Source organism: Callorhinchus milii, unplaced genomic scaffold (genome assembly GCF_018977255.1).
Source record: "Callorhinchus milii isolate IMCB2004 unplaced genomic scaffold, IMCB_Cmil_1.0 Scaffold4, whole genome shotgun sequence".
NCBI classification, from domain to species: Eukaryota; Metazoa; Chordata; class Chondrichthyes; order Chimaeriformes; family Callorhinchidae; genus Callorhinchus; species Callorhinchus milii.
Genome location: NW_024704745.1, coordinates 3,762,034 through 3,834,122, shown reverse-complemented (window position 1 = coordinate 3,834,122; position 72,089 = coordinate 3,762,034). Strand labels below are relative to the sequence as shown.

The following is a 72,089-nucleotide window of genomic DNA, read 5'->3' as shown; positions in this document are numbered from 1 at the left end:
TTTGGGTAGAGAGTTTGGGATGCCACGATATTTCAAGACACTGTAGGATGTCGTGGGCTGTGCCCGGAAAACAAAACTTGTACAGCGGTTTCAACAATAAAAAAGGAAAGGTTTAGTTTGAAAAGGAAGATCTCTCTTTTTACATCCGTCTTCTCCAGCTTTATACTGATGCTTAGCTTGTGGCTGATGCCCAATTATCACTTAAGGCCGAACTCCAGACAAGTCTGATTGGAGTCAAGCTCTTGTTAGCTGCCTGGATTGAGGCACTTTTCAAAGGAGTCAAAAAGAAACAACAAACTCCTTTGCACATACATTGAGCGTCAATATCTGTACAAAGCAGAGACAACACAATGTCACTTCAATAAGGAATATGAAATGTTTATGATTCATGCAATTTGGACTCACTCTTTCACCTCATACTTCCTGATACTCCGAGACATTTGAGTGGGAAGGAGGGTAGGAGTGGGGGTGGGAAACACAAAATTCCACCTAGACTTCGTTTGTCAGTCCATCGGGATTCTCCTATTGGCCACAACATCTATAGGAGTGGAACTATCATTCCTTATTTTACATTCCTTATTTAATAATAATAATCCTTGCATTTGATATAGCACCCACTCAAGCCATTGAGGTGTCTCAAAGCCATTCACAGAATGCACTGTAAAGTGAAATACGTGTATATGTTGGTGGGTAAACTGCAGTAGCCAATTGCGCTCAGCAATATCTTACAAACAGTCATGGATTTAGTGGCCAAATTATTATTATTATTACATATTTGTAAAAAATTTGAAGGGATTATTATCTCTTGGAAAACTGATCCACGAATCAACTAACAACTGCGTACCTACTTACTGCGAGGTAAACAATGGGATATTGGTAAAATTTGTTTTGAAATATCCTCGCGCTGTTATCCTAGGTGACGATTACCACAGCACACAGTGTGTTCTCTACCCCACGGGGGTTTGCAGCAGTGTGAGTGCAGTGTCTACCTCATGCTTTTCCCAATCAAATAACCAGTCTCTGTTTCTTTGGTACATTACAGCGGGCAAGGTGTTGGAGGCACAAACAAGAATTACAAATGAGCCTTTCATCGAGGACTACAGAAACTCAAGTAGTGCAAATACAAAGAATTAAGCAGGAAACTTATAAATGAGGTAAGGCCATTCATCACACTTAAATAACAATGCTTGCGTTTAATGCAGCGCCTTACAGTTCTGACATTGGAGTTCCCTTCACTCAGCAGCCTGCTTCAACACCCCTGCCCTATCCACCGCACTATCGACAGGATGGGAGCTTTCAGTTCTACCTCCCTCCCCCCACTTGGAACTCTCAATCCACGACTGGTTGTGGGACGCTGCCATGCTCTGCAATTGGCTGCCCTGTTTTGCCCACAGAATACACCATCAATCCACTTTCCAGTCTATCCTGTGAAGAGCATTGAGATGTCTCAACGATGTGATAAGGCGCTATATCGAATGCAAGGATTATTATTGTTAAGATTATTGAACTGCATCCCTCTGACTCGCTCCCTCCAAATCCAATAACCGGCCTTTGCCCCATATCCCTTGATATCCTGACCTAACAAATATCTATCCACCTCAGTCTTAAAAACCTGAATGGATCCAGCCATAATCCACAGCCTTTTGGGGGAGAGAGTTCCAGAATTCCACTGCCCTCTGTGTGAAAAAATGCTTCCTGATTGCACTCCTAAATGGCCAAGCTCTAATTTTAAGATGATGCCCCTTGTTCTGGATTCCCCAACCAGAGGAAACAGTATCTCTGTCGTTGTCCTGTCACGTGCCTTTATTATTTTAAAAACCTCAATCAGATCACCCATGAACCTTTGAATCTTAGCATTTCTTTTTGCAAGTGAACCCAATCTGCGGCTTCTTTCCCAGCAACGTATAACAGTCTGATTTGGGTTCTTTCAGATCGAGAAAGGACTGAGCAATTTGGTTCGGAGTTTGCTTAGTGCAAAAAGTCTGTTCATCAGGATTAGTTCTATAACTGAAGGAATTGTGGTGGTGAATTTTAGCATTGTGGCAAATGAAGATGTAAATGTCACTAACAGCGAAATTAAGGAAACATTCATGGATGCATTAAACAAGAGTACAGTGTTAGATTTCGACATGACAAACACCAGCATATCAGGTAAGTGTAGTAGGTAGGTTCAGCGCTCCGAAACTCTACCCTACTGTTGTTATAGCTAAGAAGCATGACCACATGTCTTAGAGGCTTGACACTTAGGGGGTAAAATACCCCAAAATGGGGGTGAGCATCATTCCATTACTCGCGGTGCTGTCTTCCATCCTTCCTTCTTTCCTTTGTTCCTATCTCCCTCCCTCTCTTCTTTCTTGGGAGGTATGAGGCAGAGGGATTTGAGACCATTTTCTGGTGAGAATCTCATCACTCTGTCTGTGGATTTTACATTACAGAAAGAGACAGCTGCACAACGGGGACCAATGACTGCTCAGGTAACGCAACATGTATAAGACAGAATTCAACCTACACGTGCAAGTGCAAGGCTGGATTTAATGACACAAGCCCCAACTTCTCGGGAAGAATGTGTGAAGGTACAGTACATCTTCTGAAGTGCTTTGAGACACAATCCTTTGAGACATAATGTTTCACTATATCAATATATTTCAGAGGAAAACTGTGTAAAAAAGGAGAGGGGGAGGAGCAGGTTATTTACTCTGGAAGCCAACACCTTGACGGGTAGGGTGGTCCGAGCTGAACAAGAGTGGGAAAGCTTATCAGACACTGATATCAATGGCAAACTATGAGGCTTTAGCTGATCAGACTCCAGCTGTAGAGTAAATACTCTTGCGTCCCCAAACCTTGGCTCTTACCAATCTGCGTCTAATAATTTCTGGAATTAGATGAGTAGGATGTGTCTCTCCAGGGAGAGAGTGCGCATTGCATTCCAATAATCTATCTCTGGGATTTTCATGTATAGGTGGGATGCATGGAAATCTCAGTTTGGTTTGGATACTTTGGAAGCATGGTGATGGGTGTCAGAAACCCAACTGACCAAACAAAAGGGGTATTGGAGACACAAATAGCGGAAATGGAGGTTTGTGGGGAGTATAAGCACTGGCGTGGAATAATAGGCCAAATAGCCTGTTTCAGCGCTTGTAATTCTATGTAAAAGTTAATTGTACTTTATTCTCTCTCCGTTATTGTGACTACTGTTCTCCCAACAGGCAGCACTGGTTTAGCAACAACTGTGGAATCAACAAGTACCTCCAATGGAAATCCTACTGGTACTGACACGTCCACTGGGAGCAGCTCCACCTCAACCAAAAATTCAGGCCCCACCACAACAAATCCTACTGTCGTTACCAACACCACTCTCACCATCGCTCCACATGGCACAATCACAACCACAATCCCCACAACCACCACCCCCACAACCTCGGCCACCACAACCCCCATCACCATAACCCCATCACCACAACCCCCACCACCAAAACAAACCCCACAACTGTTGCTGTTATTGGGACTTGTGGTAAGTAACTTAGATATGGTTGTGCATGTTACAAACCCACAAAAGTATTCTTTCTTAAACCCAGGGACTCTGGCCTGCTTCTGCCGCCTGCCCACCATCAGCAATCAAGCCTTCTGACTTTCTGCCCTATACTCTTTGGAACTCCTATCCCTCAGTCACTCCGCCTCACCCCCGCACCTCTTCCTTGCCTCCTTCAATGGCCTTCCTCTTCAACCGGGCCTTTTGTCACCCTCTTACTCCACCCCCTTGCCCTCCACACCTCCTGATCCCAACCCCCAGCTCTGGTGCAAATCCTTGACTATCCAACACCTTGGGAAGTCCTCCCGATGTGAAAGGCATTGTACAAATGTCATTTATTGATTGTTGTTGTTGCTTTCAGAAACCCTTAGTTTGAAGAGTTGAGATTTAGGTAGGAATTTAACACAGAAAGTGCGTGCAAGCATGCGAGTGTGTACATGGATGAGACAGCGTGAGGGAGGGAGAGAGTTCCAGAAGTTAGGGGCATAGAGGTTGGGGGGGGGCACTCAGCAAGCCTGAGTAGCTGAGTAAGGGAGAAGTGTGGGTGAGCGAAGGAGTAATCCAACCTTTCTATTGTGTTTTGCAGTGCCGCTGGTGTTCACCCGCATCAATTTAGTGCAAGTGACAAGTGTAAAAATAAAAATAAGTTGGCAACATGAGGATACGAACTTGAATCCCAATTATAACGCCGCCATCTTCGTCAGTGGCACCGAGCAACCAATTGAAACAATTGAAACGAAAGAGAGAAACTCGACGTTCCAAAACCTGGAGCCTGACACAGTTTACGAGATCCGCACGTCAACAACCACATGCGATATGACGCAGTCAATAACACTGCAAAGTTCGGACAAGTAAGTCGTAGAGACACTGGTGGAGAGGGGAGGGAGGATATTATGGGGAGGGTGGAGAGAGGAGGATGACGAGGAGGAGGTGAAAACCAATCCCCTGCTTGGTGACAATCCAAGATAATGAAGACCAGGGCTCATCGATCAGATTTGGACACAACCATTATTTAGGAGTTTGGGTAGAGAGTTTGGGATGCCACGATATTTCAAGACACTGTAGGATGTCGTGGGCTGTGCCCGGAAAACAAAACTTGTACAGCGGTTTCAACAATAAAAAAGGAAAGGTTTAGTTTGAAAAGGAAGATCTCTCTTTTTACATCCGTCTTCTCCAGCTTTATACTGATGCTTAGCTTGTGGCTGATGCCCAATTATCACTTAAGGCCTGAACTCCAGACAAGTCTGATTGGAGTCAAGCTCTTGTTAGCTGCCGGGATTGAGGCTCTTTTCAAACGAGTTAAAAAAAAACAACAAACTCCTTTGTACATACATTGAGCGTCAATATCTGTACAAAGCAGTGACAACACAATGTCTCTTCAATAAGGAATATGAATTTTTTATGATTCATGCAATTTGGACTCACTCTTTCACCTCATACTTCCTGATACTCCGAGACATTTGAGTGGGAAGGAGGGTAGGAGTGGGGGTGGGAAACACAAAATTCCACCTAGAATTAGTTTGTCAGTCCATAGGGATTCTCCTATTGGCCAGAACATCTATAGGAGTGGAACTATCATTCCTTATTTTACATTCCTTATTTAATAATAATAATCCTTGCATTTGATATAGCACCACTCAAGCCATTGAGGTGTCTCAAAGCCATTCACAGAATGCACTGTAAAGTGAAATGCCTGTATATGTTGGTGGGTAAAATGCAGTAGCCAATTGCGCTCAGCAATATCTTACAAACAGTCATGGATTTAGTGGCCGAATTATTATTATTATTACATATTTTTTAAAAATTTGAAGGGATTATTATCTCTTGGAAAACTGATCCACGAATCAACTAACAACTGCGTACCTACTTACTGCGAGGTAAACAATGGGATATTGGTAAAATTTGTTTTGAAATATCCTCGCGCTGTTATCCTAGGTGACGATTACCACAGCACACAGTGTGTTCTCTACCCCACGGGGGTTTGCAGCAGTGTGAGTGCAGTGTCTACCTCATGCTTTTCCCAATCAAATAACCAGTCTCTGTTTCTTTGGTACATTACAGCGGGCAAGGTGTTGGAGGCACAAACAAGAATTACAAATGAGCCTTTCATCGAGGACTACAGAAACTCAAGTAGTGCAAAATACAAAGAATTAAGCATGAAACTTATAAATGAGGTAAGGCCATTCATCACACTTAAATAACAATGCTTGCGTTTAATGCAGCGCCTTACAGTTCTGACATTGGAGTTCCCTTCACTCAGCAGCCTGCTTCAACACCCCTGCCCTATCCACCGCACTATCGACAGGATGGGAGCTTTCAGTTCTACCGCCCTCCCCCCACTTGGAACTCTCAATCCACGACTGGTTGTGGGACGCTGCCATGCTCTGCAATTGGCTGCCCTGTTTTGCCCACAGAATACACCATCAATCCACTTTCCAGTCTATCCTGTGAAGAGCATTGAGATGTCTCAACGATGTGATAAGGCGCTATATCGAATGCAAGGATTATTATTGTTAAGATTATTGAACTGCATCCCTCTGACTCGCTCCCTCCAAATCCAATAACCGGCCTTTGCCCCATATCCCTTGATATCCTGACCTAACAAATATCTATCCACCTCAGTCTTAAAAACCTGAATGGATCCAGCCATAATCCACAGCCTTTTGGGGGAGAGAGTTCCAGAATTCCACTGCCCTCTGTGTGAAAAAATGCTTCCTGATTGCACTCCTAAATGGCCAAGCTCTAATTTTAAGATGATGCCCCTTGTTCTGGATTCCCCAACCAGAGGAAACAGTATCTCTGTCGTTGTCCTGTCACGTGCCTTTATTATTTTAAAAACCTCAATCAGATCACCCATGAACCTTTGAATCTTAGCATTTCTTTTTGCAAGTGAACCCAATCTGCGGCTTCTTTCCCAGCAACGTATAACAGTCTGATTTGGGTTCTTTCAGATCGAGAAAGGACTGAGCAATTTGGTTCGGAGTTTGCTTAGTGCAAAAAGTGTGTACATCAGGATTAGTTCTATAACTGAAGGAAGTGTGGTGGTGCATTTTAGCATTGTGGCAAATGAAGATGTAAATGTCACTGACAGCGAAATTAAGGAAACATTCATGGATGCATTAAACAAGAGTACAGTGTTAGATTTCGACTTGACAAACACCAGCATATCAGGTAAGTGTAGTAGGTAGGTTCAGCGCTCCGAAACTCTACCCTACTGTTGTTATAGCTAAGAAGCATGACCACATGTCTTAGAGGCTTGACACTTAGGGGATAAAATACCCCAAAATGGGGGTGAGCATCATTCCATTACTCGCGGTGCTGTCTTCCATCCTTCCTTCTTTCCTTTGTTCCTATCTCCCTCCCTCTCTTCTTTCTTGGGAGGTATGAGGCAGAGGGATTTGAGACCATTTTCTGGTGAGAATCTCATCACTCTGTCTGTGAATTTTACATTACAGAAAGAGACAGCTGCACAACGGGGACCAATGACTGCTCAGGTAACGCAACATGTATAAGACAGAATTCAACTTACACCTGCAAGTGCAAGGCTGGATTTAATGACACAAGCCCCAACTTCCCGGGAAGAATGTGTGAAGGTACAGTACATCTTGTGAAGCGCTTTGAGACATAATCCTTTGAGACATAATGTTTCATTATATCAATATATTTCAGAGGAAAACTGTTGTAAAAAAGGAGAGGGGGAGGAGCGGGTTATTAACTCTGCAAGCCAACACCTTGACGGGTAGGGTGGTCCTAGCTGGACAAGAGTGGGAAAGCTTATCAGACACTGATATCAATGGCAAACTATGTGGCTTTAGCTGATCAGACTCCAGCTGTAGAGTAAATACTCTTGCGTCCCCAAACCTTGGCTCTTACCAATCTGCGTCTAATAATTTCTGGAATTAGATGAGTAGAATATGTCTCTCCAGGGTGAGAGTTCGCATTGCATTCCAATAATCTATCTCTGGGATTTTCATGTATAGTTTCATGTATATACTGCTACATCAAGTCTGTCATTCTCCAGTCCACTTTCAACCACACACTCAGTAACCACCGGCCAAACATGGGCATTCACGTCTTGAACTAGTTGCTTACCTTGTACTTCAACCACAAAGTGAATACTTTCCATGTCAACAGAGGGCAGTACATCTGCCTCAGTACATCTAACTCAGTATCTTCAACATCCTCAGAAACACCCAAACCTGTCCCTTCATCTACTGCCCTAACCTCAGGTACTTCCTGAATAGTTTATTCACCCACCTGCCAAACACTGCCATCTGCATTAACAGAAAGCACAACCTTATTCGTATTGATACCAGGAAAATGTAGTTCAACGTCAACTCTGTTGTCAGGTAGCTCAGTGTCAGTAACAGTATTGGCATCAGCTAGTCCAATATTTCCACACCTGGAGCTTTAAGCTCTTCCCAAACATAGACATGTGAAACAACAGAAAGTTTCACTTTATCACCATCTACAACAGAAATTGCTTATACATTATCTACAGAAGCCAGTACTGCTACATCAAGTCTGTCATTCTCCAGCCCACTTTCAACCACACACTCAGTAACTACCGGCCAAAGATGGCCAGTCACATCTCTTATTCCTTGCTTACCTTGTACTTCTACACAAGTGAATACTTTTCATGTCAACAGAGGGCAGTGCATCTGTGGGAAGTACCAGTCCATCAGCATCAGTCACAGTAGCAGCCAATACTTCTCCATCAACTGATACAACATCTAACTCGGTATCTGCAGCACTCTCAACTTTCGGCGAAACAGTGACATCAACAGAGAGTGTTTCATCAGCATCATCTACAGCAAATGAAGTTACATCTACTGGATCAACATCTCACTCAGTATCTCCAACATCTTCAGAAACAGCCACAACTGTTTTTTCATCTACTGCCCTGATCCCAGGTATGTAGCAGAATGTAGCACGTTATCACCGTCTACAACAAACATTTCTTGTACGTTATCTACAGAAGCGAGTACCGCAACATGAAGTGTGTCATTCTATAGCTCACTTTCAACCACACACTCAGTAACAATGCCAATCACATCTCTTACTGATTGCATAGCTAATATTTCAAAACAATGTGATTCTTCCTTCCCATCAACAGAGAGAAGTACATCTGTGGAAAGTACCACCACATTAGCATCTTCTGCAGAGACATCAACACAGAATGCTCCCTCATCACCATCTACAGCAAATGAGAATATATTGACTGGGTCAGCAACCAACTCAATATCTTCAGCACTCTCAACCACCAGCCAAACAGTAACATCAACAGTGACTGATTCTTCATCACCAGCTACAACAAATCAAGGTAAGGGGCTACTGGGTCAACATCTCACTCAGTATCTTCAACATCCTCAGAAACACCCAAACTAGTATCTTTATCTACCTCCCTGTCCTCAGATAGTTGCTGAATCGTTTATTCACCAACCTGCCAACACTATGAACTACAATAACAGAAAGCACTAAATATATTAGATATATTAAGTTCTATTTCTTCATCTAAATCATTGATATAAACCACAAATAATAGAGGCCCAAGCACTGATCTTTGTGGGCACTCCACTAGTCACATCCTGCCAATCTGAGAATGACCCCCGTTTATTCCTACTCACTGTTTATTCCTGTTAGCCACTCTCCAATCCGTGCTAATAAATTGCCTTTAATTTCATGGGCTCCAATCTTATGCAACAGCCTTTTATTTGCACCTTGTCGAATGCCTTCTGGAAATCCAAATACACCACATCTACTGGTTCCCCCCATCTAACCTGCTAGTTACATCCACACAAAACTCTATTAGATTTGTTAAACATGATTTCCCTTTCGTAAAGCCATGTTGACTCTGCCTAATCATGTTATGATTTTCTGAGTATCCCACGTCGATGTCCCTAATTAAGGACTCTAGAATTTTCCCTACCACCGATGTCAGACTAACTGGTCCATAGTTTTCCATTTTTGTCTCCCACCCTTCTAAAATATCAGCGTTACGTTTGCAAACTTCCAATCACAAGGAACCATTCCAGAATCCAGGGAATTTTGGAAGATCAAAAACAAAGCATCCACTATATCTGTAGCCACCGCTTTTAAAAACCTCGGATGTCGGTCATCAGGTCCAGGAGATTTATCGTTTTTTAATCCTTTCAATTTCTCTGGTACTATTGCTTTACTGATGTTCATTTCTTTAAGTTCCTCACTAACATAAGCCTCCAGGCTCCCCTCTATGTTTGGTAAGTTTTCAGTGTTCTCTAACGTGAAGACAGAAGCAAAATAATTGTTTAATGACTCTGCCATTTCTTTATTCCCCGTATGTAATTTCTCCTGTCTCTGCCTGGAATGGACCCACATTCACTTTTGATAATCTCTTTATGTATTTGTAAGAACTGTTACAATCTGTCTTGATGTTCCTAGCTAGTTTACTCTCATATTCCATTTTCTCCCTCTAAATCAGTTTCTTGGTTTTCCTTTGCTGATCTCTAAAGCCCTCCCAATCCTCAGGTTTACAGCTCTTTGTGGCAGTATTATAGGTCTCTTCTTTTAATTTCATACTTTTCCTAACTTCTCTAGTTCGCCAAGGTTGAACCACTTTTCCCGTGATATTTTTATTTTTCAAGGGAATATATGATCGCTGGGAATTATGTATCATATCTTTAAACTTTTGCCAATGCTGGTCTACCGTCATATTTTTAAATCTAATTTCCCAGTCTGTTTTAGCCAAATCTTCTTTCATACCTGCAAAGTTGGCTTTATTTGGATTTAAGACCCTTGCTTTGGATTCAACTATATCACTTTCTAACTTAATCTTAAACTCCATCATGTTATGGTCACTTTGCCCTCGAGGAGCCTTGAGTTCCAGATTGCTGATTAGCCCTATTTAATTACAGATCTAGGATAGCTTGTTCCCAGGTTGGGTCCTCAGCATACTGTTCTAGAAAAGTAACTCAGATACATTCTATAAAACTCTAATTTTCCTTTGCCAATTTGGTATTCCCAGTCTATATGAAGTTTGAAATCATCCACTCTTAGTGTATTCCCTTTGATACATGCTCCTCTAATTTTCTGATTATTACCCTGCCCAGTACTGTAACTGCTGTTTGAGGGTCTATAAACTACTCCCACTTGTGTTTTCTGCCCCTTGTTGTTTCACGATATCAATATATTTCAGAGGAAAACTGTGTAAAAAAGGAGAGAGGGAGGAGCGGGTTATTAACTCTGCAAGCCAACACCTTGACGGGTAGGGTGGTCCTAGCTGGACAAGAGTGGGAAAGCTTATCAGACACTGATATCAATGGCAAACTATGTGGCTTTAGCTGATCAGACTCCAGCTGTAGAGTAAATACTCTTGCGTCCCCAAACCTTGGCTCTTACCAATCTGCGTCTAATAATTTCTGGAATTAGATGAGTAGGATGTGTCTCTCCAGGGAGAGAGTGCGCATTGCATTCCAATAATCTATCTCTGGGATTTTCATGTACAGTTTCATTTATATACTGCTACATCAAGTCTGTCATTCTCCAGTCCACTTTCAACCACACAGTCAGTAACCACCGGCCAAACATGGGGAGTCACATCTTGTACTACTTGCTTACCTTGTACTTCAACCACAAAGTGAATACTTTCCATGTCAACAGAGGGCAGTACATCTGTGTCAAGTACCAGTACATCAGCATCAGCCTCAGTAGCAGCCAATACTTCTCCATCAACTGATACAACATCTAATTCAGTATCTACAGTACTCTCAACTTTCAACGAAACAGTGACATCAACAGAGAGTGTTTCATCAGCATCATCTACAGCAAATGAAGTTACATCTACTGGATCAACATCTCACTCAGTATCTCCAACATCTTCAGAAACAGCCACAACTGTTTTTTCATCTACTGCCCTGATCCCAGGTATGTAGCAGAATGTAGCACTTTATCACCGTCTACAACAAACATTGCTTGTACGTTATCTACAGAAGCGAGTACGGCTACATGAAGTGTGTCATTCTACAGACCAATTTCAACCACACACTCAGTAACAATGCCAATCACATCTCTTACTGATTGCACAGCTAATATTTCAAAACAAAGTGATTTTTCCTTCCCATCAACAGAGAGAAGTACATCTGTGGAAAGTACCACCACATTAGCATCTTCTGCAGAGACATCAACACAGAATGCTCACTCATCACCATCTACAGCAAATGAGAATATATTGACTGGGTCAACAACCAACTCAATATCTTCAGCACTCTCAACCACCAGCCAAACAGTAACATCAACAGTGACTGATTCTTCATCACCAGCTACAACAAATCAAGGTAAGGGGCTACTGGGTCAACATCTAACTCAGTATCTTCAACATCCTCAGAAACACCCAAACCTGTCCCTTCATCTACTGCCCTAACCTCAGGTACTTCCTGAATAGTTTATTCACCCACCTGCCAAACACTGCCATCTGCATTAACAGAAAGCACAACCTTATTCGTATTGATACCAGGAAAATGTAGTTCAACGTCAACTCTGTTGTCAGGTAGCTCAGTGTCAGTAACAGTATTGGCATCAGCTAGTCCAATATTTCCACACCTGGAGCTTTAAGCTCTTCCCAAACATAGACATGTGAAACAACAGAAAGTTGCACTTTATCACCATCTACAACAGAAATTGCTTATACATTATCTACAGAAGCCAGTACTGCTACATCAAGTCTGTCATTCTCCAGCCCACTTTCAACCACACACTCAGTAACTTCCGGCCAAAGATGGCCAGTCACATCTCTTATTCCTTGCTTACCTTGTACTTCTACACAAGTGAATACTTTTCATGTCAACAGAGGGCAGTGCATCTGTGGGAAGTACCAGTCCATCAGCATCAGTCACAGTAGCAGCCAATACTTCTCCATCAACTGATACAACATCTAACTTGGTATCTGCAGCACTCTCAACTTTCGGCGAAACAGTGACATCAACAGAGAGTGTTTCATCAGCATCATCTACAGCAAATGAAGTTACATCTACTGGATCAACATCTCACTCAGTATCTCCAACATCTTCAGAAACAGCCACAACTGTTTTTTCATCTACTTCCCTGACCCCAGGTATGTAGCAGAATGTAGCACGTTATCACCGTCTACAACAAACATTTCTTGTACGTTATCTACAGAAGCGAGTACGGCTACATGAAGTGTGTCATTCTATAGCTCACTTTCAACCACACACTCAGTAACAATGCCAATCACATCTCTTACTGATTGCACAGCTAATATTTCAAAACAAAGTGATTCTTCCTTCCCATCAACAGAGAGAAGTACATCTGTGGAAAGTACCACCACATTAGCATCTTCTGCAGAGACATCAACACAGAATGCTCCCTCATCACCATCTACAGCAAATGAGAATATATTGACTGGGTCAACAACCAACTCAATATCTTCAGCACTCTCAACCACCAGCCAACCAGTAACATCAACAGTGACTGATTCTTCATCGCCATCTACAACAAATCAAGGTAAGCGTCTACTGAGTCAATATCTAACTCAGTATCTTCAACATCCTCAGAAACAGCCAATCCTGTTTCTTCATCTACTGTCCTAAACTCAGGTGTATCCTAAATAGTTTAGTCAAACTATAGCCAAATATTGTCAACTGAATTAACAGACAGCGCTACCTTATCCCCATTTACACAACGAGCAAGCAGCTCTACACCAACTGTGTTATCGGTGTCAGTAACGGTAGTGGCTACAGGTACAATAACTATTTCCACATCTAGTGCTTTAAGCTCATCCCAAGCATTGACAAGTGAAACAACAGAAAGTAGCACTTTATCACCAACTACAAAAGCAATTGCTTTTAGATTATCTACAGAAGAGAGTAGTGCTACATCAAGAGAATCTTTCTCCAGATCACTTTAATCCACACACTCCGTAGTAGCACCCGTTACTTCTCTTACTGCTAATTTCCTCTAATTTTCTGATTAATACCCTGCCCAATACTGTAACTGCTGTTTGAGGGTCTATAAACTACTCCCACTTGTGTTTTCTGCCCCTTGTTGTTCCACTACATCAATATATTTCAGAGGAAAACTGTTGGAAAAAAGGAGAGGGGGAGGAGTGGGTTATTAACTCTGCAAGCCAACACCTTGACGGGTAGGGTGGTCCTAGCTGGACAAGAGTGGGAAAGCTTATCAGACACTGATATCAATGGCAAACTATGTGGCTTTAGCTGATGAGACTCCAGCTGTAGAGTAAATACTCTTGCGTCCCCAAACCTTGGCTCTTACCAATCTGCGTCTAATAATTTCTGGAATTAGATGAGTAGGATGTGTCTCTCCAGGGAGAGAGTGCGCATTGCATTCCAATAATCTATCTCTGGGATTTTCATGTATAGGTGGGATGCATGGAAATCTCAGTTTGGTTTGGATACTTTGGAAGCATGGTGATGGGTGTCAGAAACCCAACTGACCAAACAAAAGGGGTATTGGAGACACAAATAGCGGAAATGGAGGTTTGTGGGGAATATAAACACTGGCGTGGAATAATAGGCCAAATAGCCTGTTTCAGTGCTTGTAATTCTATGTAAAAGTTAATTGTCCTTTATTCTCTCTCCGTTATTGTGACTACTGTTCTCCCAACAGGCAGCACTGGTTTAACAACAACTGTGGAATCAACAAGTACCTCCAATGGAAATCCTACTGGTACTGACACGTCCACTGGGAGCAGCTCCACCTCAACCAAAAATTCAGGCCCCACCACAACAAATCCTACTGTCGTTACCAGCACCACTCTCAACATCGCTCCACATGGCACCATCACAACCACAACCCCCACAACCACAACGACCCCCACCACCACAACCGCCGTCATCCCAACTCCCACCACCACAACCACAACCCCCACAACCACAACGACCCCCACCACCACAACCGCCGTCATCCCAACCCCCACCACCACAACCACAACCCCCACCACAACCACCACCATAACAACCCCCACCGCCCCCACAACACACACCACCCCCAACCACCACAACCCCCGCCACCACGACCACAACTCCCACAACCCCCACCACCACAACCCCCACCACCACCACAACCACCACAACTGTTGCTGTTATTGGGACTTGTGGTAAGTAACTTGGATATGGTTGTGTATATTACAAACCCACAAAAGTATTCTTTATTAAACCCAGGGACTCTGGCCTGCTTCTGCCGCCTGCCCACCATCAGCGATCGAGCCTTCTGACTTTCTGCCCTACACTCTTTGGAACTCCTATCCCTCAGTCACTCCGCCTCATCCCCGCACCTCTTCCTTGCCTCCTTCAAGGGCCTTCCTCTTCAACCAGGCCTTTTGTCACCCTCTTACTCCACCCCCTTGCCCTCCACACCTCCTGATCCCAACCCCCAGCTCTGGTACAAATCCTTGACTATCCAGCACCTTGGGAAGTCCTCCCGATGTGAAAGGCACTGTAAAAATCTCATTTATTATTGTTGTTGTTGTTTTCAGAAACCCTTAGTTTGAAGAGTTGAGGTTTAGGTAGGAATTTAACACAGAAAGTGCGTGCAAGCATGCGAGTGTGTACATGGATGAGACAGCGTGAGGGAGGGAGAGAGTTCCAGAAGTTAGGGGCATAGAGGTTGGGGGGAGCACTCAGCAAGCCTGAGTAGCTGAGTAAGGGAGAAGTGTGGGTGAGCGAAGGAGTAATCCAACCTTTCTATTGTGTTTTGCAGTGCCGCTGGTGTTCATCCGCATCAATTTAGTGCAAGTGATAAGTGTAGAAATAAAAGTAAGTTGGCAACATGAGGATATGAACTTGAATCCCAGTTATAACGCCGCCATCTTCGTCAGTGGCACCGAGCAACCAATTGAAACAATTGAAACGAAAGAGAGAAGCGCGACGTTCCAAAACCTGGAGCCTGACACAGTTTACGAGATCCGCACGTTAACAACCACATGCGATATGACGCAGTCAATAACCACTGGCAAAGTTCGGACAAGTAAGTCGTAGAGACACTGGTGGAGAGGGGAGGGGAGGGATATTATGGGGAGGGGTGGAGAGAGGAGGATGACGAGGAGGAGGTGAAAACCAATCCCCTGCTTGGTGACAATCCAAGATAATGAAGACCAGGGCTCATCGATCAGATTTGGACACAACCATTATTTAGGAGTTTGGGTAGAGAGTTTGGGATGCCACGATATTTCAAGACACTGTAGGATGTCGTGGGCTGTGCCCGGAAAACAAAACTTGTACAGCGGTTTCAACAATAAAAAAGGAAAGGTTTAGTTTGAAAAGGAAGATCTCTCTTTTTACATCCGTCTTCTCCAGCTTTATACTGATGCTTAGCTTGTGGCTGATGCCCAATTATCACTTAAGGCCTGAACTCCAGACAAGTCTGATTGGAGTCAAGCTCTTGTTAGCTGCCTGGATTGAGGCACTTTTCAAACGAGTCACAAAAAAACAACAAACTCCTTTGTACATACATTGAGCGTCAATATCTGCAGAAAACAGTGACAACACAATGTCACTTCAATAAGGAATATGAAATGTTTATGATTCATGCAATTTGGACTCACTCTTTCACCTCATACTTCCTGATACTCCCAGACATTTGAGTGGGAAGGAGGGTAGCAGTGGGGGTGGGAAACACGAAATTCCACCTAGACTTAGTTTGTCAGTCCATAGGGATTCTCCTATTGGCCAGAACATCTATAGGAGTGGAACTATCATTCCTTATTTTACATTCCTTATTTAATAATAATAATCCTTGCATTTGATATAGCACCCACTCAAGCCATTGAGGTGTCTCAAAGCCATTCACAGAATGCACTGTAAAGTGAAATGCCTGTATATGTTGGTGGGTAAACTGCAGTAGCCAATTGCGCTCAGCAATATCTTACAAACAGTCATGGATTTAGTGGCCAAATTATTATTATTATTGCATATTTTTAAAAAATTTGAAGTGATTATTATCTCTTGGAAAACTGATCCACGAATCAACTAACAACTGCGTACCTACTTACTGCGAGGTAAACAATGGGATATTGGTAAAATTTGTTTTGAAATATCCTGGCGCCTGTTATCCTAGGTGATGATTATCACAGCACACAGTGTGTTCTCTACCCCACGGGGGTTTGCAGCAGTGTGAGTGCAGTGTCTACCTCATGCTTTTCCCAATCAAATAACCAGTCTCTGTTTCTTTGGTACATTACAGCGGGCAAGGTGTTGGAGGCACAAACAAGAATTACAAATGAGCCTTTCATCGAGGACTACAGAAACTCAAGTAGTGCAAAATACAAAGAATTAAGCATGAAACTTATAAATGAGGTAAGGCCATTCATCACACTTAAATAACAATGCTTGCATTTAATACAGCGCCTTACAGTTCTGACATTGGAGTTCCCTTCACTCAGCAGCCTGCTTCAACACCCCTGCCCTATCCACCGCACTATCGACAGGATGGGAGCTTTCAGTTCTACCGCCCTCCCCCCACTTGGAACTCTCAATCCACGACTGGTTGTGGGACGCTGCAATTGGCTGCCCTGTTTTGCCCACAGAATACACCATCAATCCACTTTCCAGTCTATCCTGTGAAGAGCATTGAGATGTCTCAACGATGTGATAAGGCGCTATATCGAATGCAAGGATTATTATTGTTAAGATTATTGAACTGCATCCCTCTGACTCGCTCCCTCCAAATCCAATAACCGGCCTTTGCCCCATATCCCTTGATATCCTGACCTAACAAATATCTATCCACCTCAGTCTTAAAAACCTGAATGGATCCAGCCATAATCCACAGCCTTTTGGGGGAGAGAGTTCCAGAATTCCACTGCCCTCTGTGTGAAAAAATGCTTCCTGATTGCACTCCTAAATGGCCAAGCTCTAATTTTAAGATGATGCCCCTTGTTCTGGATTCCCCAACCAGAGGAAACAGTATCTCTGTCGTTGTCCTGTCACGTGCCTTTATTATTTTAAAACCTCAATCAGATCACCCATGAACCTTTGAATCTTAGCATTTCTTTTTGCAAGTGAACCCAATCTGCGGCTTCTTTCCCAGCAACGTATAACAGTCTGATTTGGGTTCTTTCAGATCGAGAAAGGACTGAGCAATTTGGTTCGGATTTTGCTTAGTGCAAAACTTCTGTTCATCAGGATTAGTTCTTTAACTGAAGGAAGTGTGGTGGTGAATTTTAGCATTGTGGCAAATGAAGATGTAAATGTCACTAACAGCGAAATTAAGGAAACATTCATTGATGCATTAAACAAGAGTACAGTGTTAGATTTCGACTTGACAAACACCAGCATATCAGGTAAGTGTAGTAGGTAGGTTCAGCGCTCCGAAACTCTACCCTACTGTTGTTATAGCTAAGAAGCATGACCACATGTCTTAGAGGCTTGACACTTAGGGGGTAAAATACCCCAAAATGGGGGTGAGCATCATTCCTTTACTCGCGGTGTTGTCTTCCATCCTTCCTTCTTTCCTTTGTTCCTATCTCCCTCCCTCCCTTCTTTCTTGGGAGCTGTGAGGCAGAGGGATTTGAGACCATTTTCTGGTGAGAATCTCATCACTCTGTCTGTGGATTTTACATTACAGAAAGAGACAGCTGCACAACGGGTACCAATGACTGCTCAGGTAACGCAACATGTATAAGACAGAATTCAACCTACACATGCAAGTGCAAGGCTGGATTTAATGACACAAGCCCCAACTTCCCGGGAAGAATGTGTGAAGGTACAGTACATCTTGTGAAGCGCTTTGAGACATAATCCCAACGTGATATACGAAATATATCATAGTAAGTTTTGTAAACTGGGCATCTCCCAAAAAATCATTCCCACAAATATTTTAGCATACAATTTAGAAGAGTTCATAAAAGAAGACTTAAGCAATTTTACCGTTGTGGTTAGAGCACTCCCCTCGCAAGCATTAGGCTGGGCAAAACCCGAAGCGAGTTTCCTTACTCCCCACGCCTCTGTTTGCCTGGCAGGAAGTAGGGACACGGTTGTTAATTGATTCGTGGATTGCTTTGCAGAGGTAATAATCCCTCCCCCACAAAAAAAATTTGGTTACTCAATCCACAACTGTTTGTGGGACACTGTTTGTTGGACACTGCTGAGCGTAATTGGCAATTCACTTTACTATATTCTGCAAAGCAACAACCTGATAAGGCGTTATATTAAATGCAAGGATTATTGTCATTATTAGAAATGCATTAAGACATTTGGTCTTCTGTCCTTCGACATTTCCAGCAATCCAAAATACAACACTCAACACAACCCAAACCTCAAGCACAAAGCGAAGCACAACCCCAACGTCAACCACGGCACGGCCTGAGCAATCAGATAGTCCTGGATGGAGAGTGACCGTAATAGTACTTGGATGCCTCCTGGGTGCAGCTCTGTTGATTGCCTTAGTGGTAGCACTTGCCTTATTCTGCATTAAGATGAAACGTGGGAAATTCAGTTTGAAGAATTCAGACATGCTACAGAAGTTCAGTTATAAGAACTTGTAGAGTGTTACGCAGATCACTAGCCCTCAAATTACGCAGTCGCTAACACTTGATGGTAAATTCCTATTAAGATGCCCTTCTGATCTGAAAGGGGTTATATCAATTTAGGGATTATTATCTATATTCTATCTTCATATTTGGTATAATCAACTATTTTTCATTTTGCCCAATTTACTGGAGGGAGAATGTTGGAAGAGGTTCTGGACCTATTGGCAAAGGATTTTGGCCATTTTAGTGCGAAACACTGGCCAGCACATGGGAAGCGAGCAGCTGGTTGCTTGTGCACAAATTAATGCTTTAATATAGTCCATTGTAACGGGGCTGCACTGTGTATCGGGTACAACTTACGGTGTTTCTTAAAATTAGTGTCATTTGAACTGACCAATCAAAATGATGTGTTCACTTGACATTTCTTTAGTTGATCGCTGTCCAGTAAAATGCTTTCTTTTCAATAATATCCACGGGTGGGATAATTACACATGAAGAAATAAGATCCAATGTGCGGTAAAGTACAGTAAGCTTACACCATGATAAAAGCGGGCTTATCATAACTTGACAAGGGTACAGGCACTTAACTTTAAGATTTAAATGTTAGTGATAGAAATTGCCTGAAGTAAAATTGCGCTTCTTAAACATTTCCCTTTTATGTAGGGTAGGGTGAGAAATAAATAATATATATGTGTGTGTGTGTTTGAAGAGTGCTGTATGGAATGACCTTGGGCTGATGAGCAAATCCAAGTGACGTTACGGCCACTGTTGAATTTTATTGTAACACATCTTTACCTCCTTTGTTTATCCCAACAATTTACTCTCTCATGGGGAAAAATATTTTCATAAAGTCTACCTTACTGTAGTCCAGAGAGACGTGAACTTTTACATGGTCTTCCACCTGTGAGAACCGCTTAGGTCTTAAAATTCAAGATTGGTGCAGAACCTTGGCAAATTTTATTTAGCATAAAGAGGAACTCAATTGCTAGGCAGCTCACATTTCTGAGGGCAACGATAATAATTAAAAAATAATAATCATTTGGTCACTCATTGCACCGCTGTTGATGGGACACTGCTGTGCACAATTTGCTGCTGTGTTTCGCCCACAAAATATACAGTTAATTCACTTTATAGTATATTCTGTGAACGCTTTGAAACGCCTCAACGATGTGATAAGGCGCTATGTCAAATGCAAGGATTATTATTAGTATAAATTCAACCCAGCTCAAAAAGTCTTTTTAAGAGCTACACTTTCCAAACTCAGACTGGATTTAAGAATTTTCAAACCATTCCTTTGATTCTAAGCTAACCCGGGATAAAACGAGGTGGAATTTCAGGAGAATCCTTGATTATATGAATGCATTGGGAATTAAAACCTGTCAGTGCCCTTAGATTATTCATGGTAAATGTTCCACAGCTATAAATCGGGTGTCCAATGTGCAGATGTGTAGTGCTCTAATGTTCCACCCATTAACTATTCCCACAGCTATTGAGAGATATGTATATTCACTATTTTTCTATCACATTTAATTTAATGTACTGTACTTTTTGATTCTATATATATATAAAGCGAGAAATAAATTAAAAAAGAAAAGGTACTTTTAAACTTGTATGAAATTTGGTCTGGAAATTCATTCGTTACATAAAACATGCAAGACCTGGGAAAGACTATTGTGGTCTGGCTGCCTGATGTCACTAGGCCCGTAACCTCTGGAACTTATTTCTGTGAGAAAATAATATCTTGGAATACAGTATGTAGGTTGGGGCATGACATGTCAAACGACTGCCAGGATGGTGGAAGGTGAATTGATTGGACCTTGGTCTTCTTATGCCAAGCAAATGCTCAAGTTCATATGTTCTTAACTCCCTGCCTCAATTCCTCGCTCGCTCCCTCTTTATCTTTATCTATCCCACTTTTAAAGCTACCTCTTCGACACTGGTCATCTTCCCTTCCCCTTATTCCCTTATTTGGTGACCAACACCCCCCTCACCCCACCTCCCCACACTGTTCAGTGCTTTGAAAAGCTTTCCTGCATAAAGCAGGATAGGTGCTGCATGAGGGGGGTGGGTGGGGAGGGGGGTTTACATGTTATTTTGGCTCTGGATGTAAGTGGCATGTTGGGGTTGTTAGGTGTTTTTTTGTTCAGGACATAACAGACATGGTCTAAAGATCTGGAGAGGAGCTGCACTGTCCATATGGTCCTGGCCAACAAACCCCAAATAAAATGGGTCACTTGCTCCGTGGCTATATGTGTGCAAATTGGCTACCAGGTGCTTCCACGAAATAAACACAGTCATGCCACATATTTACCGTAAAGCACTTTGACATGACAAGGCACGATATCAAAATGCAATATTATGAATATGTGTTCTGCAATATTTTTCCCTCCAAAGCAACCTTAATGTTTTCTTGACTATGAACTGTCTTCCCTTGAATCAAGTTGATTGAATCAATTCAGCACTCTGAGACAATATCCTGCATGATTCTGTAGCAGTGGAATCCTGAGATGCTGCCCTGCGTGGAGGGCACTATATAAAGTGCAAGTTGTTGTTGTAGCGTATTGGTTTGAACAGTTGCCTTGCAAGTGAGAGGACCTGGGTTCGATTCCCGGGCAGGGAGAAACGTTAGGAAAGTTTCCTTACTCCATAGGAACCTATGTGTTAGTTGATGGGCGGATTGCTAATCCCTTCAAAAAAAATGTAAAAAATGATAATAATTTGATCACTCAACCCACGCTGCTGTGTGCACACAAAATATATAGCCAATTCACTTTACAGTATATTTTGTGAAGCGCTCTGAGACGTCTCGAAGACCTGATAAGGCGCCGTATCAAATGCAAGGGACTCCAGGATGGAGCTGTAGTGTCGGGACAGACTTTGAGAGGGAGTAGCATGGCTGGAGGGACACCAGGAAGGAGCTACAGTTGAAGGACAGCTGGAATGGAGTTCCAGAGGCGAAGGGACACCAGAACGGAGTTTCACAGTTGGACACCAGGATGACGTTCCGCAGTCAGTGAGGCACCAAGATAGAGTTTGAATTTCAGAGGGACACTGGGTTGAACCTTGGGCTGAATGACGTTCCAAAAAAGCACAGACAGAATTGCTGGAAGCTCAACTGCCAATGGTGTGGTGGGTAGGGTGGGGGGCATGAGGCAGGATAGTAATCGCTGAATGATGGGATCACTACTTGGTGGTTCTGTTGTAGGAAAGACGACAGAAAATGTTGCTTTGAGATGTGACGAGGGAGGGAGGGAGGTAGTCAGATGGGCTCTGGAATGGATTTACGGAGAGTGGGGGAAAGTTTGCTGAAAGGTCAGCTACTAATGGTGGGGTGAAGAGGATGGAGCACAAAGAGCTGTAACCCAGCAGAAAGTTCATGTTAAGATTTAAGAGAAGAGATGGGATAAAAGATAATAATAATCCTTGCATTTGCTATAGCGCTTTTCACGTCGGGAGGACGTCCCAAAGCGCTTCACAGAACACACTGTAAAGTGAATTGACTGTATATTTGTGGGCGAACGCGGCAGCCAATTGCGCACAGCAATGTCCCACAAACAGTCGTAGATTGTAAATGACCAATTTTATTGTTTTTGGGGGTTTTTTTTTGGAGGGATTATTATTAGACGTATGGAGTAAGGAAACTTGCCCGAGGTTTTGCCCTGCCTGGAATTGAACTCAGGTCTCTCACTTGTAAAGCGAGTGCTCTAACCACTGAGCTACAGGACTCCACCTGAGCTACAGGACTCCACAAGATAGTCAACATCTCTCAGAGTTGGTTCAGTGCAGTTGCCAGGGTTCGTACAGTATAGCTGCCCAGAATCAGTGTCTGTCAGCGTTGTTTCAGTGTAGTTGCCAGGTCAGTATGTGCCAGGGCAAGTTCACTGAAGCTCTGGAGATTTGGTGTCTGCCAAGGCTGGTTTAGTGTAGCTGCTGAGATGAGCATGTACCAGGGATGGTTCAGTTTGGCTGCACAATTCGTGTCCGTCAGGCCTGGTTCAGTTTACTTTGCCATCAGTATCTGTCAGCAATAGTTCAGTGTAGTTGCCAAGATTCAGTGTCTGATGGGCCTGGTTGAGATGCAGCTGCCAAGATTCAGGTTAGTGCCCAGGTTAGTGCAGTTGCCAAGAGGCAGTGTCTACCAGGATTGGATCCAGAGATTGAGGGAGACAGGTGTAAAGCTCGTCTGCCAATGGTGGGATGGATAGAACAGGGGACAAACAACAGGGCACTGTTCACTGACAAAGGGAGTCTAAAGGAACTGATGAAAGTTATCAGGCAAGCGAGGATGTCCAACAACAAAGACCTGCCAGTGGACAGCATGTGCTGCAAAACAAAGGATGAGCAAGCAAGAGAAATCTACAAGGGACTGAAGAAAATCATACAGCAAAAAATGTGGACAAGTAATAGCAAGGGAAATTCACAGAGGGCTGCTCAAACTGTTGGCAAAGGTAAGTGCGTTTGGACTAAGAGTGAATTAAACAACTGGGAATACATTCACAGTGTGGTGTACTTTATTCCTAACAGAGGGAAGGCATCCAAGAGACTCCAGGAAGGAGGTCCAGAAGATGGAGTTAAAATGTCTGAAAGCTCAGCCGCCAATCATGGGGCAGATCGGGTGGGTTACGTGAAGCAGGCCAGTGATCTCTGAGTGAAGGGAGAGGCTCTGTCAATAGGATCACAGGAAAAATGACCTCTAGCATATTGTTAGCGGGCTCACCTCGCAAGCGAGGGGACCAGGGTTCAATTCCCGAGCGGGACAAAATCTTAGGCAAGTTTCCTTACTCCACACTAATTTGTTTATCAAGCAATAAGTAGGAACCCAGTTGTTAGTCGATTGGTGGATCGCTTTTCCGAGGGGTAATAATCCCTCCCAAAAAAATGAATACATTTGTTCACTCAATTCCCGATTGCTGTGTGCAATTGAACGTTGCGTTTAGCCAACAAAATATACTTACAGAATAGTCTGTGAAGCGCTTTGAGATGTCTCGGGACATAAGGGGGTAGTGGGGGAGTTACGTGTTTTATTGGTTCTGGAAATAAGGAGGGATGTGTTACAACTTTTTGGGGGTTCAGGGTGTAAGGGGGAGGTTAAGCTTTTATTTTGGTTCGGGACATAAATGGGGAGTGTTACATTTCTTTGGTTTAAGACGTAAGGGCGGGGTGGGGGGGATCTTACTTTTTTTTGGCTTGGGACATAAAAGAGGGTGTTATGTGCTTCTTTTTTTGCTCATGACATAAGAGGGAAGAGTGTTTAAACCTTTTTTTTGGCTCAGGATGAAGTTGGGGGGAAAGTGTTTTTTTGACTCAGGAAGTGCGGGGCGATGGGGGGGGGGGGGGGTGGAAGTTGGTTCTGGACGTAAAGGGGGGTGTTTGATGTTTCTTTAACTTGGGACAAAAGTGGGCGAGGCATAAGGGGGGGGGGTGTTACATACTTTTTGGCTTGGGACAAAAGGTGAGGGGTTAGTACTTCCTGTTTCTTTGGCTCAGAATATAAGTGTGAGGGGGATGGGCGGGTACGTTTTTTTTCCGCTGGCATCTAAGGAGGGTTATTTTGTGGTTTTTTTTGTCCCTGAACGTAGGGGGGAGAGTTGCGTTGTTTTTTGGCTTGCGACGTTGGGGGCTGGGGTGGGAGAGGGATGGTGGGTGTTTTTTTTTGGGTTCGGGATGGAGGTGAGGTGTTACGTGTTTTTTGGGGCTTGGGGCATAAAGCTTACATTTTTATTGGCTCGGAATGTAAGGGGGGAGAGGTCACGTGTTGTTTGGTTCAGGACGTACGTGGGGTGGTGGGGGGGGGGTGTTGTTGTTACATTTTTGTGCTCCGGCCTGCCTCCCATCCCGCGCCAGGCTCGCTCCACCATTGGCGGGCGGGCCTTCTGCCACTCTGCCCCCACCCTCTGGAACTTCTTCTTGCAGTCCCTCTGCCTCGCACCCCCCACCGCCCTCCTCCCTTGCCTCCTTCAAGATCCATCTCAACACCCTCCTCTTCGATCGTGCCGTCAAACACCCTGCTTCCGCCGCCCTGCTCTCCACCCTCCCCAATCCCGACCCCCAGCTCGGGTCTGAAACACTGACTGTCCAGGGCCTTGGGACTTTCTCCCAACGTGAAAGGTGCTATACACATGTAAGTTTGTTGTTGTTGTATATGCCTTCCTTATTACAGGAATGACATGTGAAGGGATTTGAGCTGATTCAGAATTATAAGAAGCAGTAGCCTCCTTTCACATCAGGAAGAAGTCTCGAAGCACTTCACAGTGTTGGAGCGGTGCCCGGCTGTACTGTATTATAGGTGCTATTTTAATAATCGTTCTCATATTAATATTGAGTTAGAAGTTCGGAGGAGGAGGAGGCATTGGTGGAAGAGAGAAAGGCCCACTTGGTGCAGTTATCGCAGCAGGGAATGTTTTATCCACATGAAATATATTGTAATTTAGCTCAGTAGTAATGTGGAATAAATTGTGAGATGGTACATCAGCATGTCAGAAAGCTTATCCAGCACCACCAGCAATAACAACAACAACAACTGGGATTTGTTTAGTGCCCCTCACCCAAGGTGACATCCAGGAGCTCTTGATAATAATTTAATAATTTAATTCTAGTAATAAATGACGTTTCTTCCATTTGGTATAGCGCCTTTCAGCTCGGGAAGTCCCAGAGCGCTTCACAGGATTTACTGTAAAGTGAAGTGACTGTGTTTTTTGAGGGCGAACGCAGCAGCCAATTTGCACACAGCAACTTCCCAACAACCATGCAGTGAGTGACCAATTTTACTTGGGGGATTGTTGGCCAGGGGAACGGGAGAGAGAAACTCCCTCCTCTTGTCGGATAGCGCTGTGAGACGCCACCCTGAGTGGAGGGCGCTATGTAAGTGCAAGTCGTTGCTGGTGTTGTATAGCGCCATTGGATCTTTTACATCACCCGAACAGGCAGATGGGACCTCGGTTTAACGTCTCATTTTAACGATGGATTAAAGTGGTAATCGACTCCCTGAATGTCCTCCCGGGCACCGTTTGGCTGTTTGGCGAAAAGGAAAATCTTCACATTATGTGATAAAACTTTGTTAAATCTGAACGGAAGCAAAATAATGCAGCTATGATATTAACGTCGGCTTCAGCCTTCAAATGGAAGTATCAGCTGCATTTGACTTTGTAGCCATCGTGACTGCAGGATACTGTACCATTGAAGAAGCTGTGCCATGTGGCATGTAACAGGAGTGCGTTAGCATTTTGTGAGTCTATAATCCTGTGTAATCCGCTCTCAGTTTCTAACTGTTACACAAATTCTCTCATTTGAAAAGATAAGATCTTCTCACTGTCTCCGAGAAAATAATCTGCTTTAGGATTGTACTCATCGCCCAGGAATGATACTCCCAGGTTATGCCCAGGTTGGTGGTTGGACTGTATACTGTTTTGGAGGACATCGGTTAGACCACTCGCCTGGCGAGCGAAAGGAGACGGGTTCAATTCCCGACCAGGGCAAAAAAGTTAAGCAAGTTTCCTTACTCCGCACGCCTCTGTCTACCTAGCAGTAAGTAGGAACCCGGTTGTTAGTCGATTGACAGATTGCTTTTCAGGGTGTAATAATCCCTTAAAAAAAAGGAATCACTCACGGGCCACTGCTGTGCGCAATTGGCTGCCGTGTTTCATCCAAGTATACAGTCAATTCACATTACACTACATTCTGTATAACACTGAGCTTTCCACATATGTTTGGCACCTACACATAAAGATTTCCCCATGACTGGAGTGGAACGGAATGAACATTCTCTCCCCGAAGGGACGTACCCTGTTTACCTAATTCCAGGGAGTATTGAGCACAAGTTGACAAACCTCAAGGCTTGGGGACCCCAGAGTGTATGTGCACTGGGTACAGCTGGAGTTAAAGCAGCTAAAAGTCCTGTAGCTCAGTGGTTAGAGCACTCGCTTTGCAAGTGAGAGACCTGAGTTCAATTCCAGGCAGGGCGAAACCTTGGGCAAGTTTCCTTACTCCACACGCCTAATAATAATCCCTCCAAAAAACAAAAACAATAATTAAATTGGCCATTTTCAATCTACGACTGTTTGTGGGACATTGCTGTGCTCAATTGGCTGCCGCGTTCGCCCACAAATATACAGTCAATTCACTTTACAGTGTGTTCTGTGAAGCGCTTTGGGACGTCCTCCCGACGTGAAAAGCGCTATATCAAATGCAAGGATTATTATTATTATTATTATAAAACTGTATACCTGAGTTGGGATCAATAGGCAAGTGAACAACAGATACAGTCTCATTGCTGGGGTGACTTGAAGTGCTATCTTCCATGGGTGGAGGGAGGGGGAAATGACAATAATATTATAATGATATAAGTACAACAGTGTGACATCTGCCAATGGTCCATTTGTGATGAACAGAATTAAACCACATGTTATACTACTCTAGTTAGCATGGTGGTGCTGTTTTCTGTATTTTTTGGTCAGCCGGGTGTCTTGACACACACGGAAACCCATCACCAGACTTAAAGAGTATCCAAACCAAGCTGAGAATGCCATGTATCCCACCTATACATGTCGGAATGGAATGTGCACTCTCTCCCTGGAGGAGCATCCTGCTGATCTAATGCCGGAAAGTATTAGGTACAGGTTGGCAGGAGTAGAGGCTTGGGGACCCCAGAGTGTGCGTTGGGGTAACAGCTGGAGTCTAGCCAACTAAACCCGCATAGCTTGCCATTGATATCGCAGTCTGGCAAGCTTTCCCGCTGCTGTTTTCTGTAGAGATGGTGAACACCATGAAAAAGAATAGGCTCCCACAGACCTGCTCCTCCAGTGATCCTTATAGTGGTACTGTAAATCAGAGTAATCAGAGCTGCCAGTCAAGGCAAAGACTTTATGGCTTATGGACCCTCTAGCTGGTCTGAGAAACTCAGCTCACTCACTCAGGACAGTGAGCGAAGCAAGTTTATAATAATAATAATCCTTGCATTTGATGAAGCGCCTTATTAGGTCGGTGAGACGTCTCAAAGCACTTCACAAAATATACTGAAAAGGGTAGTGGCTGTGGGCGAAATGCGGCAGCTAATTGCACACAACAGTGTCCCACGCACGGTCTTGGATTGAGTGACCAAATTATTATTATTTTTTTGAAGGGATTATTACCCACGGAAAAGCGATCCGGCAATCAATTAACAACCGGGTTCCTACTTACTGCTGGGTAAACAGAGGCATGTGGAGTAAGGAAACTTGCCTAAGGTTTGGCCCTGCCTGGGAATCGCACCCGGATCCTCTTGCTTGCGAGACTCAAGAGAGTGAGAGAGACTGAGACTCAGAGAGTGAGTGAGAGAGAGAGAGACTGAGACTCAGAGAGTGAGTGAGAGAGAGACTGAGACTCAGAGAATGAGTGCGAGAAAGACTGAAACTCAGAGAGTGAGTGAGAGAGAGAGACTGATACCCAGAGTGTGAGTGAGAGAGAGACTGAGACCCAGAGAGTGAGTGAGTGAGAAAGACTGAGACACAGAGAGTGAGTGAGTGAGAGAGACTGAGACCCAGAGAGTGAGTGAGACCTTAAATCGTAATGTTTAACAGTGTTGAGATTCCCCACAGAGCATGTTTGGAGGCTCAGGTGTTTTAGTTTATGGTTCATTGAATCTATGGCCAGAGTTAGGTTGAAGTTTTAGTACAAATTTCTGCAGATGCAAATAAAACCTAATTACACAGCATTACATTATACACCAAACTGAAACTCTATAACGCCCCAAAAGAAAAAACACTGACAATACTAATTGAACACCCTAAATCAGTCACATCAGCCTTATTTGGAAAATTAATGCCATATGCAATACAATACCTTCCATTGGGGAAACAATCCCTCATTCATTCCCACACGTACCTTCTGCCCCGTCTGAGATGAGCTAACTCGGCAAAGCCCTGGAATTTCACCTGCAACCTTATAATATTATATTTTATATTTTAGTTCGCCCACAAAATGTACAGTTCAATCCACTTTACAGTATATTCTGCAAAGCGCTTTGAAACGTCTCAACGACCTATGGGATGAGGTGCTATATCAAATGCAAGGATTATTATTATTAAGTTCAAACATTATTATTATAATAGGGCTTGAATTTGATACAGAGCCCTATCTCCTCATTGAGACGTCGCAATGCACTTCACAGAAGAATTTCATGATAATAATAATCCTTGCATTTGGAATAGTGCCTTTCATGTCAGGAGGACGTCCCAAAGCACTTCCCAGGGTATATCATAAAGTAAAGTGCTTGTGTGTTTCATCATCGAACACAGTAGCCAACTTTGCAAACAGCGTTGACTCACAAACAGCCATTGGATTGAATGACCGATTTTTTTATTTGGGGAATTGTTGGCCAAGGCAACAACAACAACAACAAGATTACATTTGTATAGCGCCTTTCACGTCAGGAGGACGCCCCTAGGCGCTGGACAGTGTACAGCATTTCAGACCTGAGCTGGGGTCGGGGGGTGGAGGGGAGGGGAAGTGGGGGGGGTGACTGTATATTCTGGGTAAAAGAAGGCACTGGGAAGAGAGAAACTCCCTTCTTTTTTTGAATAGTGCCACAGGATCTTTAACATCCATCTTAACAGGCAGACGGGGCCTTGGTTTAACATCCAAAGAAAGGCACATTCAACTCCAAGTGAAGTGCCAGCTTAGACTATACGTGTTCTAACTCCTGGTGTGAGTTCTAACCCAGAGCCTTCTGATACACAGGCTGGGTTGCTATCAAGTGAGCCAGCCTGACACACACGCGGCATCCTGTAGCTTACAACAACAACAAGATTACATTTGTATAGCGCCTTTCGCGTCGGGAGGACGTCCCAAGGCGCTGGACAGCGTACAGCATTTCAGACCCGAGCTGGTGTCAGGGGGGGAGAAGGGAGGGAAGGGGAAGGGGGGTGACCGATGGCATGGTCGAAGAGGAGAGTCTTGAGGTAGGACTTGAAGGAGGCTAAGGAGGGGGTGAGGCGGAGTGACTGGGGGATGGAATTCCAGAGGTTGGCGGCAGAGTGCCTGAAGGCTCTCCCACTAATGGGGGACGGGTGGGTTGCGGGACATGGAGCAGGCCAGAGCCGGATGAGCGGAGGGAACGGGCGGGTTGGTAGGGGGTTAGGAGGTCGCAGAGGTAGGGTGGGGCAAGGCCAGGAGGGCTTTGTAGATGAGGACCAGGATCTTGAACTGGATCCTCTGAAGGATAGGGAGCCAATGGAGTCGGGCGAGAGTGGGGGAGATGAGGTCACGGGGGTTGGTGCGGGAGAGGACACGGGCTGCAGAGTTCTGGATTATCTGCAGCCTGTGGAGGGAGGAGTTGGGAAGGCCGACAAGCAGGGCATTTGCCTGTAGGTGATGAAGGCATGAACAAGAGTTTCAGCGGCCTGAGGGGTGAGGTAGTGGAGGAGTCGGGCGATGTTACGGAGGTGAGGGAAGGCCGAGCGGGTCATGGCTTGAATGTGGAGGAGGAGGAAAGACAGTTGAGGGTTGAACAAGACACCGAGGTCCCTGACTGGCTTGGTGAGTTGTAGTGTGCAACCATGGAGGTTGATGCTGCCAGAGCCTGAGGTGCTGAGGCTTAGTGGTTAAAGCACTCACATCGCAAGCGAGAGAACCCGGGTTCGATTCCAGGCGGGGCGAAACCTTACTCCACCACACACCTCTGTTTACCTAGCAGTAAGGAGGAACCCAGCTGTTAGTCGATTGGCAGATCACTTTTCCGGGGGTAATGATTCCTTCTAAATAAATAAATAAATAAACAAATAAACATAATAATAATTTGATTATTCAATCCACGACTGTTTGTGGGACACAACTGTGCGTAATTGGCTGTGGCTTTTNCGCCCAGAAAACACACTGAGTTTAGAAGTGAATCGGCAATTTTATCTGGAGGAGCTTCTGATGGGTATGATTTAACGTTGCACCAGGTGGTGTATAACCCTGTAGGGCATGTGAGGAGATTGAAGCTTTGTAACGTAACATTTGTTTGTGCTGCTGAGAAGCTGTAAGAACGCTGAATGCTCGGGTTGGCTGCCTTTTCGTGAACCACAAATGCCGGCTGTTGTTTTTCGCCAACAAACAAAAAAAACAACAGCAACGCAGAGAGGATGCATCAGGCCAACCAACGCTAAGTATCTGCTTGCTCTAGAGTGTGAAAGCACGTTGCTACAGTTATGTACAGAGGAGATAGCCGTTCCATTTGGTCATTCAGCCAGTTGGTATCAAATCTAACCTTCGTGATGTTAGGACCAGCTCGTGAGGAGGGAAGACCTCAGTTAAAAAAGATACTATATAAAAAAAACAAAAATAATAATATGGTCGCTCAATCCACGACTGTTTGCGGGACACTGCTGTGCGCAATTGGCTGCTGTGTTTCGCCCACAAAATGTACTGTCGATTCGCCCACAAAATGTACTGACACACTTTGAGATGTCTCGAAGCCGTGATAAGGCGCTGTATCAAAATGCAAGAATTATTACAAACCTCTTCAGAGCAACTAACCAGTCAACCCACTTGACGAAGGTGCTCGTAAGAAAATCCAAGAAATTGGAAGACCTAAATAGCACCTTCTCTCCCTTTTGATTTTATTCACTCTCTCTGGTCAGATGCAAAATTGTTGGAAAAGTATTCTGCATCTGAGAAAGCAATACAGTATAATAATAATCCTTGTATTTAATATAGTGCCTTATCACGTCTTCAAGATGTCTCAAAGCGCCTGACAGAAAACACTGTAAAATGAATAGACTGCGTATTTTTCAGGCGAAACATGGCAGCCAATTGCACACAGCAGTGTCCTACGAACAGTCGTTGTTTGAGTGACCAAATTATTATTATTATTATTTGGCAATATTCCACCTGTTTAATAGTTCCACCCAATGGGTTATCAGGGTAAATGAATTTGCAATGTTAACATACCGAGACCAGGGAAACGATCAGTAACGTTGGAGAAACCTGCATCAATTTCCATTATTTATTGCGCAAATGTTTTGCAATATGGAAAAGAAGACTATGGAAAAGGCCCCATTTTTAATTAATTCCGCAAATCCTTCAGGGCACATCTGTAGAATATTATACACAGCTGGCCACATCTCCGTCATCCTTCCTAAAGGTTATAATAGCAACAATAATCCTCGTATTTGATCCTCATAGACATTTCTTGTCTTTGAGATGTCTTAAACCACTTCAGAGGACTTGACTGTGAAGTATCACGAATGTGTAATTGTAGGCGAACACAGCAGTCAATTTGCACACAGCAGTGTCCCACAAACGGCCATGAGGTTTATTTGGGGGAATTGTCAGCCAGGACGTGAATGAGAAACTCCCTTCCACTGTGTGATGAAGAAGGTGCAAAGTTATTTATCTAACGGAAGCAAAATGCGCTTTAGAACTGTACATATTTACAGAGCAGAAAGCTCCACTGTGTCTCTTGTAGGCTCTCTGAAAGAGCTATCCATTTAGACCCATTTTCTTGTCTTTTACCAATACTCTTTTATGAATATATATATAAAATAAATGTATCTATGTATATAATAATAATCCTTGCATTTTGATATAGTGTCTTCGAGACACCTTAAAGAGCTTCATGGAACATGCGTAAAGTGAATTGACTCTACAATTTGTGGGCGAAATGCAGCAGGCAATTGCGCACAGCAGTGTCCCACGAACAGTTGTGGATTGACCAAATTATTATTCTATTTTTCTTCTTTTTTTAAGGGATTATGACCCCCGGAAAAGCGATCCGCCAATCGACTTACTGCTAAGTAAACAGAGGCGTGTGGACTAAGGAAACTCGCCTAATGTTTTGCCCTGCCCGGGAATCGAACCCGGGTCCTCTCGCTTGTGAGTGCTCTAACGACTATGCTGCGAGACTCTAGCATCGTTGCATACACTCATGAAATCAGCTCCGTTTTGTTCATTTTATGCTGAAGACCTTCCGAGCGTTTCCAGCGCTTAAAGATAAGGCTGGCCAGAGGTTACAGCTGTCACTGCTGATCTGGGGTGCCTCATCATGAGCCACTCGAGTGAGTTATAGGCCACATCTGCTGGTGAGGCTGAGAAAACAAACCCGCTGACAGCTGACTATCACACTCTCACATCTGAGATACAGGCTGCACTAACCGACCTGGAATTGGAATTCCACACTGTATACCTCGCCTAATAACTTTCACATTTGGCTTCCATTAATGCTCTAGTGCAGCAGGTTTGCTTGAGAACCTTTAAAACCATCTTGAATAATGCCTACTTTCTTTTTTTTTGCCTCCTCCTCCCCGCCAACTTCTCTCACAACAACTCTCCTGAGGACTCTCTCGTGTTTGTACCAGGGTACAGCACAGTGCAGTGGAGAGCAGTCACCCCTCTCGTACCTTGACCAAGTGGCCTATGTTTCCCTCAGTGTCCCAGCCAACAACTAACCATGTTATAGAAAGGATATAGAGTCACTGGAGAAGGTGCGAAGGAGATTTACATAGATGATACCGGAACTGCAAGGTTATATCTATCAGGAAAGGCTGAACAAGCTTGGGCTCTTTTCTCTTGAAAAGAGCAGGGTGAGGGGTGACCTAATCGAAGATTTTTAAAATGATGAAAGGTTTTGATAGGGTAGACATAGAGAAGTTGTTTCCACTTGTGGGGGAGACCAAAACCAGGGGCCACGAATATAAAACGGTCGCCAATAAATCAAATAGGGAAGTCGGAAGAAACTTCTTTACTCAGAGATTGGTGGGAATGTAGTTGAGGCAAATAGCAATAACAACAACAAAATTAGCAATAACAAAATTACATTTGTAAAGCGCCTTTCACGTCGGGAGGATGTCCCAAGGTGCTGAACAGTCAGGGATCGGGACCCGAGCGGTGGGGGTGGGGAGGGGGGGGCAAGGTTGGGATGAGGGAGGGTCAGAGGGGGTAGGAGGTCAATTGAAGGCACGGTCAAAAAGGAAGGTCTTGAGTCATGCCTTAAAGGAGGCAAGAGAGGGAGCAAGCGAGGTAAGGGGATTGCAGGATGGAGTTCCATCGAGTGGAGGGCAGAGAGGTTGAAAGCTCAGCCGCCGATGGTACAGAGTCCAATATACAACAACAACAAGATTCCATTTATAGAGCGCCTTTCACGTCAGGAGGATGTCCCAAGGCGCTGTACAGTTGGGTCAGGACCCGAGCAGGGGGGAAATAGTCAGGGTGAGGGGAGGGAAGGGAGGGAACGAGGAGGGGGTAGAGTCAAGAGGGGAGCTGAGGCACGGTTGAAGATAACTGTCAAGGCACACATATAATCATAGTTATTTCAAGTTTGGCCTGAGGGCGTGAATACAAGCCAACAGGAAGCATTGGTAATACGGCAACGTAGGAACCAGGAGTAGGCCATTCAGCCCCTCCAGCTTGTTCGGCCACTCTATTATTATACCTCAACTCCAATTGTCTGCCTTTGCCCCATATCCCTTGAGACCCTGACCCAACAAAATTCTATCCACCTCAGTCTTGAAAATTTCAATAGATTCGTGTTTCACTCCTAAATGGCCGAGCTCTACTTTTCTGGAATTCCCCACCAGAGGAAATAGTTTCTCTGTAGCTACCCTATCGAATCCAAACAACAACAAATTACATTTGTACAGCGCCTTTCATGTCGGGAAGACGCCCCAAGGTGCTGGACAGTTCGGGATTTGGACCTGAGCTGGGGATTGGAATCAGGAGGGGGGATGGCAGGAAGACTAGGGGTAGGAGGGTGGCCGATGGCATGGGTGAAGAGGAGGGTCTTGAGACAGGCCTTGAAGAAGACAAGGGTGGGAGAGAGGCAAAGGACTGGGGGATGGGGTTCCAGAGGATGGGGGCAGAGAGGCTGAAGGCCTCTGATGGTGGGGTGGACCAGCCTGGTGTTGTGGAGCAGGCTGGAGCCTGACAAGCGGAGGGAGCCCCAAAACATTATCCTACATGAAAGGCACGACAGTGTAATGAGTGCAAGTTGTTATTGATGTAATGCAAATTCTAAATGTAAAGATTATTATTATTTAACACGCGCCCCCAAATATAAGGAATATTATTATTATTATTAATCACCCTTTATCAGTTAATGCCTCGTGTATCATTGGCAGTCATTTGCTTCTGCCTACGAAACCTTTGTAATGGAGAAACAGAGATAAGAGGAGACGGGACGGGATGGGGGTGGGAGGCACGGGAGGGAAACCATAGAGGGCAGATACAACACTCAGCTATCCGGTTACTCAACCCCACTGACAGACTGCACACAGATCCAGCAGGAGGCCGGCTCCACACAGCAGGAGGTGCAGTCCTTTGGTGGTATGCCCTGCACTAACCTACCCTCCCCCCAATTAGAGCCCTGGTGGCTGCCTTCAAACACGATTCGGAGTCTGCAGTTTACAACAGATAAGGGAGTTTTGTGTTGCAACATGAATGGTTTGAGCTGCAATGTCTCCAGAGACTGTTTATGCACACATGTGTGTTCGAACCCAAAGCACCCCACAAAATGTGTATACAGCTGTATGTCTGCTGTATGTCTTTGTGTGACTGCATCCAGTCCATAAAGGGCAATCTCGCCGCATAAACATTTGTGGACTAAATCATGCTGTAAATAAAATAATAAGAGGATTGGAGTCTTGTAGTTTAGTGGTTAGAACACTCGCCTCGTAAGTGAGAGGAACTGGGTTCAATTCCCCGGGCAGGGCAAAACGGTCGGCAAGTTTCCTTACTCCATATGTCTTTGTTTACCTAGCAGTAAGGAGGAACCCGGTTGTTAGTCAATTGGAGGATTGCTTTTCCAGGGGTAATAATCCCTTAAAAAAGTAAGAATTTGGTCACTTTATCCTTGACTATGGGACACTGCTGTGCGCAATTGGCTGCTGCGTTTCACCCACAAAGTATACAGTCGGTTCACTTCACAGTGTATTTTGTGAAGTGCTTTGAGATGGCTCGAAGATGTGATAAACTGCTATGTCAAATGCAAGGATTATTATTATTATTAACTCTTATACAGCCAAAGGAGACATTTCTACAATTGCAACTGTTTGGGGCGTTATTTTAATTGTTTAATGACACATAGATGATAACTTCAAAGTAAGATCAAGTGGCTGATAAAGGTCTGTAGGATCTGTGAGACTGCAGTGCGTTATTCTGTATGCTCGTCTGTTTGTCTCCAGGCCATTTAACAAACTTTACAAATGTTGCTTCTCATGCCAAATGCAGGCAAAGGAACATTTTGAACGAAAGTAAGATGCTTTACATTCCTCAATCACAATGCGGGGACGTCTCAAAGAGCTTCACAGGATTCACTGTGAAATGCAGTGACTGTGTTTTGCAGACAAACGCGGTGGCCAATTTTTGCACAGCAAAAACATTCATTAAGTGAATGATTAAATTTATCTGCACATCGCAGGACATTGGGAGAAACTCCGGGGTCTTTTCAAGTATCACCATGGAATCTTTAACGTTCACCTGAACCAGGCAGACAGTCAGTACTTATTGCAATATATCCTTTGAAGGTGTTTGAGATGTCTCTATGATATGATAAGTAGCTATATCGAAATGCAAGTATTATTATCATTATTATTATTTAAATCTGCTTGTGGCTATCTTATATGTATGCCCCCTTGTTGTGGACTAACCAAAAAATGGAAATAGTCTATTCAGGTTCATCGTGTTAATCCTCTCATAATTTTTAAACATCTGTATCAGGTCTCTTCTCAATTGGCTCATCTATAGGGAAAAAAAGGTATAACTTGCCCAGTCTTTCCTGATAGTCCTGATATTTATTATTGTTTGCGTTTTTATGGACTTTGCCCATCTGTGTTGCTATTTTTAGAGATAATAAAAGTGGATCAAGCCTCAGGGAGCTGTGTCCCACCATGTTGCACTGGCCAATCATATAATTTTCAGTCTGACTGCAGGCAGCAGAAAACATAATGGGTCTGGAAATTCAAACTAGCTTTAGCCCAGGATGATCCAACATTTTTGGCTGCTGAGGGCCGTCTCCCTGTTTAGATGAATCGTAAAGATCCAGTGGAACTATTTGAAAAAAGAAAGGAGTTTATTTCCCCTGATGTCCTGGCCAACAATTCCTCCAGATGAAATTGATCATTCATCTCTTGGCTGTTTGTGGGACATTGCTGTATGTAAATTGGCTGACGTGTCTGCCTACAAACCCACAACCTAGAGGGTCAACCTCAACTGTGAGTTCAAAGTACTAATATGGGGCTTGAACCCACAAAGTTCTGACCCCAAGAGGTGAGAGAGCTACCGACTGAGCCAGGCTGAACCCTAAAATAAATAGGTGAATGCAACTGGCTCATTTTTTGGTAATGCTGCGCTTTGCCTGAATAATAATAATAATCCTTGCATTTGATATCGCACCTTGTTACGTCATTGAGACGTCTCAAAAGTGCTTCACAGGATATACTGTAAAGTGGATTGATTGGATTTTGAGTGGGCGAAACGTGGCAGCCAGTTTGCGCACAGCAGTCTCCACAGACAGCCGTGGAGTGAGTGACCAATATTATTTGGAGAATTGTTGGCCAGGACACCAGTAGAAACTCCCTTCTCTTTTCCAATAGCACCGCAGGATCTTTAACATCCACCTGAACCGGCAGACGGGATCTCAGTTTCACGTTTCATCCGAAGGACGCCACCTCCGACATTGCATCTCCCTCCCCACCCCCAGCGCTGCATTGGAATGTTAGCTTAGACTATATAAATCTATTTAGGGGATTGAGTCAAATTAATAACCCAGCACATCTGGCTGCCACAATCCGACCGACGAGCTGAAATCTTACGGAGTAATTCCATGCTTGAGGGGTTGGGTACTGCCTACGGTCTGTGAGATTGCTCTGATCCTCTGGCTGCTGAACACATGCTGTTACAGCCATCAGTCAGCGAGCAGCCTGACACAGTCAAAACAAGTGAAAGCCCGTCAACACACAGCTGGCTTCCTGTTAACCCTCTCTCCAGTCAGCTCCAGTCACACAGGCGGTCTCTGAATTGTGCGAGCTCTTTCACCTCAGACAATTGAAAACGAAAAGGGACTTTGCTTGCGGTGACCTACCCAACAGTCTCCCAGACTGGGGCAGGGCTCGGAAGGGCAGACCAGTCACTGGGTGCAGGGAATCCTCCCATTCAGCTGCTGTTAACCCCACAAGCCAAAGCCCTAACGGGTGGGAGGTCCTAGCTGGACAAGCAGCGGAAAAGCTTGCCAAAGAGTGCTATCAACCTCAAGTTTTAGACGGTTAGACTCCAGAAGTTATCCCAAAAGCACTCTTTGGGGTCCCCAAGCCTTGGTTCTTGCCAACCTGCGCCTAACACTTTCCGGAATTGGGCAAGCAGGATGCGTCTCTCCAGGGAGAGAGTGCGCATTCTATTCCAAGAATCTCTCTCTGGGATTTCCACGTATAGGTGCGGGAATCCAAAACAAGGGGGCATAGTCTTAAAATGAGAACCGGGCCATTTAAGAGTGAAATCAGGAAGCATGTTGTCACTCAAAGGGTGGTAGAAATCTGGAATTCTCTCCCCCAAAAGGCTGTGGATGCTGAATTCATCCACACCTTCAAGAGTGAGGTTGACAGATTTTTGGTAGGTCAGGAAATCAAGGGATATAATAATAATAATTATCCTTGCTTTGATATAGCGCTTTTCGTGTCTTCTAGCACTTCCCAGAATATGCTGCAAAGTGAATTGACTGTATATTTTGTGGGCGAAACGCGACAGCCAATTGCAGACAGCAGTGTCCCACAAATAGTCATGGATTGACTGACCAAATTATTTTTTTATTATCATCCCCGGAAAAGCGATCCGCTAATCGACTCGACTAGCAACTGGATTCCTACTTACTGCTAGGTAAACATGGGCGCGTGGATTAACGAAACTTGCCTAAGGTTTCGCCCTGCCGGGATTCAAACCCAGGTCTCTTGGGTTGCGAGGCGAGTGCTCTAACCACTGAGCTGCAAGATATGGGGAAAAAGCGAGAAATTGGAATTGACAGGATTAGTTGAGGGACAGATCAGCCATGATCTAATTGAGTGGCGGAACAGACTCGAAGGGAAGGCTGAATGGCCTATTCCTGTTCCTATGATCCTATGCATGGAATTATCAGGTTGGGCTTGGATACTCTTATGCATGGTGTTGCATCTCCACGTGCGTCAGACACCCGGCAAACCAAAAAAAAAAAAAAAAAATCTTCCAGACAAAATGTTTTCATTCACCTCATTGCTATTTGCATGACCTGCTCTATATAATAATAATCCTTGCATTTGATATAGTGCTTTTCACGTTGGGAGGACGTCCCAAAGCGCTTCACAGAACACACTGTAAAGTGAATTGACTGTATATTTGTGGGCGAATGCGGCAGCCAATTGCGCACAGCAATGTCCCACAGTCATAGATTGAAACTGACCAATTTATTATTGTTTTGTTTTGGAGGGATTATCATTAGGCTCTGTGTGGAGTAAGGAAACTTGCCCATGTGAGAACCTTAGTCTGCTGTAGTAAATAGTAAAATGTGCACTACTGAACTCACTGAATCACTAAAAACATAGTGGTTAGAGCGTTCGCCTCACTAACAAATGGACCAGGGTTCGATTCCTGGGCAGGGTAAAACCTTAGTTAAGTTTCTTTACTCCACACGCCTCTGTGTACCAGCAGTAAATAGGAACCCGGTTGTTAGTCAATTGGAGGATCACTTCCTGGGGGTAATAATCCCTTCCAAATTTTTAAAAAATATTAATGACGTGATAAGGTGCTATATCAAGGATTAAAGGATTGATGGCCTCTCACTTTCATAGGTGCTAGTTCAGAGGCAGAGACACTATTGCTCCAAGTTTGATGCAAACTCCCTATGAAATCTTTACCTTAAGAAGCAGGATTTGTACTCTTATTGCACACAAAACTTGTTTTGTTTTTTTCCTCTGCATGAATGAACCCAACAAAATATAACACAATCCTTGCATTTTATACAGCGCCTTATCACGACTTCGAGACATCTCAAAGCGCTTCACAGAATAGACTGTAAAGTTCATATATTGTGGGTGAAACGCGGCAGACAATTATGCACATCAGTGTCCCACAAACAGTCACGGACTGAGCGACCAAATTATTATTTTTATTTATTTATTTTGAAGGAATTATTACCCCTGGGTAAAGCGATCCACCAATCAACTAACAACCGTGTTCCTTCTTACTGCTAGGTAAACAGAGGCGTATGGAGCAAAGAAACTTGCCGAACATTTCGCCCTGGCCGGGAATCGAACCCAGGTCCTCTCGCTTGTGAGGCGAGCTCTCTAACCAATATTTTGTATACAAGAGATCTGAACTTCCACTCAAATATACTGCAGCATCACATGAACTTTTTTGTTTTTAATACCTTACTTACTGCTCGAAGCCTTCAGGAAAAGAAACTGAAATCCAACAAGCGTTTTAATCAAGTGTGTGTTTTTATATTAAAAAAATGATATTTGTAAACAATCCGTTAGATTATATTTCATCTTTCCAGTTAAGTATTATATATTAGTCTCTCTCTCTCTCTGACCAGAAGGCTGAAGGAAGGATGGTCCCTTAGGATTTTCCATGGACTCTGATCATTCGCTTATTAACTAAAAGAGACATGGCAATCGCGTGAGAGAAATGCTGAGCATTCCCCATCGGTCAGAGAACTCCACCTCCACGTGTGTGTAAATGACTGAAATGCACAACTCGGCTCCTGTTCAGCTACAAAACCAGACTGACCGACTGATTAATGGCTGTGTGATATGCAAAGGTACTTCAGCTCATTGAAGAGGTCATTCCGATATCCCTTGAATGAAAGTGTGGCCCAAACAACAACAACAACTTGCATTTACACAGCGGCCCCTCATGCAGGTTAGCGTCTTAGAGCACTCGACAGTGACGGGGCACAATGACCGTTGGCCTGAAGATGGGGAAGGAGGGGGGCAAGGTGGAGGGATGGAGGGAGAGTGTTCCAGAATTTTGGGGGCATAGTGGCTGAAAGCGGGGCCGCCGATGGTGGAAAGAGGGCACGGGGGACAAGCAGGAGGCTGGACAACAACACAAAGCCTTGCATTTCCATAGGGCCCTGCGTGCACTCGAACAAGAAGAGCTCCCCTCCCCGTTTCCCCCTTCCCCCACAAAGTGGGTCAGCGTTTTCCCATTCGCTTCCTGAAAGTCCAAATGAATATGGTTCCCCCTCTCCCCCCACCCCAACCGCACAGGGACTCTCCTCCGCAGGACAATCATTCAGTAATTCAACCGATAGCTTGTTGGGCGGCACGGCGATAGATGACCCCAAGATAATCCTTCTTCCGTGACCGAAAATAAAAGTGAGAGACAAGTTAGCGAGCGCCAGGCTTCATTCAAGTTTAAACCTACAAACGCGAGTCAAAGATAAAGATCTTCTGCGTTACAAGTTCCGGAGAGAAATATATGTTTTTTTTTTAAAAAAACTAACAGAATTTATCGAGCGAGTAACTATTTTGAGCTTAGTGTTTGGAACTAAATTGCATCTAAATCTCTTCAGGATTGTGGCTCAACAATGGGGCGGTGGGTGTGGGTGGTGGAAAGTTTTTTTTCCGGACTGCCAGCAGTAATGCAGAGAACTTCCCTTGGATCCCTCCCTCCAAAACCTAGAAATATTGGTCCATCTCCAATTTAGGTTGAAGCAGGAAGTGTTGATTCTTTCAAACACAGATTAAGATAGTTTTCTTTTAGGAAATAACGTTATGGGATATAGTACATGGGTGGTTTGGGACGTATGTGCGTGCGACCGCCAGGAAGGTGGAAGGTGAACTAGATGGACCTTGGTCTTTCTTTGTCTAGCATTTCTTATGTTCTAATTTACTTTCTATCAGCGATCAGGGGACCCTCTGCCTCCCTGTCCCCTCTCAATCTCTCCTCTCTGCCTTCCTTAGCCCCTCTCTGCCGCTTCTAACACTATTGATCCAGGGCGGTCCAACTGGCGGCCCACGGGCCGCATGTGGCCCACGGGCCAATTCCATCTGTCCTCCGCTCCCCCCCAGCCCCCCACCCCTCCCCCCACACTCACCACCCCCACCTCCAGCTCCCCCCATAACCGTTATGTTCTGTTTCTGGAGGCCAACACGAAAAACTTGCTTATGCTCGGGCCACGATCGTTTAAATAGGGCATCCAACCCTCAGCAGCCAATAAGTTTGGACCAGCCTGGATTAGTCCCTCGACCTGGATTGTCTCTATATGCCATCCAATTCGTGTAGGCGTGGACTCTCATGGGTGCAATCCCACTTGACGCACTGCCTTTCCAATGTTGTTTCCAACAGCTGCTCCTCCCAGCCTCGCACAGTGAAATGACGTGGAAACGCTACAGGGCAATAACACTGGCACCCATCAAGATTGTTCGCGGCAAGTATCTCAGGACAGCTTGGGACCCGCCGGCTTGTCTGGCCGCAACTGCACCGCTTGGTTGCGTTTCCTTAACATCTGTCCGATGCCCATCATTGGGAACTTGCCCCTGCTTTTGACCAGGCTGGGGTTGCCCAGTTCGTTGGCATTAGCGTGGCCTGAGCTGGGCGGAATGGCAGACAGGGCGTGCAACCTCACGGAGGAGTCTCTCTTTTCTTTGCAGGTCGGCACAGTCCTAGCCGGGCTTGAACTCGGAGGCTTGGGGTGAGGGAGCGCTGGAGGCAAGGACCTGTACGAGGGGCCACCGGTCTGCCCGTTGTGTCCGTGCTGCGGAGCCGGTCCTATCCGCTCGTCTCCCGCGACGGGGGTCCGGGAGCCACTCGGGCACGGATCCTTCGCTCCCCCCTTTGGGCTCGCAACGTCCAGGGGCGGCCGGATGGGCATAGGGGTCCTGGGCAGGGGACGCTGCATCTCCAAGTACTCCAGGGAGTGGGAGTTGACGCACCCGTTCTTCCCAACGCTGGCTCCATCAGCAGAGACGGTCGGAACAGTCAGGTAAGTATCCAGCATCAGACCTGCAGGCAAAGGGTCATTATCATCATAAGAACAACATGAGAATTTGCTGGCGAAGATCCACCACCCTGGCAGTCACTTGCACATGTCATGCCCCAAACTATATACTGGAATCCCATGATATTATTTCTCAAAAGAAATCTATCTAATTTGTTCTTGAAAGAACCAACACTCTCTGCTTCGACCGTCTCCCTGCAGGGAGCCTGTTCCGTACGTTTGCTACTCTCTCACTGAAGTACTCTTCTCGCATATTTGTTCTGAATTTACCCCCCTTTCAATCGCAGCCCGTGCCCCTGTTCAGTACGAGATAAAACAGCTTATTACGGTCGACGTTATCTGGTCCTTCCAGAATCTTAAAAGCGTAATCATATCGCACCCCCAACCATCTCTTCTTCAGCGTGAACAGTAATAATAATAATTCTTACATGTGATGTAGCTCCTTAGCACATTGTTGAGACGTCTCAAAGCTCTGCATAGATTATACTGTAAAGTGGATGACAGACTGTGTGTTTTGTCAGGCAAAACGGATTAATCAGTGGTTTTAAACCCGAGATCTCCCAATAATGGGGTACTTTCTAAAGACGTTTGGACAACAATTATTTCAGCGGTAAATAAGGCGAGCAGCAAAGTCAACGTTGCCAATACCAGTCCCACATTTTAAAGCTACAGTTTACAGCGCTTTACAATTTTAGAAAGTGAGATTTATTGATTATTTATTTTACAAAGCTGTTTCGCTCTCCTCCTTGACCTCAGTCTTCCTCTCTCCCCCTCGAACCTTGAAGCTTCATTGTACACGCTGAGGTCGAGGGATGTCAAGTTTGTATTGTCAGTGGAATGGTTGAGGGTAAATTTGCTGTCCTGAGTGGGCAGTCGGGTGCCTGACACTTACGGAAACCCATCACCGTGCTTAAGAGTATCCAAACCAAAGTGAGAATCCCAGGCATCCCACCTGCACGTGGAAATCCCAAAGATAGATTGTTGGAATGCAATGCGCTCTCTCTCTCTCCCTGGAGGGATGCAATCCTGCTTACCTAATTCTGGAAAAGTATTAGGCACAGGTTGGCAAGAGCCAAGGCTTCGGGACCCCAGAGTGTGCGTTGGAGTAACTGCTGGAGTCTAACCAGCTAAAACCACATGGCTTGCTGTCTGGCAAGCTTTCCCACTGCTTTTTCAGCTAGGTCCACCCTACCTGTTAGGGCTTTGGCTTGCAGGGTTAACAGGAGCTGAGTGGGATGATTCCTGGCCTCCAGTGACTGGTCTGGCCTTGGTTGAACTCACAACCTTTTAACTCGTGGTCAAGGGAACAACTGCTTCAGCCAGGGTGACTCCAAGCCAAAAGTACACATGCAGGAAGACTCAGCTCTAGTTTGCAGCATGCATTCTTGAACAAACGCCACTAACAATGCAACGAATACAACTGCTATCAGATAGCGCGGAAGCCTCAAGTGCTAATCTGCTTGTAATATCATAACATAATAATCCTTGCATTTGATCTAGAGCCTTATCATGTCTTCGAGACGTCTCAAAGCGCTTCACAGAATACGCTGTAAAGTGAATTGACTCTATATTTGTGGGCCTTCCCTTCCTGTGAGTTCAAATTAAATAAAGTGGAACTTTGCAATGAAACGTTGCACGGATAAAGACCCACAAACAGCCGCGGATTGGGTGACCAAATTATTATTGGGCATGCCTGTTAGCGGTCAAAACTTAAAAACATGAGTAAACGATGAAGCATCGCTATCAGTCATACCCTTGTCTGGCTTGGGAGCTTTTCTCTCCTTGTGTACAGCCTTGGCGAGGTTTAAAGGAGCTGCAAAGTATGGAGACTGTTTGGCAGAGGCCAGGCCTTTTTCGTTTTTCTTTGCGAAGGGTTTGTGAATGATCTCTCCTCTTCTCTCTGCCTCCTTGCCCTTCTTCTCCTGCGGAGTTGAAATTAAATAAAGTGGAACTTTGCGATGAAACTTTGCGCGGATAAACACCGCACTTGTATTCCTGACCTCCAGAGTGTTTCCTTCCCCACCCCCTCCCCAACTCTTTTTAAGAGCGCAGAATGGGACAACCGCCACAATCTTCTGACAGGCCTTTGTGATCTCAAGCTGGGATTCAGGCCACACTTACAGTGCTGGTCAGAGTGATACAAGGCTGTAGAGTTAGTGCAGAGCACCTGACCTAGACCCAGTGCGGAACAGAGCAATGAAGATGATTTCGCGTTTCGCCCACAAAATACACCATCAATTCACTTTGCAGAATATTCTGAGAAGCGCTTTGAGACGTCTCGAAGACGTGATAATAATAATCCTTGCATTTGATATAGCGCTTTTCACGTCGGGAGGACGTTCCAAAGCGCTTCACAGAACACACTGTAAAGTGAATTGACTGTATATTTGTGGGCGAACGCGGCAGCCAATTGCGCACAGCAATGTCCCACAAACAGTCGTAGATTGAAAATGACCAATTTATTATTGTTTTGTTTTGGAGGGATTATTATTAGGCTCTGTGTGGAGTAAGGAAACTTGCCCAAGGTTTCGCCCTCTGCCTGGAATTGAACTCTGGTCTCTCGCTTGCAAAGCGAGTGCTCTTAACCACTGAGCTACAGGACTCCAGATAAGGTGATAAGGTGCTATATCAAATGCAAGGATAAGAAGGGGATTTACTTGTAATAATAATCCTTGCATCTGATATGGCGCTGTATCAGGTCTTCGAGAAGTCTCAAAGCGCTTCACAGAATATTCTGTAAAGTGAATTGATAGGTGCATTTTGTGGGGGAATTGCGGCAGCCAATTGCGCACAGCGGCGTTCCCACAAAGAGATGTGGATTGAGTGACCACATTATTACTTATTTATTTGTTTGTGTGTTTTGAAGGGATTATTACCCCGGGAAAGCAATCCATCAATCGACTAACAACTGGGTTCCTACTTACTGCTAGGGAAACAGAGTAAGGGTGTCGCCCCGCATGGGAATCGAACCCGGGTCCTCTCGCTTGATACAGGGGCCCTGCTAACTTTAGCAAGTACCCATAGTGTAAACAAGGCAATGCCACGCATGTGCTGAAAGGTTAAATTACAAGGATAGGGTCTGTAAACTTGGTCTGTATTCCCTTGAGCTCAGAAGGTTGAGGGGTGATCTGATTGAGGTGTTTAAAATGATAAAGGGATTCGCTAGGGTAGCTACAGAGAAACTATTTCCTCTGGTGGGGAGAATCCAGAACAAGGGGGGCATCATCTTAAAATTAGAGCCAGGCCATTTAGGAGTGAAATCAGGAGGCAGTTTTTCACACAAAGGGCAGTGGAAATCTGGAACTCTCTCTCAAAAGTCTGTGGATGGATGCTGGATCCGTTCAAATTTTCAAGACTGAGGTGGATAGATGTTTGCTAGGTCAAAGTATCAAGGGATATGGGGCAAAGACGGGTAATTGGAGTAGAGGTATAGATCAGCCGTGATCTAATAGAATGACGGAACAAGCTGTAGGGGCTGATGGCCTACTCCTGGTTCCTATGTTGTCGTGTTCATAATGACAACCAATGCTTCCTGTTGGCTTGTTTTCACGCCCTCAGGCCAAACTTGAAATAAATATAATTATATGCCTTGATGGTTATATTGGACTTTATACCATCCATAGTGATTTAATAGGATGGAGGGGCAGGCTTGAGGGGCTGAATGGCCTACTCCTGTTCCTATATCACTATGCCATTTAGGTAGGAGCTCAAAGCTTTTCAAACATCCCAAATCCAGACGAACAGCTGGTGAGAAGGTTGGTCCTTCAACACAAAGAGCATGTGTATGTATGTGTGTGTGTGTGTGTGTGGTGGGGGGGAAGGGGAGATGGGCTTCTCTCTAGGATCTGGCTACGAAACTAATTCACAGCTGTTGGGGTGAGAAGAATTCCAGAAATATCTGTTCACTTCCAGGATAATAATGATACTTGCATTTGATATAACGCCTTATCACATCGCACGTCTCAAAGCACTTCACAGAATACTCTGTAAAACTGATATTTTGTGGGTGAAACACGGCAGCTGATTGCGCACAGCAGTGTCCCACAAACACTCGAGGATGGAGAGACCAAATTATTATTATTAGTTTTTTGTTGAAGGATTTATTACCCCTGGAAAAGTGATCCGCCAATCGACTAACAGCCGGGTTCCTACTTACTGCTAGGTAAACAGAGGCGTGTGGAGTAAGGAAAATGTTTCGCCCTGGCCGGGAATCGAACCCAGGTCCTCTCGCTTGCAAGACGAATGCTCTAACCAAGACGCTACAGGACTCCACAGGATGGCAACTTTCCGCAAAGCAATTGAGTCCTCGATCCAGATCCTTAAACAACCTCTCCTCCCCCCACCCGCCATGATCAGGGTCAGCGAGCTGCCTAACGGCAGCTGGGACTGTTTGTGGAGCTGTGGTGGGCAAGCGGGAGCTTGGATGGGCACCATGACTAAGCCCGGTTGTTCAGCATCTCAAATGAAAGGCAGTTTCCTCCTGGCAGAAGTCAACAAGAAGTTCTGTAACCTGACAGTGGCCATGATTTACCAGCACAGCAGATGTCTCAAATCTGGAGAGAATAACAAAGAGGAGGTCGGATTGTTTGCTAAGTACAGAAGCCAGCCTTTCTGCCTTTTGACAGGCTTTGGTAAAGCATATTATAAAGGGATTATTTTAAATAGGCTCTCCTCAAGTGAATGCCAGTGACCGAAGAGGTTTTTTTTTTGTTTGAAAGGGTGTCTCCAAAGTATTAAGCAAAGGAAAACAGCTGTTTGCCGATGTTTTTATCCGGCAGGTGTCTGCAATTGTCAAGGAGAAGGGAATTTCTCTCGCCCCGCATCCTGGCCAAATAAAATTGGGTCACTCAGAAGTCATTCACTTCATGGCTGTTGGTGGGCCATTGCTACGTGCAAATCAGCTGCCACGTTTCGCCCACAAAATATACAGTCGCTGCACTTTGCAGTATAAAGCGCTTTACTGTCTTTGAAGCTCTTTGAGACGTCCAACCGAAGTGAAAGGTGCTATGTGAAATATAAAGATTATTATTATTATTAGCTGCTATGGAATAATAATAATTCTTGCATTTAATAAAATGCCTCATCGTGTATTCAAGACGTCTCAAAGCGCTTCACAGAATATACTGTAAAGTGAATTGACTGTGTATTCTTGTGGACGAACCTCGGCAGCCAATTAATCACAGCAGGTTAATGGCTATGAAGAGAGACTTGGAATAAACAGGTCAAATTGCGGGGATTATTATCCGAAAATAATAATTGTAATTTTGAACGGTCTATGCAGTGACTTGAATCAAAGGGCTTTTAGGACATGGAATTCATTGTCAAAAACGAATAAGGCTGAATCAATGGTTTCATTCAAAAGGTATCAGAACAGATACCAGGATACACACAGGGTAAATAACGACTGGGACAGGCTGCCAGGTTAAGGTCAGGGCACTGAGGTCTCAATTACGAAACATGTTGATGCAATGATTGGAGGATGGTATTCTAGAAAGATGAGATCAGATGGGATGAAAGGCCTTCTTCATAGTAATAATTACGTAATAATTATCCTTGCACTTGATATAGCGCCTTATCACGTCGCTGAGACGTCTCAAAGCACTTTGAGCGAAACTCGGCAGCCAATTGCTCACAGCAGTGTCCACAAACAGTCGTAGATTGAATGAATCAAATTATTATTATTGTTTTATTTTTTTTGGCGGGATTATTACTCCCGGAAAAGCGATCCGCCAATCGACTAATAACTGGGGTCCTACTTACTGCTTAGTAAACAGATGCGCGTGGAGTAAGGAAACTTGTCTAATATTTCGCCCTGCCCGGGAATCAAACCCAGATTCTCTCCCTTGTGAGGCAAGTGCTCTCACCAAAGCGCTACAGATCCACAAAAGGACACAAATGCTGACACCATGATAAGATTGAGGACGCCATACCTCCCGTGCTTCCTTCAGTCTATATCTATCCAGCTGACACAGTTGGTTCTTGAAACAAATACCATCAGTAAAGTCTGGCATCTGCAAAAAAAAAAGGGGATGAACAAGAATTCACGTGAGCATTTAAGTTATTTTGCACGGCAGGTGCACACAATCACCCTGACCACTGCAAACAGTTTACCACAAAATGTTGTTGATTCTCTCTGCTTTTATTTTACTTTACTTTTTCTGCTGAAATTATTGACCAAAAAGTAGGAGAATATTATTCATCCACCAAATCTCTTAAAAAAGTTACGAGTCCAACTGAATTTCTAAGCTGCTTTTCTCTTATTCTCTGGGCTATAGAAATAAAATCATAGGATATTACAGCACAGAAGGAGGCCATTCGGCCCATCGTGCCAGTGCCGGCTCTTTTGAAGAGCTACCCAACCGGTTCCCACGCCCTCGCTCTTTCCCCATATCCTTGCAAATGTACCTATCGAATTCCCTTTTGAAAGTTGTTACTTAATCTGTTTCCGCCAACTTTTCAGGCAGTGCATTCTAGACCGTAACAACTCTCTGGGTAAAGAAATCCATCCTGATCTCCCCTCTGGTTCTTTTGCCGATAAATCTTAAATCCTTGTGGTCCGACCGACCCACCCGTCAGTGGAAAATGAAAAAGCTTCGTTCTTTTTATTTTGCGTTATTGGTTTTGTTCAATCCATCATCTCATACCGATGGACTCCGAACATTCCTCCACTGAAGCTGAGGTCTTACGTGGAAAAAGTTGCCCGAGCACGGTATCTCTTCTCTCCACGTCCCTTGCGACCTACTGTCACCGCAAGTCATTTCCGAGCATTTTCTTGCTGCGACTCAGACTAGAGTCACCGCTCCACCCATTCCCCCGAGACCCAATGGTACTTACCGCAAAGCTTCTGATGTAGCGATCCAGCTTCCTGTCTAGCAGGAAGTAAACGGAGAGGGTGTGGGAGGCTCGGTTGGACAGCACAGTGTTTACCACCTCGCTGTATTTATACCCCAGCCGCTCGCTCATGTGAAGCACCACACTTTGGTTCAAGTCATCCGGATGAAGCCTATGTAAGGAGATTTACATTAGCGTTACAGAAGGTCACAAGGGAAGAGGAAACCTTTCAGAGCTAATCAGTTATAAAAGTTTTCTATCGGGCCAATTTTCACTCACAGAACATAGCAATTTATAACAATAATAATGCATTTGGTATAGCACTTTATCACGTCTTCGAGACGTCTCAAAGCGCATCACATCATACTGTGAAGTGAATTGACTGTATATTTTGTGGGTGAATTGGCAACCAATTGTGCACAGCAGAGTCCCACAAACAGTGGTGAATTGAGTGACCAAATTGTTTTTTATATATGTATATACGTTTTTTTTGAAGGGATTATTACTCCTGGAAAAGCAATCTGCCAATCGACTAACAACTGGGTTCCTATTTAGTTCTAGATAAACAGAGGCGTGTAGAGTAAGGAAACTCGCCCAACAATTTGCCCTGCCTGAGAATCAAACCCAGGTCCTCTCGCTTGCGAAGCAAGTCCTCCAACCACTTTACACTTATAAAGAGCCTTTCACACTGGTGGACCGTTTCAAAGTACTTTACAAAGACTGAGCGGGACCCTGAGCTGGGAAGGGGTTATAAGGTGTTGGTGTGCGTGGACGGGAGGCAGATAGGGAAGGGATGAGCCAATGGGATTTTGGGAGAGAATTCCATAAGGAGAGGGATATATGCTTACTATATGGACTGAGGCTTTAGCTTGTAGTTAACTTGCAGTTCCCTGAAATTCAAAGTTATAATAAGAATAATCCTTGCATTTAATAAAGCGCCTTATCACGTCGTTGAGACGTCTCAAAGCGCTTCACAGGATATACTGCAAAGTGCAGTGACTATATATTTTGTGGACGAAACGCGGCAGCCAGTTGCCCACAACAGTGTCGCACAAACAGCCACGGATTGAGTGACCGATTTTATTTCGGGGGGGGGATTTTCGGCCAGGACACCGGGAGAGAGAAACCGCCTTCTCTTTTTGAATAGCGCCACGGGATCTTTAAGGTCCACCTGAACAGGCAGACGTTCAGTATTGAGAAGTATTGAGACCTTGAAGTGTTAAAGTCTCGATACTTTTGTATTGTCTGCGTTGTAAACGTCTGCCTTGTTTTCTTGGGTTTCTTCACACTATGCGCTATTCCCTGGCTGAAGGATCAGAGTCAATCTGCTCCCACATTCCTCTGCCAACTCCCATTATTGAGCCAGTTCCCAGGAGATACACGAGACTGGCTGCGAGGGACAGTGATTTTCCAGCCCTCCGTTCTCTCTCTCCCTCTCTCTCTGTCTCACAGCCACAGTGCAGTGGACAGCTCATCTCTCGACCACGGTGCGGTCTGCCCTCAATCCTCTTTGATTTTAATGCAAAGTGAAAACATTCACCTCCCAAAAGGGACTTCGACTCCCACACACCTTCTGTCCCGAGAAACTTGCAGCTAGACAGTTGGAGCTCGGGATTCAGTGACATTTGGATATCCTCCCTCCCTCCAATGTCGATTCAGAACAAACAAACTGAGGCCACTGAACACGTGTCACCCTGGAGCAGCAAGTTCTACAGCAGAGATCAAAGCAGTACACTATAATATAATTTACCCTTCACGTCGGGAGGACGTCACAAAGCACTTGACCGTCACTGCTCTCTGGGCACAAACAAAAGTACCAACAAAAGCTGCAAGTTTATAGGGTCGATGGTGTGGCATTTCTTAAGGGGATTGTTCCACTAACAAATCTGAAGTCCATAGAGCCAATTTAATGGGACTCGGCTTCCTGAAGCGAGAGAATGGTAAACCAGCCAGGGTTCCTGCTCCTTTGAACACGGCAGTCCATTTGCACACAGCAATGTCCCACAAACAGCCATGAATTGAGTGACCAATTTTATCGGGGGGATGGCTGGCCAGGGCATCAGGAGAGAGAAGCTCTCTCCTCTTTTCGAGCAGTGCCATGGGTTTTTAACGTCCCCTTGAACAAGCAGACGAGACCTCAGTTTAATTTCTCACTAGCGGATGGCACCTCCAACAATGCAACGCCCCCTCCCAGCACTGCATTGGAGTGTCAGCCTGGACTTTGTGAGTTCAATGGATGGGGGGCTTGAAACCACATCCTTCTGACTCAGAGGTAAGATTGCTATCAACTGAGCCAGGCTTGACACTACAGTCAGTGAGTAGCAAACGTATGGAACTGGCTGCCATTTTAATTTTAATTGTTGTAGGGTCAGTTAAATTCAGAGACGGTGAAAGCAGAAAGTGTTGTTTGTTTCAAGCACAAACTGGATAGATTTCTGTTAGGAAATAATATCTCGGGATACAGTGTACAGTTTGGGACACGAAATGTGCAAACGACTGCCAGGATGGTGAAAGGTGAACTGGATGGACCGTGGTCTTCTTTTGCCCAGCAAATTCTTATGTTCTTATGCACTACATCTATAGCCAAAACATCGACGCTGTTGGATCTCGGGCTGCAAATTGTAATAATAATCCTTGCAGTTAATAGGATTGTCAAGACCTCTCTCCAAGTCTACATCGTCAAGACTTCTCTCTCAAAGAGCTTGGCAGGACACTGCTGCCAAGTGCAGTGACTGTGGATTTGTAGGCAAACTCAAATTGCAAACCACTTAAAAAGTTCAGGCTGAACTCTCGTTCTTCGCACCACCTGCCTGTTGCCAATTAAAACCACTAGGCTTTTAATTAAATAATGCCGCACTCAAGAGGTTGGCTCAGGAAACCGCTGCAACAGACTCCAAACAACTCTTTCGCGCCAAACATTTAATTTGCTTTCATCAATTATTAACTTTCTGCAGAGCCCACATGTGGCCAAGACTCGAGTCCTGTTACCATGTTGTCTGGGACGGCTGTTCTAAAGCTTCCATCGCACTCCTTGCTGGTCTCCCTAGCTCCACCGTTCATAAGCTCCAACTCAGCCAAAACTCCACCATCTGCATCCTCACTCGCACCAAACTCTGTAACATAGGAACAGGAGTAGGCCATTCAGCCCCTCCGACACTGTTCCGTCATTAGATCAGGTCTGATCTGTACCTCAACTCCGTTGTATAAAATGCAATAATTATTATATTATTTTGAAGGGATTATTATCCCCAGAAAGTGATCCGCCAATCGACTAACAACCGGGTTCCTACTTACTCGTAGGCGAATAGAGGCGCGTGGAGTACGAAAATGTGTCTAACATTTCAGGCACAGGGAAGCTACAAACGTGACAGAGCGGTTGAACATTTTGCATTAACTTGCTGCGTGCTGCAGATTTTCCTCCCTGTTTATGACTGAATCTGGAGCCAATTAAACTGTACTCCAACCTCACAGTGGCTGCCAACTGAAACGTTGCCAATCTTCGTAAAATATCGGCCCCTTCCACCACCCGTGGGTGGAGTGTTAACGCTCGGTTTTATTGTACCTCATAGCCATGGGGCATTGGCTTGAGCCTGTGAACTTAATATTTGCGGAATTCCTCGTCTCAGCCACACTGTCTGCAGAGATGCCAATGATTTGGTACCCAGGTCCCTACCAGGAGGAAAGGGATACTGGAGAGTGAGGCATCACTGGATTGCTCTTATGGCTTGCGGTGTGGGGGATGATGAAGTCCTCTAGTGCAGTGGTTACAGCACTCGCCTCGCAAGCGAGAGGACATGGGTTCCATTCCTGGGCAGGGCGAAACCTTAGGCAAGTTTCCTTACTCCTATTTATCTTGCAGTACGTAGGAACCTGGGTTGTTAAGTCAATTGGCGGATTGCTTTCCAGGGATAATTAACCCTCCCCCCACCTCCCAATCCCAAAACAATTTGATCACTCAACCCACGACTGTTTGTGGGACGCTGCTGTGCGCAACTGGCTGCCCACAAAATACAGTCAATCTATGTTACAATATGTTCCGTGAAGCGCTTCTGAGACGTCCTAATGACGCGAAAAGGCGCTGTATCAAATGTGAGGATTATTATTATTATTATGACGCTCAACACAGGAGGACACAAAGGGGAGTCGATAACCAGCTGTCTCAGCGTTAGCAAGGTAACGAAGCAGTGATAAGTCACCCAGTGGACTGGATGATTAAAAACCTTCTCCATCTTCTCAACACCTCCCGCATTCAGACATATGGCACGGGTTTACTGTGTCCAGCACTGGGTGAGTCGTCGGCAGGGGTTTAACTGTCAGTACGGGTTCACCTATTGCCATTTACCTGTCAGTATGAGTAACCCCTGTTGACGTAAGTTTACATGTTTGCTATGGACTTACCTGTTTGGGTAGGCAACCCGGCACTCGGGTTTTCCGGGGTAGTTTTGGTTCAGCCAGCGGTCAGCCAGAACCTTGTGCACATTGGGCCTCTTGATGGGGTCCGGCTCCAGAAGGGACTTCAGGAAGTTCACAGCGACTGGAGAGAAAGCAACATACGTGTGATCAAAGCAGCCCTCTCCCTCCACTGCAGTGTCACGCTCCCTCATCTCCTTAATAATAATCCTTGCATTTGATACAGCAGCTTATCACATCTTCGAGAATTCTATAAAGCTGTTCAGAGTATTCTGTGAAGTGAATTGACTGTATATTTTGTGGGCAAAATGCAGCAGCCAATTGCGCACAGCAGTGTCCCACAAACAGTCGTGGATTGAATGACCAATTTTTTTCCGACAATCGACTAACAACCGGGTTCCTACTTACTGCTGGGTAAACAGGCGTGTGGAGTAAGGAAACGTGTCTAAGGTTTCGCCCTGCCCGGGAATGGAACCCAGGCCTTCTCATTTGCGAGCCGAGTGCTCTAACCAATAAGCTACAGGACTCCTTCTGTTACTGCTGTTGTTGACGAATTCCTACCTTTCAACGGTTCGCACAAAGGCACAGCTCGCACGCACCGTTTTGGTCCTTTAAATGATTCCTCTTGTTCTGCAACAGAGCTTCATTCCAAAGTAATCCCTCACTCCCATTTCATATCCAGCAGTCAGTCTGGCTTCCATTAACGTAAACTGAACAGACATCTGTTTCAACCCCCCTTCATTTTCTCTGTGACTAAACATGGTGTTACTGCCTGGAACTTACAATTTGAACTTTAGTTATGAAAACAAACCTAGTCAGTTCCATCCCGCTCCCCGACACACCCACCCACCCCTCAACCACCCCCCATAATATGGAAATACTTATCACGTCTTCGAGATGTCTCAAAGCGCTTCACAGAGTATATGGTAAAGTGAATTGACTGGGTATTTTGTGGGCGAAACGCGGCAGCCAATTGCGCACAGCAACGACTCACAAACAGTTGTGGATTGAATGACCAAATGATTATTATTTATTTATTATTTTTCTTTTTTTTTAAAGGGATTATTTCCCCTGGAAAAGCAATCTGCCAATCAACTAACAACCGTGTTCCTACTTACTGAAACAAAGGCGTGTGGAGTGAGGAAACTTGCCTAACGTTTTGCCCTGCCCGAGAATAGAACATGGGTCCTTTCGCTTGCTCTAACCAATATACTATAGAACTCATCCCAATTATGATTGCACTACCACCCAATGATACATTGAGCAGCAGATAGAACACAGCACAGGTCTGAGTTAGCTGATCACTAACTGTGTTTTCAATTGGCTTCAGTGTCTTTCTGAGAGGGACAGAGGGAGGCAGGGAGGGAGGGAACGAGGGTGGCAGGGAGGTTGGGAGCATGGAGGCAGACATACATATACATACACACACACACACATACATACATATGATTTGCCTCAGTGCACCACAGCTTCTGCAGGTTGTATTTCTTAATGTGGTAGGGCGCCTGGTTAGAAATAACACCGCCATTTGAAAATATCCATATAGGTGCCTCTATTTAAGGTGGGCAGTTAAATGTGTTTATTGAGGATGGGGTGAGCTCCACGGCTCTCGAATGGGCCTGGTGTGGAAAGCCAGACTGGATGCAATGTTACACTTCAGAAGAAAGGCAGTTGTGCAGTCCTGTAGCTTAGTGGTTGGAGCACTCGCCTCGCAAGCGAGTGGACCCAGGTTCGATTCCCAGGCAGGGCAAAACCTGAGGCAAGGTTCCTTTCCCCACTCCATCTGCCTCTGTTCACCTAGCGTAAGTAGGAACCCGCTAATTAGTGGATTGGCAGATCGCTAAAGCCCTTTGAGACAACAACTGTAGCGCCCCTCACGCAGAGTAGCATCCCAGAGCGAGACGTCTAGAAGAGGTGATAAGGCGCTATATCAAATGATAATTACTATTATTCAATTTTAATCCGGTCTGTGCAGCGTTAGCTGACCTCAGCCACGGATACTCTTAAACAACAACGACGATAACTTGGATTTATACAGCGCCCTCCACGCTGGACGGCGTCTCAAGAGTGCTTCACAGTAACGGATCCCGGGGCCGATCCAGTGGGAGGGGGAGGAAGGTGACCAAAGGCGCGGTCGAAAAGAAAGGTCTTCAGCCGAGACTAGAAAATAGGAAGAGAAGGGGCGAGGCAAAGGGAGTGAGGAAGGGAGTTCCACGATGATGGGTTTCCACGTGTGTCTGACACAAAGCTGAGGAAAAGAAAAAAATGACATAAAACCGGCTTCAAACTTCAGAAATCGCCAAATTCTTGATGCTCTGAAAATTTTGAGAAAGTATTGCAAACCTAAGACCCAAGTGGAATGAATATCTAACCCACAGGAAGACACATTTAAGAAGACTGAAAATGATGGTAATAAATTGAGACCAACAACAACAACAACAACAAGATTCCATTTATAAAGCGCCTTTCACGTCAGGAGGACGTCCCAAGGCGCTGCACAGTTGGGTCATGACCCGAGCAGGGGGGAAATGGTCAGGGTGAGGGGAGGGAAGGGAGGGAGCGAGGAGGGGGGAAATGGTCAGGGTGAGAGGAGGGAAGGGAGGGAGCGAGGAGGGGGGAAATGGTCAGGGTAAGGGGAGGGAAGGGAGGGAGCGAGGAGGGGGAAGAGAGTCGAGAGGGGAGCTGAAGGCTCGGGCGCGAATGTAAAACGTTATTCAACTGACAATCTGTTTTACTAATGTGGTGACCTGTAGCGTAGTGGTTATAGCGCTCGCCTCGCAAGCGGGTGGACCGGTTTTGATTCCCGGCCAGCGCGAAACCTTAGGCGAGTTTCCTTACTCCATCCACATGCTTCTGTTGACCTAGCAGTAAAGCAGGAACCCAGTTGTTAGTCGATCGCTTTTCCGGAAGTAATAATCCCTTAAAAGAAATAAGTTGGTCACGACCGTTTGTGGGACGCTGCTGTGCGCAATCGACTGTCGCGTTTCGCCCACAAAGTATACAGTCGAATCACTTTACAGTATATTCTGTGAAGCGCTTTGAGACGTCTGTGATAAGGTGCTATATCAAATGCAAGGATTATTATTATTATTATTTGCCCTTTAAAACCTCCGAGTTGCCAGGCACCTCAGCGCCAGTATGAAACAGCTGCTTGGACCTGCTGTTAGTTAAAGTCCTTGATGTGTTATTACCTGACGAGAGGTGAATGGGAAGAGGATTCATGTCCTTGTCCACCATTTTCTGATGCAACGCTCTCAAGCTGAATGGCTCCACGGTGAAAGGTAAGGTCCCAGTCAGCATTGCGTACGCATTGACACCTCTGCAAACGAAAGGGGAAAGACATTAGCAGAGCGGCCAGTCCAACAGAACATGTCTATTCACCTGTAAATCTCACATTTCCTCACCCCTTCTTAATAATAATCCTTGCATTTGATACAGCGCCTTATCATGTCGTTGAGACGTCTCACAGAATGCACTGTAAAGTGAATTGAATGTGTATTTTGTGGGCAGCCAATTGCGCACAGCAGTCGTGGATTAAGTGACCAAATTATTATTATTATTATTACTTAAGAGATTATTGCCCCCTGGAAATGTGACCCTCCAATCGACTAACAATTGGGTTCCTACTTACTGCTAGGTAAACAGAGGCTTGTGGAGTAAGGAAACCGGCTTAACGTTTGGCCTCTCACCTACTTACTTTTTAATTAAAATTTTAAAAATCCTAAAAATGAAAATAAAAAAAATGTAGGTTTTCCTCCTGCCCCTCCCCGCCCTCCAGCTCTCCTGATCCCATCCACCAGCTCAGGTGCGGATCCCTGACTGTTCAGGGCTTTGGGACGTCCTCCTGACGTGAAAGGCGCTGTACAATTATAATTTGTTGTTGTTGTATAAATACCAGTTGTTGTTACTTTATCGCTTCGCTCGGCCCGGGAATCGAACCCAGGTCCTCTCTCGCTTGCGAGGCGAGTGCTCTTAACCACTACCTGACAGGACTCCACAAGTGTGCTTCAGCCTCTGCCAATCAGCAAAACTTTGTAAGTATTGACTTAAGTAAGCCTCGATGTTAAGGCATCAACGCGTGTGTGCATTTTGCCAAGTGCTGCCAATCTGCTTAGTCGATAGTTGAAGCACTTACATCGACCATATATCCACCTTGGGACCATACTTCTTCCGGGCTAACAGTTCCGGGGCTGCGTAAGCTGGACTTCCACACTGAGTGCTGAAAGGGTCTGAGTAACCCAAAATACCGGCACAGTTACTCAGTCCAAAATCTGAAAGAGAAATCAATGAGTATCAATCACGCCCCAGCCTTAGAGCACCAATAATTATAATATGCATTATATAATAATGATCCTTGGATTTGATTTACGTCAAAGCGCTTCACGGATTATACTATAAAGTCAATTTACTTAGTGGGTGAAATACTGTAGCCCATTGCGCACGGCAGTGTCCCACAAATACTCGTGGACTCAGTGTCCAGTTTCTCATTTCATTTTTTTTTGTAAAGGTTTATTACCCCCGGAAAGCGTTCCTCCAATCAACTAACAACCGGGTTCCTACTTACTGTTGGGTAAACAGAGGCGTGTGGAGTAAGGAAACTTGCCTAAGGTTTCGCCCCGCCCGGGAATCGATCCCGGGTCCTCTCGCTTGCGGGGCGAGTGCTCTAACCCATAACGCGACAGGACTCCACCAAATTGTATATTATTGTACTAAATCAAATTGATACATATTACTGTAATTTTAGGTTCTCTCTCGCTCTCTCTCTCACAACTCTTTTCTAAATTTAAGAACAAATCATCCCAAAGTTTCCTTTCCAGCAGCCAACTTCCCCTCGGAGGACAAGGTTCTAATTTCAGTCGAGCATCTCCAATCTTTGCATTCTAATTTCAGGGTGGATCCTCTCAATCTACTCATGAGCGGAAACATTTCCCCTGTTAACGCCCTAGCACACGCTGACTGACTGTCCGTACCTATTAGTTTTATATTGCTGTGCTCATCCAGCAAAAGGTTCTCGATCTTCAAGTCCCTGCAGGGAAACAGAGAAACGTTTTAGTGACAAAGCGGCTTGGAAATAAGTCGTCACCGAACTTGATATAGCCTGATCAGTCGCGTCATTGAGACGTCTCGAAGCGCTTCACAGAATAAACTGTAAAATGAATTGACTGTATAATTTGTGGGCGAAACGCTGCAGACAATTGCGCACAGCAGCGTCCCCACAAACAGTCGTGGATTGAGCGACCAATTTTTTTTCAAGGGATTATTACCCCCAGGAAGCGATCCGCCAATCGACAAACAACTGGGTTCCTGCTTATGCTGGGTAAACAAAGGCATATAACTCCTTTCATGTCGGGATTGAGTGGCCAAATTATTATTATTTTATTTAATTATATTTCTATTTTTTGAAGGGATTATCACCCCTGGAAAAGCGATCCGCCAATTGACTAACAACCAGGTTCCTACTTTACTGCTGGGTAAACAGAGGCGTGTGGAGTGAGGAAACTTACTCAAAGTCTCGCCTTGCCTGGGAATCGAAACCAGGTCCTCTCGCTTGCGAGGCGAGTGCTCTAACCGCTGAGCTATGGGACTCCACATTGACACGGATGACGCAATGTAATAACCGCTTTGTCACAAAGGTCACCGACCTGAAATGTTAACCCGCTTTCCTCTCTCCATTGATGCTACCTGACCTGCTGAGAGTTCCCAGCGACTTCCACAGCATTTTTATTCCCTTTTAAGTATCTATCCAATTGTACAGCACCCCTTCACACGGGGTCTGGGACTGCTGAACATTGGCACACGCACACACACACACACACACACACTCACATGCGCACACTCACTCACTCCCACTGTATGCCCTACCTGTGGACCACTCCTGCCTGGTGTAGATGTTCCACTGCTAGGGCCAGCTGTCGGATGTACTTTCGTGCCTCTGCCTCCTCCAGTATCTTCCTGTCGTACATTTTGTGCATCAGGTTGCCTCCCGTGCACAGCTCCATCACCAGGTAGTAGCTATTCTCAGTTTCTAATATGTCCAAAAGCTGGGTGATATTGGGATGTTTGATCATTTGGTGGATCTGACCCTCCCTTCTCAGATTCTTCGTTACGTACGAGTCTTTCCTGGCTTTTTTCTTGTCGATGACTTTCACCGCCACCTATCAGATCAGAGAAGTCACAATTAATGCTGAGAAGGAAATTGCACACTAAATGCACGTTCACTACACTTTGCAGTGAACAAAGTGCTTTTGAGGTGTTAGCCGACATGAAAGGAACCATATGCCTCTGTTTACCGAGCACTAAGTAGGAACCCAGGTGTTAGGGGATTGGCGGATCGCTTTCTGGGGGTAATAATCCCTCGAAAACAATTTGCCATTCAATCCACGACTGTTTGTGGGACGCCGCTGTGCATTATTGCCTGCCGCGTTTCGCCCACAAAATGCACAGTCACTCCACTTTACAGCATATCCTGTGAAGCTCTTTGAGACGTCTCGAATACGTGATAAGGCGCTGTATCAAATGTAAGGATTATCATTATTGTCTTTCATTTTTATGGCAGTTTATCACACCGACACATCTCAGAGCACTTCACAGTAAAGCCGCTGACAAATGCAGTGACTGATTTGTAGCCAAATGTGGAGTCAAGCTGTGCACTTAACAAACTCCCGCGAACAGCCAGGACCAATCTGTCTGGAGGACTGTTGGGTAATGACACCGAAAGAAACTCCCTTCTCTTCTCGAGTAAGTGTCGTGGATCTTTAACATCCACCCGGTTTTAATGTCCCACCCGAAGTACAGAACCTTGTGGAGTCCTGTAGCTCAGAGGTTGGAACCCTCGCCTCACAAGAGAGAGGATCTGAGTTCGATTCCCAAGGCAGGACAAAACTTAGGCAAGTTTCCTTACTCCACACGCCTCCGTTTGCCCAGCAGTAAGTAGGAAACCGGTTCTTAGTTAAATGGCGGATCACTTTCCGGGGGTAATAATCCCTTCAAAAATAATTAAAAAAAATAATAATGTGGTCACTCAATCCACGGCTGTTTGTGGGACGCTGCTGTGCGCAATTGGCTGCCACGTTTCGCCTACAAAATACACAGTCAGTTCACTTTACAGTATATTCTGGGAAGCGCTTTGAGACGTCTCGAAGACGTGATAAGGCGCTGTATCAAATGAAAGGATTATTATCATTATCAAGGGATATGGGTGAAAGGCGGGGGGGGGGGTAACTGGCATTGAGGTACAGATCAGCCATGATCGAATAGAATGGTGGAACAGGCTCGAGGGTCTGAATGGTCTCCTCCTGTTCCTATGGTCCTTTTGTATCTTTTAAACCCCACTTCTTGCAATGCCTTTTCCCTTATACTCGTGCATATCCACACTTCCCAAACATGGACTGATTTCCAAAATGGTCTTAAACATTAGGACAACGGTCCTAAGGATAAGACCACAGGAAATTTTGTATGCTGCAGGCTTGTTCGTATGGTACAGGAACCCTCCACCACCACCACCACCAACAGTCATCTAACAAAGACCCCAGTGAGACTCTCTCCTTGCGAAGTGAGGTTAGATGAGTGCCAACCTTCCCTGCTCGAGAGAGTGTTTAGACTGGGGGCTGTACACATATTTCAAACTGGACACTGTTATTACAACACGTGTCAGTCTAGACTCGAGCTAAGAATACACAGAAAAATCCTCTTTTAGTTGAAAACCACGCATGTCCCAAGCAGTGTGGAAGATTTGGCTGCCACTCCCTTACCGTTTGAGAGGAACATAGGAACAGGACGAGGCCATTCAGCCCTGTGAGCCTGTTCCACCATTCTATTAGATCACGGCTGATCTGTACCTCAACTCCATTTACCCGCCTTTGCCCCATATCCCTTAATACCCTGATCTAACAAACCTCAGTCTTGAATGGATCCAGTATCCACAGCCTTTTTGGGGCGAGATTTCTGCTACCGTTTGGGTGAAAAACTCCTCTTGATTTCCCTCCTAAATGGTCTGGCTCTAATTTTGAGATGATGCCTCTCTTTTTTCTGGATTCCCCCACCAGAGGCAATAGTTTCTCTGTAGCCCCACTTTATCGTTTTAAACACCTCAATCAGATCACCCCTCAACCTTCTAAACTCAAGGGAATACAGACCAAGTTTACGCAACCCTGTTCTCGTAATTTAACCCTTTATGCCCTGGTATCATGTTGAGGAACCTGCTCTGCATCTCCCTCCAGAGCCAATATAGCTTTCCTGAGGTGTACGGTGCCAATAACTGAACGCAGTACTCCAGACACGATCTGGCCGTGGCTCTTTTTCCCCGTAGAGGGAGGGAGGAACCCCATCACCCCAGGATTATTCATGGGATAAAGTCACGACGCTGATTGCAGCAGCTGAGTCTGCACCAAACAAGCTGAGAGATGCCATTCTACGGAGCTCGAGAATGACCTCAACTAAGCTGCAATCCAAGGTGATAAGACAGTGCCTCGAGCTTTTCAGCCGGGTTTGGGCATTGCGTGTCAAGGAAGACCTTCCTCTTCACCCGTGCCTACAGCCACCTCCCCTCGGCCCCGGCGTCACTCTCCGCCACCCTCAAGCGCTCTGAGCTGCTACCCTGCATGAGGGGGCGCTGGGTAAATGCAAGTTGTTATTGTTGTTGTCAGCCTGACTAAGTTGATAGCACTCTGGCCTCTGAGTCGAACGTGTGTGGGTTCAAGTCTGTCGTCAGCACTTTGAACTCACAATCTAGACTGGCGTTCCATTGCTGTGCTGGGGCGGGTGGGGGGCTGTTGTTGCTGCCTTGTTGGGAGATGCCGGGATGTGAGAAGTTAAACTGATATCCTTTCTGGTTGTCGTTAAAGATCCCAAGGAACTGGTTGAAAAGCGAAGGGAGTTTCTCTCTCCCAATGTCCTAGCCAACAATCCCCCACCCCTAAATAAAACCGGTCATTGATCTCAAGGCCATTTGTGGGACATTTGATGTGCACAAGTTGGCCACTGCGTTTGCCTACAAAAGTGCCTAGTCACTCCACTTTACTTTGCAGGAGTATATCCTGTAAGCGCTTTGAGACGATCTGATGTGAAAGGCACTCAACCAAATATTAGAATTATTATTATCGTTATTCAAAAGCCGGCGGTGGGAGGGATACTGGTATTTTAATGTATGTTTGTAGTATTAACGAACACTGCAAATTTGACCCCCTCTGTCATTCAGCAAGAGAATCTCAAAGCAAATGTCACCTCATTTGCAATAATATTAATCATGAACAATCAGAAGCTCTGCATTGTTAGCGTAGACTATATTTAGCTCCGAGCGTCGATGTGGGAGCTTGGACCCACAACCTTCTGTCTCAGAGGCGAGAGCGCTAGCAACTGAGCCAGACTTTGTAAGCAGGAGTGTAATGGAAAATGCAAAAGACACAAGTGGCGATGTCAGGCCAGTTTTATTTATAATAATCCTTGCATTTGATATGGCGCCTCATCACGTCGTTGAGATGTCTCAAAGCGCTTCGCAGAATATACTGTGAATTGATTGCACATTGTGGGGCGAAACGAGGCAGCCATTTGCGCACAGCAGTGTCCCACAAACAGTCGTGGATTGAATGACCACATCATTTTTTTTTTAAAAAGAGATTATTACTCCTGGAAAACAATCCACTAACAACCGGGTTCCAACTCGCTGCTAGTTAAACAGAGACGTGTGGAGTAAGGAAACTTCCTCCTTACGCCCAGGAATCAAACCCAGGTCCTCTCGCTTGTGAGGCGAGTGCTCTAACCACAATGCTACGGAACTCCACTTTTAGTTCATTCACAACATGAAAACTGCAACACAATTAATTGGGGAGGGGATCGAGCACTGCAAAGACTGTGCCGCAGGATACACTCAAACCTATTGCACACGACAGCTCTGAGCTGAATGTTAGCAGCAGACGGTTTCAAAGGCTGATGCTATCTGCAAATTCCTCAGTAATGCAGCAACAATCACCCTTTCATTGCCATTTTTTTGGTTTGAGCTATTGCGACTTTTTTTTTAAAACATTTACTTTATGGATAGAATGAAACGGAGGGCATCTCTCTACAGTATTGGGAGTCCCCCTAGAGTAGATGATTGCATTTATAGAGCGACTTTCACGTCGGGAGGACGTCCCAAGGCGCTGGACAGTTGGGTCGGGACCCAGGCAGGGGGGAAATGGTCAGGGTGAGGGGAGGGAAGGGGGGGAGCGAGGAGGGGGTAGAGAGTCGAGAGGGGAGCTGCAAGCACGGTTGAAGAGAAAGCTCTTGAGACCGGCCTTGAAGGAGGAAAGGGAGGAGGCGGCGAAGGCACTGGGGGATGGAGTTCCAGAGCCGAGGGGCTGAGAGGCTGAAAGCCCGGCCACCGATGGTAGGGCAGTTTGGGCGGGGGATGTGGAGCAGACCGGAGCCAGAGGAATGGAGGGTACGGGCAGGTAAGTAGGGGAATAGTAGGTTGGAGAGGTAGGAGGGAGCGAGGCCGTGAATGGCCTTGTAGGTGAGGATGAGGATCTTGAATTCGATCCTCTGAGGGATGGGGAGCCAGTGGAGGCGAGCGAGGGTGGGAGTGATGTGGTCGCGAAGCCTGGTGCGGGACAGTACACGAGCTGCAGAGTTCTGAATGACCTGCAGCTTGTGGAGGGAGGTGCCGGGAAGGCCGGCGAGGAGAAAGTTCCCATAGTCCAGCCTTGAGGTGATAACGGCGTGGACCAGTGTTTCAGCAGCGTGAGGGGTGAGGTAGTGTCGCAAGTTTCCTTACTCCACACGCCTCTGTTTACAGAGGCAGTAGGTAGGAACGAGGTTGTTAGTCGGTCGATTGGCAGATCGCTTTCCAAGGATAATAATCACTTACAAAAAAATTCGGTCATCCAACCCACGACGATTTGTGTGGAACGCTGCTGTGCGCAAATGGCTGCTGCGTTTCGCCCACAAAATATACAGTCAATTCACTTGACAGCATATTCTGTGAAGCGCTTTGAGACGTCTCGAAGACGTGATAAGGCGCTGTATCAAATACAAGGATCATTATTATTATATAAACATGTCTTCCTGGCAAGAAGCCAGGGCTCAACGGGGGTGGGGTGGGGGGGAGCAGGGGCGACGCAAAATAAACTCCCCCAAGTTGCGAAATCACCCTAAGTTACCTTTTCGCCAGTCAGGATGTGGAGCCCTTCTCTCACTTTGGCAAAGGATCCCTCTCCCAGCTTCCTCCCGATCAGATAGTTGCCAACCCGCTTGGTGTGGTGAAAGTTGCGGATGGACTCCCTGGGCACGTGAGCCACACAGAGAGGAAGGTAACTCTCTACGCTGAGGCTGGGGATGTCCCCCAGCAGGGCTGAGTCCTCCAGGCTTTCCTTAGCGGCGGCTGGCATCCTCCTGTGAGAAACAACAGCTTTTCAATGCACATAGTCCTTTCGTTAATGTAGCGCGAGCAAGAGGCCCCGGGTTCGATTCCAGATCGGGGCAAAACGTCAGGCAAGTTTCCTTACTCCACACACGCCTCTGTTTAACTAGCGGTAAATAGGAACCTAGTACTTAGTCGATTGGCGGATCGCTTTTCCAGGGATAGTAAGCCCTTCAAAAACATTTTTTTTTAAAAACTTGGCTATGTGCAATTGGCTGCCGCATTTCGCCCACAAAATATACAGTCAATTCGCTTTACACAATATTCTGTGAAGCGCTTTGAGACGTTCTTGAAGACGTGATAAGACGCTGTATCAAATCCAAGGATTATTATTATTATTTGACATTGATACATCATCAGAGCACTTTACAGGATGTACTGTACAGTATAGGGATTGTGTATTCGTGGGCAAATGCAGCAGCCAATTTGCATACAGTCGTGTCCTGCAAATAACAATGAGGTGAATAACCAATTTATTGGTCAGCCGGGTGTCTGATACATGCGGAAACCCATCACCGTGCTTAACAGTATCCAAACCAAACTGAGATTTCCCTGCATCCCACCTACACATGGAAATCCCAGAGATAGATTATTGGAATGGAATGCTATCTCTCTCTCTCCCTGGACGGATGCATCCTGCTCACCTAATTCCAGAGGGTATTAGGCACAGGTTGGTAAGAGTCAAGGCTTGGGGACCCCCAGATGGTGCATTGGGGTAACTGCTGGAGTCTAACCAGCTAAAACAGCATAGCTTGCCATTGATATGCCAGCCTGGCAAGCTTTCCCGCTGTTTGTCCAGCACGGACTGCTCTACCCATCAGGGCTTTGGCTTGCGGGGCTAACATGAGCTGAGTGGGTTGACTCCCTGCTCAGAAAACCCCGTCCACCCCCCCAAAAGACACAGACACACACACAGGAAGGGGAAAAACCGCGACGAACAGAGAGGATGAAGCGGAGTCGGCGCTGACGTGAGATGAAATGAATAATCTCCTCATCAATTTCCAATTGTAATTAGATTCTGTAATCCTCACACCGAGACTGAGTGGATCGGATCTCGCCCTCACTGTAAAAGACCAGTAGGTTTTGGGGGGGGGATATTGCAATTGCTTTCCACCAAAATGAAAAGGGATTTAAACACCACCCCGGCCCCATACCCCACCGCAAAAGTTTTTTGTGGGGTCCTGTAGCTCAGTGGTTAGAGCACTCGCTGCTTCGCAAGCGGGAGGACCTGGGGTTCGATTCCCAGGCGGGCAGCGCGAAACATTGGGCGAGTTTTTTTAATCCACACGTACGCCTCTGTTTACCTAGCAGTAAGCAGGAACCCGGTTGTTAGTCGATCGGCGGAATGCTTTTCCGGGGTGGCGGGGGTGGGGGGAAGGTTAATTACCCCTTCTTTTTTAAAAAAAACAATAACAATTTGCTCACACAATCCGCGGCCGTTTGTGGCACGCCGCCGTGCGCGATTGGCGTTTCGCCCGCAAAACAAACGACCCCCCCCCCCGTGCGGCGTGTCCTGTGAAGCGCTCTGAGACGTCCGGAAGGTTCGTTAGTGCGCTATTGCAAACGTAAGAATTATTATTATTGTTAGCGTTATGATTATTATTATCGTTGTCGGAAAAAAACACCGAACTTGTTGGCGCACTCTCCCAAAGAAAAACACACACTCACACACATAATCTCTCTCTTCTCCCCCCCCACCCCCCACCACCACCCCACCCCATGTCTCACCTCCAAACAGCACAGACACCAACCCCCCCCCCCGCAAAAAAAAGCAGTGATCCGGGAAGTCAGTGAACTTTTCCAAAGCGATGCTCCTGTGTCCTCATCTTGTTGTTGTTTGCTGTGATTTTTTCCTCCTTCTTTCTCGCTCTTATTTTATTGCTGTTCTCTGGAGTTGTTTTGCCCGGGGTTTTCTTCCTTTCTCTTGTCTGAGCGCTGATCACATCTCTCTCGCGCGCTCTCCCCGTCTCTTGTCTCTTGTCTATCCCTCAAACCCACTAATTCTTTCCAGACGTTACTTTTCCTGGTCTCAGAAACACGTTTTTTTTAAAGTATTCTCTCTCTTTCCTTTCTCTCTCTCCCCTTCTCCCTCTCTGTCTCTCTTTCGCCTTCTATCTTTCTCCTTCTTTCTCTCTCTCTTTCCCTGTTTCTTTCTCCTTCTCTTTCTCCCCTCTCTCTCTTCCTCCTTCTCTATCCCTTCTCTTTCTCCTTCTCTATCTTATCTTTCTCCTCTCTCTGTCTCTTCTCTTTCTCCTCCCCCTCCGTCTCTTGCTTTCTCTTCTCTCTATCTCTTCTCTTTCTCCTCTCTGTCTTTCTCCTCTCTCTACCTCCTCTCTCTTCTCTTTCTCCCTATCTCTTTCTCCTTCTCTCTCTCCTTCTTCTCTCTCTTCTCGGTCTCCTCTCTTCTCTTTCTCCTCTCTCTCTCTCTGTCTCCTCTCCTGTTTTTTCTGCCCCCTTCTCAGGTTCAAGACGCAGTTAATCTCGTCCGCCCTTAGAAGCCAAGGAGGTCGATTGGTTCGTTTGCGAACATCTTGACCATTTCTGGTCAGTTTCGTACGCTGCTGGCTGCTCTGTGTCACACACCCACAGCAGAGCAGGGAGGGAGGGAAGGAGTCGGAGCAGAGAGAGAAAGAGGGAGGGAGGGAGGGAGGGGGGTGGAGAGGGAAGGAGGCAAGATTGATTTAAACCTTTTTTTAAAAAAAACTTCCCAGATTTCCAGAAGGTGGGAGGGGAGCGATCTTGACTTCTTCCCTTCCTAAAGAGAAATGACTTCTCCCTCCCTCTCTCTCTCTTTCCCTTTTTTCCCTCCCTCCCTCCCTCCCTCTTTCTTTCTTTCTCTCTTCTTTACGCTCTTTCTTTCTCTCCCTTTCTCTCTCCCTCTTTCTTCTCTCCATCTCTTTCTTTGCTGCCTTCCCTCAAATGCAAAAACGCTCCCTTTATTCCTTCTCCCCCTCCCTCCCTGCCACCCATCTTTTACATTAATTGTACTCCTCCATACGTTGAAGCCTTTCATCTGCTTTTACCTTAAAATCTCTCTCCCTCCCTTTTTTTTTGTCTGGCGAACTTCCTTGGCTTTTCAACTGCTCCCAAGGACTCAATCCACGACTGTTTGTGGGACGCTGCTGTGCACAATTGGCTGCACACAAAATATACAGTCAATTCACTTTACAGTATATTCTGTGAAGCGCTTTGAGACGTCTCGAAGACGTGATAAGGCGCTATATTAAGTGCAAGGATTATTATTATTATTATTAGAACTCATGATTTTTCCCTCTTCCAAGATCTCTATATTCTCCAAAAAATACAGTGTATATTACAATATATATATTTATGTTTTAACCCTTCCCATGATTTAAACTGTTTAAGCAGAGAGAAAAAACTTTTCCCAACTTTTCATCCTGATGGCTTGGCATTTCCATTCTATTGCGCTGTAATAATCATCCTTGCATTTGAGAAAGCACCTTATCACCTTATCACGTCTTCGAGACGTCTCAAAGCGCTTAACGAATATACTGTAAAGTGAATTGACTGTATATTTTGTGGGCGAAAATTAGCAGCCAATTGTGCACAGCAGCGTCCCACAAACCGCTGTGAATTCAGTGACCAAATTATGATTGATTTATTTATTTTGAAGGGATTGTTACCCCCAGAAGCAATCTGCCAATCGACTAGGAACAAGATTTCGCCCTGCTCGGGAAACACACCCAGGTCATCTCGCTTGCGAGGCGAGTGCTCTAACCACTTTTTAACTGGGGCGAGGAGGGGATCGAGTGTTTAATGGTTTATAGCCTGGTTTGGTTCTTCCTTTTAATGCCGCCTCCTTAATCTGCATTTAATTTTCAAAACTGTGCTTTTTGTTTGCCACCCTCTCTCTCCGTCTTTGTCTTCTTTTTGCCACATTTCGCCCACAAAATATACAGTCAATTCACGTTACAGTATATTCTGTGAAGTGCTTTGAGACGTCTCGAAGACGTGATAAGGCGCTGCATCAAATGCAAGGAGTAATTCTTATTATTAGAGGACATCTCAAAGTGCCTCGCAAGATTCAATCTAAAGTGTGGTGACTGTGTATTTTGTAGGTGAACGCAGCAGCCAATTTGCACACGGCAATGTCTCCTAAGCAGCTATGACCAATTTTATTTGGAGGATTCTTGACCAGGACAATGGGAGAAACTCCTTTTTTTGTTTTCAATCAGTGCCATGGGATGTTTAACGTCCACCTGAACAGGTAGACAGAACCTCGGTTTAACATCTTGACCGAAGGACGGCACCTCCCCCAATGTAACACTCCCCCAGCACTGCACCGGAGTGCCAGCCTAGACTAGGTGAGTTCAGAATATCGGCGTGTGGCTTGTACCCACGACCTTTTGATCCAGAGGCGAGCTGAGCCAGGCTGACACGTGTTGAACCAAAGTCCTTTCGGCCTGCCTGCTCTGGTGGGACTTTAATGATCCCGTTAACGCCATTCGAAGGAGTACCTCCCAATGTCCAGGCCAACACTCGTCCAGGTGAAATTGCTCCTCCACTTCATGGCTGTTTGCGGGAACTTTGCTGTGGAGTGAAAAAAAAAGACTGCTGCGGCTGTCTGCAAATTATAATAATAATAATAATCCTCGCGTTTGATACAGCGCCTTATCACGTCGTTGAGACGCCTCAAAGCGCCTCACAGGATACACTGCAAGGTGCATCGACTGTATATTCCGTGGGCAAAACACGGCGGACAGCTTGCGAGCAGCAATGTCCCACAAACAGCCGTGAAGCGAGCGACCAATTTTATTCTGGGAGGTGGGGGAATTTATTGTTGGCCAGGACACATGCACAGGAACCACACTTTACCTGCGAAGGACTTGGCAGGACATTGATGCTCTCGGCTAAATCAAATTGGGCTGTAACGTTTCAATGTTCCAATCTGTGCACGGCATATGCACTGACCTTCCCTGCTAATGAAAACACAGCCTGATTTTTGGTCGAACAATGCTCTGAATACATAATTCATAAACTGACCTTGAGGAAACTGAGAGAGGCAGCAGAATTTCCAGAGCCAGCAAGTTAAGTACGTTGTCTCACGAGAGTCACACCTAAATATTAATAATAATCCTTGCGTTTGATGTAGCGCCGTATCAAATCTTCGAGACGTCTCAAAGCGCTTCACAGAATAAAAAGGAATAAAAACAATAAAAATAAATAAAAATAAAGCAAAAGTGACTTGACAGTATATTTTGTGGGCGAAACGCGGCAGCCAATAACGCACGGCAGCGTGCCACAAACAGCCGTGAATTGAGTGAACAAATTACTCTTTATTTTTATTGGGTTCTTTTTTTTAAAAAAAAGGAATTATTAACCCCCGGAAAAACGATCCACCAATCGACTAACAACCGGGTTCCTACTTACCGCTTGGTAAACAGAGGCGTGTGTGTGGAGTAAGGAAACTTGCCCAACATTTCGCCCCGCCCGGGAATCGAACCCAGTCCTCTCGCTTGCGAGGCGAGTGCTCTAATCACTAAGCTACAAAACTCCACATGACATGACCTGTGGCTGCAGTGAATTTATTGAGCCGCAACACAACAATTAACCAGCTGTTTCAGCTTGCTTTGCCAGTGGAGGACTGTCAATGTGCACGTCTACCCTCTCCCGACTGCACCGTCAACGACAACAACTTGCATTTATTTAGCGCCTCTCACACAGGGTAACGTCCCAGAGCGCTTGACAGTGGCAAAGCATGACACCGACACCAATAAGAATAAGCACAGTTGATATTGTGCAGTCCCGTAACTCAATGGTCAGAGTGCTTGCCTGGCATGCGAGAGCCGGGTTCGATTCCCGGCAGGGCAAAACCTCGGGCAAGTTCCCTTACTCCGTGCGCCTGATAATAATCCCTCAAGAAAAAAAACAATAATAAATCGGTCACTTCAATCCACGACTGTTTGCGGGACGCTGCTGTGCGCAATTGGCTGCCGCGTTTCGCCCACAAGGATGCAGTCGATTCACTTCACAGTATATTCTGCGAGACGTCTGGAAGACGTGAAAAACGCTGTGTCAAAAATGCAAGGATTATTATCTTTGTATTATTATTTACGGGACCTTCTGTGCAGTGAGGACGTCTCAAAGCCCTCTGCGGGATTCTGCTGTAAAACTGCGGTGACCTGTGTATTTAGTAGGCGAGCGCGGCTGGTGATTTGTACACAGAGACGTCACCCCACCCCCTTGGAATCTGATCAGAATTCGCGCAAAAATCACAAGCTCGGGGAGGCCGGTAATCAGGTTGCGACGGAACAGTTCATGGCTTCTCTTTCGCCGTTTGAGGGACGAGGAAAGCAGCAGCTCTGTTGTACCTTCCCCGCTGCCATCAGTCTCTCAGGACAGCTTGGGGTCAATAGCAGCGCTCTCCCCGAATCTGCTCAGGTTGTTTCAGAGAAAAAAAAGCCTTGCAGAGAGCTGCTCAGCTGTGTCAACTCTTCATGGGCCATCCGATTCACAGCTGCTGCTAATCGTCAGCAAATAGTACTTTTTTTTCAGTCATTTC

The 72,089-nt window shown here is 45.4% G+C and overlaps 2 protein-coding genes and 1 long non-coding RNA gene across 3 annotated transcripts in view; 2 read left to right on the top strand and 1 right to left on the bottom strand.

Annotated features, from left to right (window-relative positions):
* The window catches only part of LOC103187284, a 2,329-nt gene extending 1,214 nt beyond the window's left edge, over positions 1-1,115 (top strand). Inside the window, exon 3 of the long non-coding RNA XR_006085064.1 lies at positions 1,043-1,115. This is a non-coding gene — a long non-coding RNA (uncharacterized LOC103187284). The remainder of the gene's footprint in view (positions 1-1,042) is intronic.
* LOC103173693 (cell wall protein DAN4-like) overlaps positions 1-15,035 on the top strand; it is a 19,860-nt gene extending 4,825 nt beyond the window's left edge. Inside the window, exons 5-10 of the mRNA XM_042333996.1 lie at positions 11,168-11,431; positions 11,635-11,841; positions 12,354-12,617; positions 12,821-13,027; positions 14,153-14,445; positions 15,021-15,035. Coding sequence (XP_042189930.1) covers positions 11,168-11,431; positions 11,635-11,841; positions 12,354-12,617; positions 12,821-13,027; positions 14,153-14,445; positions 15,021-15,035 — 1,250 coding nt within the window. The remainder of the gene's footprint in view (positions 1-11,167; positions 11,432-11,634; positions 11,842-12,353; positions 12,618-12,820; positions 13,028-14,152; positions 14,446-15,020) is intronic.
* A 27,015-nt stretch (positions 15,036-42,050) lies between these two features.
* hunk (hormonally up-regulated Neu-associated kinase) lies at positions 42,051-67,655 on the bottom strand. Its single transcript, XM_007906706.2, has 11 exons — positions 67,295-67,655; positions 65,307-65,538; positions 60,034-60,326; positions 59,142-59,197; positions 58,307-58,442; positions 57,363-57,490; positions 54,160-54,295; positions 49,765-49,933; positions 48,861-48,941; positions 44,684-44,852; positions 42,051-42,935 (listed from the first exon to the last, which is right to left on the bottom strand). Exons 2-11 carry the CDS (start codon positions 65,532-65,534, stop codon positions 42,370-42,372), a joined length of 1,962 nt encoding a protein of 653 aa, XP_007904897.1. The 5' UTR covers positions 65,535-65,538; positions 67,295-67,655; the 3' UTR covers positions 42,051-42,369.
* Positions 67,656-72,089: the final 4,434 nt, after the last annotated feature.

Bases quoted from the DNA above. Each gene is read 5' to 3' on its own strand.
- hunk (XM_007906706.2), bottom strand. From the start codon at position 65,534: ATGCCAGCCGCCGCTAAGGAAAGCCTGGAGGACTCAGCCCTGCTGGGG. The intron at 59,198-60,033 runs GTAGGGCATACA...GTTTCCCTGCAG, and splicing joins CAGGCAGGAGTGGTCCACAG to GGACTTGAAGATCGAGAACC. The intron at 58,443-59,141 runs GTACGGACAGTC...TTTCTCTTTCAG, and splicing joins CAGCAATATAAAACTAATAG to ATTTTGGACTGAGTAACTGT.